This window comes from Rhinatrema bivittatum, chromosome 19 (genome assembly GCF_901001135.1).
Source record: "Rhinatrema bivittatum chromosome 19, aRhiBiv1.1, whole genome shotgun sequence".
NCBI lineage: Eukaryota > Metazoa > Chordata > Amphibia > Gymnophiona > Rhinatrematidae > Rhinatrema > Rhinatrema bivittatum.
The window spans coordinates 25,693,082-25,763,920 of record NC_042633.1 but is presented as its reverse complement, the minus strand read 5'-3'; the positions used below and the strand labels follow the sequence as shown (position 1 = coordinate 25,763,920).

The 70,839-nt window shown below is 48.1% G+C and overlaps 3 protein-coding genes across 7 annotated transcripts in view; 2 read left to right on the top strand and 1 right to left on the bottom strand.

Moving 5' to 3' along the window:
• Positions 1-6,158, top strand: part of RCN3 (reticulocalbin 3) — an 11,632-nt gene extending 5,474 nt beyond the window's left edge. Inside the window, exons 5-7 of the mRNA XM_029585191.1 lie at positions 339-399; positions 650-849; positions 5,326-6,158. Of these exons, the coding sequence (XP_029441051.1) occupies positions 339-399; positions 650-849; positions 5,326-5,433 (369 nt within the window). The 3' untranslated portion in view covers positions 5,434-6,158. The remainder of the gene's footprint in view (positions 1-338; positions 400-649; positions 850-5,325) is intronic.
• Positions 6,159-15,342: 9,184 nt separating this feature from the next.
• NOSIP (nitric oxide synthase interacting protein) lies at positions 15,343-41,056 on the bottom strand. Of its 5 annotated transcripts, none has more exons than XM_029584691.1 (9): positions 40,955-41,056; positions 31,323-31,480; positions 24,237-24,342; positions 23,530-23,611; positions 23,047-23,188; positions 18,238-18,353; positions 17,807-17,994; positions 16,489-16,597; positions 15,343-16,096 (listed from the first exon to the last, which is right to left on the bottom strand). In XM_029584691.1, the coding sequence occupies exons 2-9, from the start codon at positions 31,390-31,392 to the stop codon at positions 16,025-16,027; spliced, it is 885 nt and encodes a 294-aa protein (XP_029440551.1). In that variant the 5' UTR covers positions 31,393-31,480; positions 40,955-41,056; the 3' UTR covers positions 15,343-16,024. The 5 variants fall into 5 exon arrangements, with proteins under 5 accessions (XP_029440551.1, XP_029440548.1, XP_029440547.1 ...); XM_029584688.1 differs by having other exon boundaries at positions 40,856-40,991; XM_029584687.1 differs by lacking the exon at positions 40,955-41,056 and adding an exon at positions 32,075-32,228.
• A 142-nt stretch (positions 41,057-41,198) lies between these two features.
• On the top strand, positions 41,199-70,396 carry PRRG2 (proline rich and Gla domain 2). The gene is made up of 7 exons (XM_029584692.1): positions 41,199-41,757; positions 46,460-46,581; positions 50,189-50,352; positions 52,588-52,636; positions 59,148-59,277; positions 59,724-59,879; positions 69,985-70,396. Exons 2-7 carry the CDS (start codon positions 46,470-46,472, stop codon positions 70,004-70,006), a joined length of 633 nt encoding a protein of 210 aa, XP_029440552.1. The 5' UTR covers positions 41,199-41,757; positions 46,460-46,469; the 3' UTR covers positions 70,007-70,396.
• Positions 70,397-70,839: the final 443 nt, after the last annotated feature.

The window sequence follows — 70,839 nt, the reverse complement described above, 5'->3', positions numbered from 1 at the left end:
TAAAGGTGCTGCAGGAAAAAGGGAGCAGTGGCCTTTGCTTAAAGGTGACACAGAGTGGGCCGGCTTCAGGGCCCCGGGTATCGGAAGCAGCTCTAGCGCATGGCCTCCGGCACAGAGCTTCAACGGCCCAGCCTAGGACCAAATAGGGGAAGAGGGCAGGAGTAGTTTGGAGTAAAAGCTCAGGGCGTGAGTTCCCCGTTTTGATTCCGACTGAGCAGGAGCCAGGATCGTAGGGGGAACTGCCCTCCTTCCCGAGAGTACACAGGAGTCCCGCCGGTAAGCAAGGCCGTTCCCTTCCCACCGGCTCCCTAACCCGAGACCCTGCTTGTGTGCTGCAGGAAACGCTGGAGGACATGGATAAGAACGGAGATGGCTTGGTGGACGTGGACGAATATATCAGTAAGTTAACAACTGAAACGCATTGTGGCTTCTGCCTCTTTTGGTGAGAGGAAGGGGCAGGAGGGGGAGTGGGGGTGGCGCTTTACTATACAGACTTTCATGTAACGGCAGGCCAGCTGTGCTGAAGAGGTAAGAGGGGGCAGCCAGGATGGCATGAAAGAGGCCTGTGGCCGGGTGAGGGCGTGGTGAAATCTTTCACTTCAAAGTAAAAATCTTCAAACAAACCCTCTCCTTCTCTGTCTCGCATCAGGCGACATGTACTCTGCGGAGAATGACGAGCCGGAACCAGACTGGGTGGCATCGGAGCGCCAGCAGTTTCTGGACGTCCGTGATCTGAACAAGGACGGAAAGATGGACCACAGCGAGGTCAGCTACTGGATCCTGCCCTCTCAGTACGATCCCATCGACGTGGAGTCCAAACATCTGATCTACGAGTCTGACAAAGATAAGGTGGGAGACTGAAGGCCACTAGAGCAGTGCTGGGGATCCCAGACTATGCACCCCCAAGTTCTGTCATTCTGTATTTGCAACGCTTACCCCATCTCCCTCAACACCCAACCAAAGCTCTTTAGCTGGTTTGCTTTTTTGAGAACCTTTTGCTGTTCCATATTTTTACCAGTCCATGTCCTGCTGTCACGTGTTATTTCTTCTTCACCTCTTCCACTCCTTTATTTGCACCCGAACCTGTTCGCTGTGTTGGTGGCAGGCACAGAAGGCGCTCCATGGGCAAAGCGTCCAGTGCAGAGCTCCAGGCTCATCCCCACTCCCTTCACAGGGAAGGGGAGCCCTGACCCACATACCCAGGAGGCCAGTGGCATCGTGTTCACTCTCCACATGCTGGTACCATTCCACTGTGTTGGGATCAAAATGCTGCCACTGGGCCAAGGTCTACGGTGCAGGCTCGGATGGCCCCTACTGGCTGAACCCACTTGTAGCCACGAGCAAAACGGTAGACCCTGTCTGCAACAGAAGAATGCCAATCCCAAACAGGGAGACCTGACAAAATGGAGGCAGTTAGTTGTACCTGTACCTTCCTTTCTTCAAATCCTGCTAGACCAATCCAGCTGTATGGGTCTATACCACCCTGCCAGCAGATGGAAAGAGAACACAACCTTTCGAGTAACCTGAGCACGACTGTTAATACTGGAGCAGCATCGATAACGTGCCAGTATCCTAATGAGAAAGCAACGCAGCAGTATCCTACAAAAAGTGAAATTACTTCTTACCTGATAATTTCCTGTCTTCTAAGGCCACTCCCCACAAGCGCATTATGCAATCCTGCCAGCAGATGGAGACAGAGAACACAGACTCGCTGATGTCACTCCTATTTATAGTCCTGCACCACATCAGCCTGCCAGTATTCCTGGAAAAGCCAGCTCTGGACAACTAAACAACACTTAAATAGAAAGAATCAATATATCCTGAACCCAAATTTATTTATTTATTTATTTATTTTTAACACTTCCAGGAGACCAAACGTACTGGGCTCAAGAAAAGAAAATCCATTAACAGCCACAGAAAACAGAGTACACGTTTGTAATTTACCCAGAAAACTTCAATAATCCGGCACCTTTAATGGTTTCCAAATATCTGCTGTCCCAAGACAGTAAGAGTAGCTGCAGTCCTGGGCGGAGTGTGGACTGGTCTGCCTATCCTAAAGGGAGGGAAATTATCAGGTAAGAAGTAATTTCTCCTTCCTTATCTTCTAGGCAGGCCAGTCCACCAAGCGGGATGTACCAAAGCTACTCCCCAGAGGGGTGGGAGACTGCCCACGCTCCCAACAGCAAAAGACACGTCCTCCTGTGCCTGAACATCCAAACGATAGTGACTGGAGACGATATGTAAGGAAGACCATGTCGCAGCTCTACAAATCTCCAAATGGGAATACCAACTTTATTTACTCCCAGGAAACAGCCTGCTCTCTAGTTGAATGCCCCCTAATTTGCCTGGGCAAAGACTTCTCCTCTGCCACATAGGCCACTGTTATGATCTCTTTAATCTAACGTGCAACTGTGGCCCGAGAAGCCGCTCCCCCTTTCTTATCCCCACTATACAGGACAAACAAATGATCCGTTATCCGGAAGGGGTTAGTGACCTTAGACATCTGTTATGATATCTTAATGTCCAAGGGACGCAAAACATGATAATCTTGCTCAATGTGCAACTCGTCCATTGATGGTAAGGAAATGAACTGATTTAAACAAATGTCCGAAACCACCTTCGGCAAAAAGGAAGGCACCGTCCTAATTCGAACCGTGTCCCTGGTAATCACCACAAAAGGTTCCAGACATGAAAGACCTGGCACTTCAGAAACTCTTCTTGCTGAACAAATCACAACCAGAACAACTGTTTTCATAGTCAGCAAGTGTAAAGAAAGCTGTCTAAGGGGACGAAAGGTGGAACCCATCAAAAAGGATAACACCAGATTCCAATCCCACAGCGACACTGGAAAATACAAGAGGCCGAAAATGTTTAACTCCTCTCAAAAATCTGGAAACAACCAGATGCGAAGAGAGAGGTTTACCCTGAAGACGCCCTCTAACAGGCCAAGGCAGCTTCCTGCACCTTAAGCGCATTCAGAGCCAACCCTTTAATCAAACCTTCCTGAAAAAAGTCCACGATTAAAGGCACCTCTGCTTCAACAGGGTGACACAAGTGCTCCTTGCACCAGTTCTCAAAAATTCTCCAGACTCTGACGTACGTCAAAGTCGTAGAAACATTTTGAGCCTATAACAGAGAGTGTTCACTACCAGCAAAGAAGAACCACATCTCAACAGCTGAGCCCTCTCAAGGGCCAAACTGTAAGACAAAACGGATCTGGATTTTCGTGAAGAATCAATCCCTGACGCAGAAGGTCCCTCTGCCGCGGCACTCGCAGCGCTCTGTGGACTGACGCTGTAGATCTGCAAACCAGGGCCTGCGCAGCCAATCCGGAGCCACCAGAAGAAGTAACCTGGGATGGGGTCTTTCGTCTGTGACTTGGTCACCTCCAGTGCAGCTGCCTCTATTTTTCTAGTGCCTTTAGCATTTGAGACAAGCCTGGCAACTCGTCACAGTGGAATAAACACAGATTAGTGCTGGGTGGCTCCATGTCCAGCAGTATCTCACCTTTCTCCAAGACTACCTCCGCTAAGTCACCTGGAGGAGAGTCGCCAAAGGGGGCCCCCAAAACAGCAGGAGCCTCCTCTTCTCCCCCCCCCCCCCCCTCTGTTCTCTGCTGCTTGTCATGCCTCAGCAAGGGAGAGGGGGTCTTGAGCTCTTCCTGCTCTTCCGGGTGGGTGGCCTCTGCTGAAATTTAGCTCTTGACCCCCCCCCCCCAGCTATCTTTGTTCCTGAGCTCTGCAAAAAAGCTGCAGGCCTTCAAAAAAAAAAATTCCACCCCAAGGAATGACAGCAGATCCATTCCCAGTATCATAGGATGAGACAAAGCGAACTCAGCCTTCAGCGCCTGTGGAAATAGGTAAAAGGGATGGGGGGGGGGGGGGGGGAAGCAGCTTCCCCCCTTCTCAGAGATTCCAGAGGGTCCCACCTATCTGGCCTCTCCATTGCAGAGGACGAGGCCCCTACAGCAGCAAAATCTCTAGCCAACAATTCCCGTCCCGCTTCCCAACACTTATGGCACAAGCCGAGCGAGAGAGGGCCGACTTGGGCACAGGCAGCAGGCAATACAACTAGAAAGTCTTTTCCCATGCTTGCCACCCAGCGCCATGACTCTCCCTGCAGCTGCCGAAAAACCAAAATGGGGCCCCGATGCCTGTGGGAAGCAGGCACCAGCCCTCGTGCACGTGCCGGTGCAGAGGTGCAGCGCTAAAGCAGCAAAACAGCACAAAAATCTCCTGCTCCTGAGATAATTCGTCGACACTCAGACGTGATCCAGCTAAAATGTGGTTGGATAAGTCAGGGGCGTCACTGGGAGGAGCCGAGATTGCAGGAAGGACAGTGGGAGAAAGGAGCACCCCCCAGGGCGCCAGCTCCCACATCCTGTGCATCCCCCTGTCCACCATCACTTTTCTCCCCCTGACTGGCAGAATCGCGAGTGCGTGGCTTTCACTCCCCCACAGCCCAGGAATGAGCAGCGGGTCACCCTCGGCCTGCACTCGCCCTTGCACAGCTGCCCCAGTACCTGCCAGAGACACCTCACTCCCACTCACCGTGGGACTGGTTTACTGCGGTCAAGAGAAATCAGAAACGGCCCCTCACCTTTACTCTTTCTTTTATTGTTCCCCATTATGGTAAAGTCAAGCTTTATTGCTCAGGCTGCTTCCATCCTCCGAGAGCTCAGAGGCAGAATTAGTAGGGTGGGAGGAGAGGGGAGAGAGGGAACAAAGAAGAGTGAGTGGATCTAATTAGAGGTTCTCTCCTGCCTCCCTCGCTACCTCAGGGCTTGCCCAGGGCCAAAGGTACCAGGGAGCCCTCTTAAAAGCTGATCAACCAGGAATACCCTGGGCGTCCAGTCCACAACCTGCTCAACTAGGAGAAGCACCAGGAACCCTGATGCCATAGAAGCCAAGGACCTCGCTTCCAAGAGGCGTCTTGGGAATGGCTGGAAGTCCTCATCACCCAAGGAAAGGCCAAAACCTAACCAGGGTAGTCTGGTCCAGTATTTTTTCTACCATCTGCTGGAGACAGCAAATCGGCAGGTCATCTGTGCTGCTCCAGTCCTAATAGCAGTGAAGTCACTGGAAGGTTTGTGTTCTCTGTCTCCATCTGCTGGCAGGATAGTATAAATCCCCTTGTCTAGCAGGATGATAAGGAAACGCTAATTAAATGCTTCAGTACACCATCTCAGGATACAGAAGACAGGGCTAAATGTTACAGCCCTCTCTCCTGCAACCCTACAGAGAGGCAAGGTGTTGATCCATAGCCAGACCGGTAAGGTGTGACCGGATTGGGACTGAATAATTAATTCTCCCTTTGCCTCCACAGGATGAGAAACTGACCAAGCAGGAGATCCTGGATAACTGGAACATGTTTGTTGGGAGCCAAGCAACGAATTATGGGGAGGATCTGACCCGAAGACACGATGAGTTCTGATAGCTGTGGAGCCTGCCGACTCCAGTCAGAGGCGCTGACCACCGCTCGGGGGGGGGGGGGGGGGCGCTGACACTTATTTATTTAAGAAGCTGTGCTTTGGGGAGGGGCATGAAGGAGAACGATTGTGCGTGAGGGATTATTCAGTCACCGTACAGAACTTTTCATAGACACTGGGCCAAGCTGCAGCTCCCACTGGACTTCCAACCCTCTCCCACCTGTTGCTGGTCTTTATCTAAGACAAAGTCCATCCCATAGTCGTGGCCAGCAAACCACCAGAACCTTTACCGACAACCCCCCTTCCACGCTTCAAATAAAACCATTTTTTTAACCACTTCAAAAATGAGGATTTATGTTTCTAAATGATAACAAAAACAACCAAATTCTTTAAAAAGCAAAACGAGAAAAAGTAGTCCCCTCTGGCCCATGCTCCTGCGAACGGAAGAGGCATTCCTACATTACAGGGATGTGTTAAGAGCCCTCGTGCAGGGCAGCGGCAGGAAGGCCTCTGCTGAAAGGTGGGGAGTGGGCTCCCCCCCACACTCCGTAGTTTCTGCTTCAGTTGTCAGGATGGAAGGGATGGAACAGGGAGGCGCTGGGTGACACAAACTGTAATCAGGCAACGAGGTACAGTCTCTTCGAGCAGCAGCCAGTCGGAGCGGCTCTGGCCAATGTCACAAGGTGTTTTCCAGTCAAAGATAAATAAAACTGGCTCTTTAACCACTTGACATGTGTGATGGCTTGTGCTTTTGTTCTGCAGACGTCAGGGGTGATGTGAGCCTGCCGGGCGGGCGGAAGAGAAAACAGTTTCTCCCAGAAGCACCCAATGTTTCAAAGCTGCTATTCCCATACTGAGCTCTGATGCAATTCATCCCAGGTCCTATCCACATTGGGTTTAGAATAAAAGGGCGAATTCCCTGAAAGTCCTGAAGTATTCCCCGTCGGTCCCGCTCGGTGCTCGGGCGGCCTGTGACCATAAGAGTAAGAAAGCTTTGCTGTTCCTGCAGTGGAGTGGACGGCCCTCCCGGCCATCTCTCTTATTGCCTTTGCTCATTCGGATCGGCTCGTCTTGCTTACAGCGCTGCTTGCAGGGAAGGTAATCTTCAGCAGCCGCTGTATGGGTAAAGTACATACAGGCAGCCTGAATTCTGCTGTGAAAATTACTACGTGACACTTCTATAGCGCTGCTCGACGGACGCAGTGCTGTACATAAAACATATGAGTGGCAGTCCCTTCGCCATTGAGCTTACAATCTAATCGAGAGAAACATACGGGGGGCTTCCAGTGATGACGTTGCTCTGGTAGGAAGCATTTCCCATATGCTTCCTTAGATCTAGCAAAGATCACAGATTATTTAGCCAGATTTCACAAATGTTTTACAGCAACATTTAGCAGAATGGAAAGCCTGACTACTTGGACAATTTTGTTATTAGGATAGTTGATGAAATGTCTACTCATCCGAAGGGAACTGGAACAGAGAAAATTGTAGCTGTGGCCGACAACAAAATGGCACCAGAGACAAGCTCGGCACCAGTAGGACTTACCGAAAATACAACAAGAGAACTTAGCCGAGCTGTGAGCACTGCGGTTAAAGACCAGCTTCAGAAATTGCAGTCCTCTGCTGGCAGAGAAAAAGGGGAACATTATGGCGCCTCTATTACAGAGATGGAGGCAAGAGTAATGGCGCATGACGTACCTTTAAGAAGGGATAGACAGAGAGATGGCAGAGTTAAGAACCCAAAATAAAACTGTGGCTGAAAAACTAGACAAGCTCGAAAACAGCAGCGGAAGGAATAATATTCGCATAGGCGGAGTATCGGAACAACTTCAGCATGAAGGATTGCTTCATTTTTGCCAAGCATGGGTGTGAGTGTGCAGGACAGAAAGGCTGTAGTTGGGCACGCACACCATGAGGGCCCTAGGGATCGACCTGCCAACAAGCTGAGGCAGAGAATTGTGACATTTCTTAACTATACAGAGAGAGAGAGGATTTTATCTTCATATCGGAAAGAGTTCCTATACGATAATCCAAAAATCCTGATATTTCCTGACTGCTGTGCTGCAGCCAGAAAAGAGCTCATGCCTCAGTGCACTCAACTGTACAAAAAAAGGCATAAAGTTTTCGCTGCAGTTTCCAGTGCGCTTAAAGGTCTTTTACAATGGCGAGACCAAAACGTTTACCACCAGCAAAGAGGCGCAGATTTTCATGCTGTCGCTAGCAAAATGACTTTTCAAATCAGTCTAGCTGGAATTTTTTTTTACAGCGGGGCTTCCTCAATTGTTATTCAAGGAGTTTGTTATGCCGGGGTGCAGATTCGCTGATGCAAAATGTTCTACTTTTCTAAAATGTTATTTTAGGGACAGTGCATCGATATTTGTACAGCTTCTCTGAAAAGAGTTTCAATTCCACCGAGTCATTTTTTTACGCACATGCGATGGGAGTTGAAGAATCGATGAAAAAAAAATCAGAGAGAAAAGGCCAGGGAACTGAGCAAAAAAAAAGAAATGAATTTTACACATCAGAGGAAGTGCACCATTATTTAGTCATCAGTGCAGTGAAGTTCGGTGTTGGATTTTTCATTGGCGACAGCTCTTCACTAGATCCGGGAGGTTTTCAGGATTTGGAGGGAGAGAGAGTTCGGCTTCGGGAAAGGAGCCCTCGGTGCTGGAGTTAGCTCGTCTGCTGGGGTCATGGAGGTGGAAACTAAAAATCTGGATTACGGGGACAGGTGTGGGTTTACTTGCACGAAGTTAAGGGGAGATACGGTCTGTGTGGTAATGATTGGGAATGAACCTATGTGTGCAAAAATAAATAGTGTCTGGATGTCGGATGAAGTGAAGCTGAGGCATTACTAAATGCACAAGTGAGTGCAGGCCTGGGAATTCACATTTATTTATTTGGCACTTTTATATACCGATATTCATGTAAAAAATTACATATCACTTCCGTTTACAGTAAAATGAGAACAAGCATGTAAGAATGCATTACATCAAGGGTTAAGCTGACGGGTTGTGATTCTTTGTTGTTGATTTTGACTTTGAAGAATCTGTTTTGGAGGAAAGACTTGAACCACTTGAGTGCAGTGCCTTTGATGCCGATGTCAGCTAGCCAATCCACGAGAACTGAGTGGTTTACAGTGTCAATACTGCTTTTTCCACTGCACTGTCCGATTCTGAAAGCTTGTCCAGGCGTAATGAGCCATGAAAATGTGGACTAATGACCAAGTTGCAGTTTTGCAAATCTCCACAATAGGCGCACTCTGTATATATGGCAAGGAAAAAGCAGTGGCACGTAACTGTTGAGCTTTGACCATCCCCGAAAGTGGCAAGGAGATTTTTATTGCAGTAGCAAATGCAGCTGGATATCCAATTGGATAGAGTTCTCTTGGCTACTGTGAGTCTGGTTTGTTAGGGTCATAGGAGACAAACAACTGGGGATCCCTTCTGTAGCTCTGCATTCTCTCATAATATTTAAAATTAACAAAAGAGAGGGAAAAAGGATCAGAGTCCAATATCAATTTCAAACCCACTCAATTGGCAAATGACAATATCATAAAAAATCTTTGCTTTAAAGTTTACATCTGCAGCCTCTCGCCTCACAATGGGCCGCAAGCTTCAATCAGCTTGTAAAGCAGAATGTCATTTCTTTTTAATCATTTATTGTCATATTGCCTGTCCCTAATCTAAACTTTATTCAAACAAATTGCTTATCACTAAACCTAATTCAAAACACCCCTAAAAAAGGTATACCAATGTAAGAAACTTTTTTACTTCTCACTTTTCACTCTTTTTTAACCATAAATCTTCTATAAAAGAATACTTAGCCAAGTCAACGTGAAATGTAAATCAAATTATTCCCAAACATTTCACGTTGACTTGGTTAAGTATTCTTTTATAGAAGATTTATGGTTAAAAAAGAGTGAAAAGTGAGAAGTAAAAAAGTTTCTTACATTGGTATACCTTTTTTAGGGGTGTTTTGAATTAGGTTTAGTGATAAGCAATTTGTTTGAATAAAGTTTAGATTAGGGACAGGCAATATGACAATAAATGATTAAAAAGAAATGACATTCTGCTTTACAAGCTGATTGAAGCTTGCGGCCCATTGTGAGGCGAGAGGCTGCAGATGTAAACTTTAAAGCAAAGATTTTTTATGATATTGTCATTTGCCAATTGAGTGGGTTTGAAATTGATATTGGACTCTGATCCTTTTCCCCTCTCTTTTGTTAATTTTGATCATAATAGAGAGGTGTTCTGCTTCTTTGGTTACTGATTATTTCTCTCATAATATGCCAGAGCTCACTTGCAATGCTCCTTCCCTTTCATTCTTATGTGGTTTTGGAAAGAAAGTTGGCAGAGAGTGATTCATTTAGGTGAAAAGCACTTACTATTTTCAGTAAGAATTTTGACATGGTCCGAGTACCATTTTGTCATGGAAGAATTGCAGATAGGGGGAAGTATGCACTAAAGCTTGCATTTTGCCGACTCTTCTTGCAGATGTGAGTACTACCAGAAATAGAACCTTCCATGTGAGGTATTTTAGTGGTGCAGGTCGTATGGGTTTAAATGGCTTGTCTTCAGAGGAGTCAGGATGATATTGATGTCCCAGGGTATTGCCTGTTTTTGAACTAGAGGACGCAGGCAAAGCAAGACCTTCATAAAATGAGAACTCAATGGATGTTTTCTGATGGAAAGATTTTCGATTCTGTCATGGTATGCTGCAATAGTGCTCAGATGAACCCTTATGGGCGATGCCTGCAGGCCTGTTCATGATAGACAAGATAGGTAATCTATTAGAAGCTCCGTAGAGCAATGGAGAGGATCTATCGATAGTGTCTTACACCACTCCACATAACATTTCCATTTAAGTGAATAATTGCAGCATGAGTAAGGCTTCCTAGATGAGAGAAGAATCTCTTGTATGTGCCTTGCTAGTCAGAGATGCTAAGACTTCGCGTTCAGTCTCCATACCATTAGATGTAGCGACTGAAGAAGTGGATGGAGGAGCGTCCCATTCTCCTGAGTTAGCAGAGTCAGGTGATGTCCCAATAGTTTTGGTTGTTGAATCGATAGTTGTACGAGATATGGATGCCATAGCTGTCTCGGCAAGGCTGGTGCTATGAGAATATCTGCTTTGTCTCGCATCACTTCTGTACTGTCCGTGCAATGAGTGGAATTGGTGGAACGGCAAAATTTCTGTAGTTTTGCATTCTATTCAATTGCAAAGATGTCTATGACTGGGTAACCCCACAGAGTGAAGATGTCATTGGTCACTACTTGGTCTAGTTCCCATTCGTGTGGATGAAATAGCAAACGTGCAAGTGGACAGATTCAGGCTATGCCTGGCAGGTAGGTGGCTCGAAGTGTGACCCATATCAGGGTCGTCTCCTTGCAAAGGAACAAGGAAACTGAGCCTCCTTGTTTATTCAAGTAAAGCATGGCGACTTGATTGTTCATTTGGATCATTATTGTTTTCCCAGTTAGGAAGGGCGCGAACACTATCCATGAGGTGTGAACTGCCCTGAGCTCTAGTAAGTTGATTTGGTAAGCGGATTCTTGCATCGACCACTGTCCTTGAATTTGATACTGAAATAGATGCACTCCCCAACCGTGGGTGGAGGCATTGGTGGTAAGAATTAGCTGATGAGGGAGTGGTCTCAATGGTGCTCCTTCTGTTAATACTTTTGGCTTGAGCCACCACGCTATGCCCTGTTTCATGGAGTTTGTGAGCATTATTCTGGTAGAGATTGGTTGGAGTCTCTGCAATCACTGAGTTTTTAACCCCCACTGCAATCTCCTCATTCGCAGTTTGGGTAAGGAGACCACATGAATGGCTGCCGCCATATGGCTCAGGAGGACTAACAGCTTGCGTACTGTCATACTAATGCAGTGTCTGAATTACAGAGTGAGCAGTCGTAAACGCTGTTGCCTGTCTTTGGGCAGAAATGCTCTTGCATGAGAGGAGTCTATTGCTGCTCCAATGAACTGTATCGTTCGAGTCAGTTGGAAGACAGATTTCTCGTAATTGATTATGAAGCCCAATGTTTATAAACAGCGTATCGTTGTGAGGAGGTCCCGCTGAAGGGCTTCCACTGTTGGTGACACTATCAGCTCCTCCTCTAGATACGGAAAGATCTGCAGACTTTTTCAGTGGAGATGGGCCACAGCCATTTCCAGGCACATGGTAAAGACTCTTGGGGCAGAGGAGACTCTAAAGGGGAGCACCTTGTATTGGTAATGTTCGCTCCCTATCTGGAAGCACAGATACTGCCAACATGAAGGGTGTATTGGTACGTGTACATATGCATCTTTGAGATCAAGTGAGCACATCTAATCGTTCAGTTGTTGAAATATGGCAGTATTGATTTGAGAGTTACCATCCTGAATTTCTCCCTTTGTAACCATTTGTTGAGAGGGCGGAGGTCTAAGATCAGTCGCAGATCTCCTGTACATTTCAGGATAAGGACATATTGGGAATAGAATCCTTTGCGAATGAAAGCTGGTTTAACACATTGGATGGCATTCTGTGTAAGCAGTTTCTCCACTTCCACGCACAGGAGGGAAAGGTGAGATATATCCTGAGTGAGTGGGGCTAGATGTGGGAGTGTCAGGGAAGTGATGAAATCCACAAGGTATCCAACTCAGAGGATGTTTAGTACCCAGTGGTCCGATGTTATCAGGGATCATATGCCTTGCAATAATTTGAGAGTCTTCCCCCTACACGCATTGGTGACTGTGGCCTGATTGGTCCTGAAAACCCTGCTGGTTCTTAGTGTCGACTGTTGCAGTTGCCTCTGTGGTCTGCGATCTTGTTGGCATCCTCGCTGGGAAGGTTGTTGTTGCTGTGGGATTCTAGGTTCACTGTATGTGGCTGTGCGGTACTGGCCATATGGTTTGAAAGGCTTCCTCTGCTAGAAGGGCTTCTTGTATTGAGGATAGTACTGTTTAAAAGCAGGCAGTTAGTCTGATGAATTGAACTGCCATGTTCTGTTCCTTAATTTGGGCCACAGTTTCCCTTGTCACCAAAAAGGTTATCCCCTAAACAAGGGAGGTCAGCCAGCTTCTCATGGACATCCTCTCTTATTGCACTGGCTCTCAGCCATGCCATGCACCGCAGTGGAAGTCACAGATGTTCTTGCCGTAGTGTCGTACATGGGAGCGCAAAAGATGCCTCAGCTCTTCTTCTAAATTCTGAAGTAGCTGAGGTGATATCTGGTCACCAGACTCCGACCAGACAAAGGGTTTAATTGTTGGAGGCAGTTGTAAACATATTGCACCATATAGAACTGATGTTGCGGAATTGTAGATGTTAACGTGGAGCTCTGGCACACCTTTTTTCTAAACTCCTCCAGGATCCTGTTGTCCTTGCCTGGTGGTGTATTAGCATGAAATTTGGACTTTTTTTTGCTCTTTTCATAGCTGACTCAACCACGACTGATGGATGTGGGAGTTGGATTGGTCCATAGCACTGAGATGGCTGCATTTAAAACTTCAGATCCAGTTTCCTAGCCACTGAAAGATTAGACTGTGGGGACTCCCAATATTTTAGCAAGACCTTATCCAAGAGCTCTTGCGAAGGCAGTGCCACTGGCTCATACGGGATGTCCAGTATCTTTAGAATGCCAAATACCTCCTTACGGAGGGGTCTGGCATTTTATGAACCTGAACCTTCAACGCTCCGCCCGTCTTTTCCACGAATCTAGGATAATTCAGGTCCTCAGGTGGAGATATGTGCTCCGCGAGTTCCAGCAGTTCATCTGATGGTAGGCCGGTCGACAACAATGGCGATACGGGAGGTGATTGGCCCGAGTGAGGAGAAGGTGACTACTAGGGACAACAACTAACAATGGTGAGGCTTGTAGTGACTCCAATGGTACCAGGCTACCTTCCTCTGGAAGGAGGATCTGGTTGGGGCTCTTCATGGTCAGAGTCCGAGTGAAGATTAAATTCAGGCGGTTGCATGCGAGGGTGTAAGGTAGAAAACAGGCCCATTATAACAGAAGATATCTGCCGCATTTCCTGTCTGGACTTGGAGTCTGGAGATAGTGAAGGAGCTGTAGGGAGAGGTACTCAGTGACATGGAGACTCCGTGGGATGGCTGTAGTCTCGTGGCAGAGGAATGGCAGCCCTATAAACGTCAGAGCGGGAAGAGTAGAGGCTGCTATTGAAGAGGTTCCTCTGTCAGCCTCCTGCCCCCTGGGAATAATTCTTCCTGGAGCTGTCATCCTTTTAGTTTCCTAGAAGCTGGATGAGATACGCTCAAGCATATCGCTAAGTTGCGCTGTGAGGAACTAGAAGAGATGAGAGACAGTTCCTTGAGCAGTGAAAACCATGGTTGCTGCGAATATGTTTGTAGGATGGGCTCCACTTAAACTGTGCCCTAAGGCTCCAGTAATTTGTGTGTCTTTTTGATGGTCTCTCCAGGATATAGGTTTCCACAGATGTAGGACATTTAGCCTCAGGCGAACGCCATTTCAAACTGATCAATTCTTGAACAGCCTCGTACAGAAGAAAAAACCAGGACGCCTTTCACAAACTAACCACAGGATTTTTCTTTGGATACTGAGATGCTGCAGGCAAGGCCTCCTTACAACCCAGGACCTTCAGGATCTGTAAAATCAAACCAGACATCTCATCCCTGTTAAACAGCTGCAGCATTGTCCTTGTGCTGCTCTGCATCTGGGGGAATCTCCTCCTCCAAAAAAACACTTCATCGGGATTCCCCAGAGGATCCCAACTCTTCCCAAGAGTCTCCCAAATGATCCGCATCCTCACCTTCTTCCCCTAGCACACTGTCCCCTTCTCTGTTTTACCTGTCGGGGGGGGGGGGGGAATGGGACGAAAACTCCCTTTGACCGCTTCTGCGATCCTGAGGGAGACCACCGATGTGGGCGATCCCGAGATTCCAACCGGGTCCCTTCCTGCCCCTTACAAGAGGCCTGCAGGCCCTTAAATTCCACCCTTGACACGCAGGAAAGATCCAATCCCTGAGTAGGCAAAGCCCCGTCTGAGCTCACCTCCATGGGAATTGGCAGGAGAGGTGGCGGGGAAAGACTCCTCCCCACCGCCCCCCCAGAGGAGCTGTTGCCACACCTCCCTCCTGAGAACTGGGAGCGCCCTGAAGTCCCTGCAGGGATACAATTCCCCTGCAGAGACATCGCCTTGATTCTCCACATATTTCTGGGAAATGTTGAGTGATCTCCTGGGGCTAATTACCCACATGACAGGCAAAGCAGACGCGCAACCTTTTCCCGTGCTGCTCTCCCGCTGCCTTCTCTCCCCCTTTGCGCGCTGCAGTAGCAGTACTGCAAGCAAAAAATGGCACCTGCTGCGTGGTTCCCCCACTGCCACGGCACTTTGACTAGCTCCAAAACTATCACTCTGGCCCCTCCTTGGTGCGTGATCGCTACTGCCTCTGCTGTCACAGCTCTTTTCCACCCCCCTCCCCAAAAAAAACTATTCGCCACGCTGAAACCGGGAACAGGTCCACAGCAGAACACCAGAGAAACCGGGGCAGGAAGAGGACAACACAACAGAGGAGAAGAAGAGAGCTAAGGTAACAGGGCTGAGCACAAGGCTCCCTTACCCTACTAGCACGCTCCCTACAGGCTCTCTCTCTCTCTGTCAAGAGGGAGGCTAGGGCACCAGCCTTCACCTCACTCCCGTCCTGGTGTTATCAGACACTCAACTGAGGGAGGAAGCAAAGGCTACCAGCACAGGAGATCAGAACAGCCTATTCAATCCTAGCAGACCAAAGTCCACAAGCAAGGATGCATAGCCACCACTTGCTGGAGACAGAAATACTGACTCGATGATATACGTGATGAGCTATACGAGAGAGACGTCAGCAAGTCATTGTTCTCTGTCTTCCAGCTACTGGTTGGAGTGCACAACCCCTGGGTGTGGACTGGCTTGCCTGGATGAAGAGGAATAATTTATTTCATAAGCAAAGGATCTAGTAAATCATTTAGAACAAGATACTCAAAACCAAGAGAAGGAAGGGACAAGATGAAATCCCAAAGTGTAATCCTCAATAACAGATGGAAAGCCAAGCGGATCAAAACAAGCCACCCAAGAACAGATGACATCTAGCCACTGAACAACACAAGAAAACAAAGGACAATTCAAGTACAAGCTGATGAACAGAGTAGAGTTTGCAAAAGCTCATCTCAGACCTATCAACTCTGTCCTTAATAAAAAAAAAAGGTCTCGCCTGCAGCTTGTTTGTTGACTCTTAGTTCAGCGATACAGTTAAAAAGATATTTATATAAAACTCCATCCACTCGGCAGGATCTAACCCAAAAGTAAGCAGAACTGCTCCTCTGACTGGGACAGTCTCTATAGATGATTCCAGGTGCTGAGAGTCTGCTTCCGGGGAGCTGCTGTGGCACAAGAGGCAAATTCTCACTCAAAGTCCGTAAACGTTACAGCAAATAGTTCTTGAAGAAGTCCACGCCTGAAACAGCATTTACGTGTGGAAAGTTAACGAGTGGCGTGCGAATTCCACCCTCCTTCCCTGGCTCCTGCAGGTCTGCTGCTTAATGCAGCCCCAAGGAAAAAAAGAGGAGGGGGAAACCAGAGTTCTCCACACATTGCTTCATGCCTGCATGACTGGCCTGGACTCCTTCGCCTGCAGCTGAACTCCGGAGCCGGAGAAGCCGGTCCCACCCTGCAAAAAATCAGACACACACGACTATGAGAATGAGCTGGTGGGAGAGCAGTACAGCATCTGGCGCATGAACTCATACAAGAGCTGAGCTCACCACAAGAGAGAGAGCTTGCTATGGCCAGCAACACTAGTGGGGATGGCCTGATGCCGTCTCCGGGAATGCCCACTGGTCAGAACAGATATCCCTCTCCAGGGACAGCACGACCCCTCCTACTGACAATGAAACACTGCTGTCTCAGATACCTCTCCACCCCCCATGAACAGTACAGGACATATATCCCTCACCAGGGATGGCACAACTCACTCAGGTACCCCTCCCCAATCAGTACAGATATTCCTTCTCCGGAAGGGGGCACCATGGCATCCTCTGGTGAAAGGCACACACCACTCACCCTCTGTAGGACGATAATATCCTTGTCAGTCAGCTTCTCTCCATTGATTGGATCCACCATGTCCTTTTTGATCAGCTTCTCCACACACTCAAGGGTCACCACAGCACCCCTAGAAAAGGTATTCATACTGAATAATGTGTTTTTGGGTTGTACATGGTATTAGGGATGTGCATTCGTTTCAAAGACATTTCAAAGACATGACGAATAATGGCAATTCGTTTCATCTGGGAGGCCCCAAAACGAATCAAGAGCCCCAGGAATAAAACAAACCTTATTCATTGCATTTGTATGAAAAGAATGCATCGGGCCTAAGCCTATGCCAGAGCGCGATGCGGGGGTCTCTGCCTAGGTCCATCCCAACGCAGAGGTCTTGGCTGAGACCCGAAAAAGGTCTTACCTGATCCATTGGGGATCCGATGGCAAGGCTGGGCCTCAGCCCAGACTGAGGCATGTCACCACGACCCACGCCAGGTCCTGATGCTGGGGCCACAGCCTACGCCAGAGCCCGGACCCAGGCCTGGAAGCCGGGTCTTGCCACCTGGGCAGAGGCTCAGAGCTCAAGCCTTGCATCCTCTCCCGCATCGTCTTCTTTTCTTCTGACGCTGTCCACTGGGGTTGCACCAGAGCCTGGGTCTGGGCTCCGGCCTAGGCAGAGGCCCAGGCATCGGGACCTGGCCTGGATCCAGGCTCCAGACTTGAGTAGGCCGAGGTCATAGCAACACGAGTCTCCCTCTGCCTATGCAGGGCCGAGGCTTCGGTCTAGGCCTCACCATGGATCCCCGCTGGACCGGGTAAGTGGGGACAGGATCCTGGTCCTGACCTTTTTCCAGACAGGCGGCCCCCGTTTTTGTTTTTCGGCCATTTTGGGGTGTGGTTTTTTTTTTTTTGGTCGATTCGTTTTCTCACAAATGAAACAAATGAAACAATCCACGATCTGAAATTCATGGGGAAAAAGCCTTCGGAAAACAAATCTATTTTCCCCTGCACATCCCTAACAGCACACTGAGGGTCATTCAGTAATAATGAGTAAGAGAGAAAATGCAGCCAGCACAGGACATCACTAACCCTGCTTTAACCTGGCCTGGGAGAAATCTTCTCCCTCCTCACTGATATCCCAGCTATAATCCTCTCACTTATACCTGTACTGAAATCCTCTCTGCAGAGGCCAAGCATTGTTACTGGAGATGGTGGTGTGGCTTAGCGAAGGAGGGGGGCATTAAAGCTCCAAGCTTGCACGTCTCTCGCTACAAGCATAAGGGAGGCTTGTACGCTTAGTGCGAGCAGAGGCATAGGGTGGGGACCCAGCGGCGTCACTTACGAAGGACGGAGGACGGCGCAGGGGACGGAGTTCCCCAACATGTCGTGGGTGACGGCGCAGACATAGCGATCCTGACGATTGATGAGGCCCACACGGTCCACCTTGTCATCCACGGCCGTGAACTTCACGGTGATCAGGTCTTTCATCTTCAGTGGCTTTCCGCTCATCGGGCAGTAAATGGTCTTGTCCTGGAACACAGGCAGAGAATGAGGAACTTACTCCCTGGGACTCTGATGAGGGGGTCCATGAAAATAAGGACTCGGCCACAGAGAGGAGCAGAGCGAAAGTCAAGCACAGAGAGCGAGGAAACCCAGCGAGAGGACAGAAAGGAAGATACATAGAGAGAGCGATGTACGTACACACACACACACACACACACACACGGGGTCATGCAGGGGCAGAATGCCAGAGGATGAAGCAGAGTAACCTACAGGCTTCTTTAGGACTGTGGCTTTGGCCTCCGGGGTGAGCGAGGGGATCCAGAAGCTGGGCAGTTTATTCTTCTCCTCACTGCTGGTGCTAGGCTGAATGTCCACTCCTGGCCCCCCTGCCAACAAGAACAGAGTAAAAAGAGTCTCACCCCAGAGAGCTATCCAGCTCCAAGCTTCAAACGATCAGTCCAGTATTCATTTCAATAACCTCCACGGACTCAAAACCCCCATGCTGTAGAAGAGACTCGGTTATTTCCTGCACCCACCAGCAACAAAGCCTCTTCCCGTGGCTTCCCTCTGTCCGAAGCTGGCGCTGCACCACTAAATTCAACCTGATCCTGTCCCTGGCTGCTGCCTGGTTTTTTTTTTTTCCCCGAAGAGGTAGGTGGACAGCAAACTCCCTTTCTGTCCCCCATATACTTCCCAAACAAATATGTCCGAGGTGAGGGGGAAATGTTTTCCACACTAATACCCCCCGGGAGGTAATAAGGCAGAGTTTAGAAACAGAACATGACGACTATATGGCCCAGCCAGCTCTCCTACTAAATTATTTTAAAAATGTGTAGCCTGCACCATCCCTTTTCTCTCCCTCTGTGTTTAACCCATGCTTTCTTTAATTCAGATACTGTTTTTGTCTCCACCATCTCCATGGGGAGGCCTCTGTGCTTAGAAGAATTTCAACTTTCCTTTGGGATTTTGCAGCCCAAATGCATAAAGGAAAATTAGTTCTTACCTGATAATTTTCGTTCCTGTAGTACCACGGATCAGTCCAGACCATGGGTTAAGCCTCCGTTCCAGCAGGTGGAGACAGACCAGAGTTCTAAGGGCAGCCCATATAAGGACGGAACCCACCCTGGAACCCTCAGTATAACCATTGTCAAAGCAGAAAGTACAAGATCAAGCAAGTAACAGGATAACTAGTAATTTAATTTAAACCAACAAAATAACAGAACAATTGAATGAACTGTGTAACTAAGCGCTCTTGTATATCTACCCCTGATCATCGTAACGATGCTTCCGGTGCCTATCAATAAATTCCAGGAAGACGATGCAGAGATAGAAAAACGAAAATCCTATAAGAAGGAAAAAAGAATTTGAGCGGACAGAAAAACAGGCGGGCGTCTGGACAGATCCGTGGTACTACAGGAACGAAAATTATCAGGTAAGAACTAATTTTCCTTTCCCTGTACGTACCCGGATCAGTCCAGACCATGGGATGTCCCAAAGCTTCCCTATAGAGGGTGGGACCCAGACAGTCCCGCTCGAAGCACCTGCCGACCAAAGGAACCAAAAGCTGGAGCCTGAACATCGAGTCGGTAGTGACGAGCAAAAGTATGAAGAGATTTCCATGTAGCTGCCCTACATATTTCTTGCGGCGACACCGATTGAGACTCCGCCCGAGAAGTCGCTTGAAAGCGTAAAGAATGAGCTTTAAGGCCTTCAGGAACTGCTCGGCCCTTGCAAATGTAGGCAGAAGAAATCGCATCCTTCAACCAGCAAGCGATCGTAGCTTTAGAAGCTTGCTTTCCCTTGTTGGGTCCACTCCATAGGACAAAAAGATGATCGGAGACCCGAAAATCATTAGTGACCTCAAGATAATGTAATAGTACACGTTTGACGTCGAGACGACGAAGATCACTACCAGACGCCGCGATATCCTCTGGCGAAAAAGCAGGAAGTTCCAAGGACCGGTTAACATGAAAAGACGAAACAACCTTAGGTAAGAAAGAAGGTACGGTCTTGAGAGAGACGCCAGAGTCCGAGAAACACAGGAAAGGGTCTCTACAGGAAAGAGCTTGAAGCTCAGACACTCTCCTGGCTGAAGAAATAGCGACCAAGAAGACAGTCTTGAGAGTGGCACGACGGAGAGGCTCGAACGGCGCCGTACAAAGAGCTTGAAGTACCAAATTTAAACTCCATGAAGGACAAATAGACCGGACAGGCGGTTTCAGATGCTTAGCGCCCCTGAGAAAACGAACATCATCAGAATGCAAGGCGACCGCCCGACCTTCAATGATGCCCAGGAGGGAACCAAGAGCAGAAACCTGAACTCTCAGGGAACTGACCGAAAGACCCTTGGAGAGACCACGCTGAAGAAAAGTGAGTATCACCGAAACTGAAGGAGAACGTGCCGAAATACCCAACTCCTCGCAGACATTTTCAAAAACCTTCCAGACCCGGACGTAGGTAAGCAATGTTGACTGTTTGCGAGCCCTGAGGAGGGTGGCAATAACTTCTTCCTCTCAAACGTCTCCATTCAAAAGCCATGCCGCTAGACAGAAGCGATCCGCCTGGTCGATAAAAACGGGACCCTATCGCAGAAGATGGGACAGGTGACTGAGACGAAGAGGGCCGTCCGCAGTGAGATTCACCAGATCCACGAACCACGGCGTCGGGGCCATTCGGGGGCCACGAGAATGACCGGTCCACGATGGAGCTCTATTCGACGCAGAACCTTCCCCACTAAACGGCCATGGTGGGAACATGTAGAGTAGAACGTCGGAGGGCAAGGGAAGAACCAGCGCGTCCACCCCCTCCGAACAATGCTCCCTCCACCAGCTGAAGAACCGGAGAGACCTTGGCGTAGGATAGCGTCACCATGAGGTCCAGGTCCAGGTGGGCTTGATGGATCCTTGGTCTGACCCAGTATGGCATTTTCTTATGTTCTTATGTGAGGGGACCCCACCTGTGCATGATTAGATCCATTGCTACGTCTGACAACTCCCACTCGCCGGGATCGAGAAGTTGTCGACTGAGGAAGTCTGCTTGAACATACTCCTTGCCCGCTATGTGTGAAGCCACCAGGCGATCTAAGTGCCTCTCTGCATAAAAACTACTGAAAACCACAGTCCCATATGCCCAACACCAAAACCTCAAAAAATCTTTTTGAGATGGACTTCCAACTTCCAGACCTGAACAACTTTTAGCGCGGCTGATCCAGCCACCAGAATGATCTTCTCGGTCACCGCTGACACAGAAGCATCTACCTTCGGAAGCATCAAAAGCTCAAGCATCTCCTCGGGTAACTGATATAATTTAGCCATTACTCTACCAACCTTTAGGCCAGCTTCAGGGGTGTCCCACTCCCTGACCACCAATTTCCTCACAGACTTGTGGAAAGGAAAAAACTTTCGCTGAACCCCTCAATCCATCCATGACGGGGTCCACTCCTTCCTGGTTGGTCTCTTCCTGCAGAACCTTGATACCTAGCTCCTTAAGCACATGCTGAATCAAGGATCACAGTTCCTCCTTGCGGAAGTGATGTACGACCTTAGGGTCATCCCCCTTTGGCCACTTGCACCTCTTCTGGACCATCATCCAGCTCTGACAAGTCCGGAATAGTCCCTGACACAGGAGAGTCATTTGGTGAAGCATTGGAACCTTCTGATTCCTCAGAGTCATCCTTAGGGCTACACGGGCGAGTCAACAGCATCACAATCTTCTGGACACTCAGACTTCTTCTTTCCCAATACCTTGAGTCGCTACACAGGTTGAGAATCACCAGTAGGCCAACCCCAGGTCCGAGGCCTCTTATCCCTGCTGCTTTCCTAACCAGATATGCGCTGTGCAGGAGCAGTACAAAGTCAGAAGAAAAATTGGAGGAATTCTCAGAATCCTCCCCCAGCAGATCCTCCTCCGCCTCAGAGGCTCCCTGTCCTTCCTTGGGACCCTGCACTGTCAGAGATAACGGAGGTGGGAAATCCCCTGCCTTCCTAGAGGCCTCTGCTGCCACCAAGATGACCTCCGTTTCTACGCTGATAGGAAAGGCATCAGTGGCAAGCCCCGATGCCTTCAGAGTTCTTTTAAGTGCTGCAGCAGCGTCCTTTTCCCCTGAACTGCGGAGATGCAACGAGACCAAGAGTCAGCTCTGGAGAGACATGCACGTGACTCTCCACAAGACCAGCCACACTTACCACGCGCCATCTTTCACCCGAGCAGGTAGGAGCCACGTGCTGCACTGATCGCCTTCCCACCGGGACCCCCAGGCATCACTAGCATGCCGGCTCAGGGTCTGACTCTGCTGCAACCCCCTGCACTAACAAGTGCCCATCCTCCCGATCAGCAACGCTTCAGTTTTTTTTTCTAAACTTTAATGGCAGATACAAGAAGAAAAAAAAAATACAAAGTACTTCTCTTAAGCTGCCATGTCGAGACACTGTCAAACTGATGCAGGAGTCAACAGGTTCTCCTGGGGAAGAAGGACCTGGACCACCAGCTATCAGTCCCTGCGGAGCCGAAGACAGAGCCAATTCAAAGTCAACATCCCCCTGCTCATCCACTTCAAACTAGGGAGGATGGTCCCACCAGGACCTAGTAACTCCCTGGGAGGAATATTGGAAAGACCAGTGGTCCCCAAACCTGTCCTGGAGGGCCACCAGCCAGTCGGGTTTTTGGCATAACATGCAAATTTTCTCTCATGCATATTCATTGAGGATATCCCAAAAACCCGACTGGCTGGTGGCCCTCCAGGACAGGTTTGGGGACCACTGGGAAAGACTATCCAAACCCCTCTCTATTATTATTTATTTATTTTTACGCTCCAGCAGATGGTAGAGGTGGAAAACCTGCAGGCTGGAGACAGAGAAATACTGAGGGACTGCAGGTGGCACACTGGGTTATGTACAGTGTCAGTGAAACTTTTTTCTCTGTCTCCATCTGCTGGCAGGGAGGCAAAACCCAGGAGTCTGGACTGATCTGAGTATGAACAGGAAGTCTGCATTTCTTGACTTGGCAAGACCTCATGTAGCAAAGGCAGAGGGCAAGAACTAGCTGGTCCAAAGGGAGCCAGTCCACATGCAAGGCTGGTACCTGTTGTCTGAGTAAAGGGGTTCAGGGGTTTGCTGACTATGGACATCTCCTTCTCTAGAAACCCTTTCACTTTCGACTCCTTGGCTGCTTTGCTAAGCTCCTCCATTTCAGTCTTCTTTTTATTCTTCTGCTTCTCGTAGGCCTGTGGAGATGGAAATGACAAGGAGACAGAGAAAAGCAGAGAGTCTCTAAAAGCACCTGACCATCTCGCTCTCCTCACTAGAGGACTCGAGTTTATTCTCGCCCACATCGGGTGAGAATCTCCAAAGAGCCAAACCTTCTCTTTGTAGCCCTCACATATCTCCTCAGGATCACATTAGCAATGGTCCTCACTGCTTCTTTAAGACCAGCGAGCAAACACGCACAGAGTGCCTTGGAGCTGCCCCATCTGCCAGGTGAAACTCCTGATCTCTCAGACGCAGGGCAATTACATTGACCATTCTCTACTACTGTACCCTCAGAAATGCCCCATGGCCAGCGTACCTTCAGCTGCCGGGCAGCCTCCTTCTTCTGGTGAAGAATGTACTCCAAGATCGCTTCTTTCTCATAAATGTACCCATCAAGGCTGGGGGAGAGAAGGAGAGAGGGAAGGTAAGGATCTGAGTGAGACCTGTGCCACCACACATCTCAAACCATACTCAGCCCTCCTAACTATAGCAACAAAAAAGATTCACAATTATGACGCCTGTGATTTCTCTTTGTGCACTTTCTTGCGGCTCATGATAGACAGAGTCACATTGCTGGGTCCCTCCAAGCTCAGACTGGGTCATTTCTACTACCGTGTTTCCCCGAAAATAAGACAGTGTCTTATATTAATTTTTGCTACCAAAGATGTACTAGGCCTTATTTTCAGGGGATGTCTTATTTTTCCATGAAGAAGAATTCACATATATTGTTGAACAAAAAATGAACATTTATCATATTCTGAATAGTTGTCCGGTTATGCTGGTTTGTGATGACAACTAACTGTGAATCCTGCAGGGTAAAAAAATCACAGCTGCATGCTCTGGTGTTCTGTGCGACGGGCATGCTCCCAAATAAAAACTTTGCTAGGTCTTACTTTCGGGGGAGGTCTTATATTTAGCAATTCAGCAAAACCTCTACTAGGTCTTGTTTTCGGGGGATGTCTTATTTTCGGGGAAACAGGGTATGTGAGCTTTGCTGTGCTCCCTGCCAGAGACGATACTCACGTCACCACTGGATCTTTACAGGGCTGTAAGGACAGGCAACAACAGTCAAAATCCTTCACAGCATCCTTGCTTAGCCGCACAGTCTGCGTTCCATAGCCAGAGGAAGCTGTGGGAAGAACAAAAAAAACCAAAACAAAACCTGGGAATGAGCACGCTTCACGTGAACGCTGACAGATGCGCCTCCGGTTTCCTGAATCCCTTTAGATGATGGCTTTCTGTTGCTGCCTCTCACTCACCATGGTATGGAAGTAACGACCCTCGTGTGAGGCATAGCCAGGCAAACCTTAAGCCTCACTACCAAATACGGCTAGAGATGGGGAGCACTTACACGAGGCCAGCGAGGGGGAAGCAGCTGGTGTCAATCCTATGGCCTATCCTGGACTCAATGAAAAGGTTTCCTTATAGCCAGGCACCAGTAATAAAGGAGGAGCCCAGATACCAGCAGGTACAGGAAAATTGGTTCTTACTTGCTAATTTTCATTCTTGGAATACCACAGATCAGTCCAGACAAGTGGGTGTTGCATCTCAACCAGCAGATGGAGGCAGAGAAAAAAAACCAAACAAAAACACTTTTCATGCAGTGCTATATAACCAAGAGTGCCACCTGCAGACCCCTCAGTATTGACCTGTACCCAAGGCAACAAAGAGGAAAAAAACTCCAACTGCAACAGAACCAAGTTAAAGTGCACCTCGGACACGACATACGAATCTAAGGATTCAAGCATTTGACTCCCTTCAGAAAACGAACGACATCCAGAATAGAGGTCAACAACCTCCCCTGCAGTTTGCCTGTAGGACATCCCAAGGCTGCAACAAAAGGGCAAGATCTGAGGGCTGTACCCACACAACGGTTCCAGACCTTCCTCCAAACGCCCTCTGACATAAACCAGACACACAGAAGGCCTCCTAGCCTGAAGTAAGGCGTCAATTAACCGGCTCCGAGCATCCTTTCAGCCGTAAACGCCAAAGCCAAGCCGCGAGATAAAAGTGACCTGCCTGATCCAGATGTGTCCTTGTTGAGGAAGGCTCTGCCGATGAGACAACTTGAGAGGCTTGCCTATTGTGCGATGCACCAGATCCTCAAATCAGACACCACGGTCACTCTGGAGCCACGAGAACCATTGCTCCTGGGTGTCGCACTATGTGGCACTATACGCAGCCTACAAGAGGTCATGGAGTAAACATGTGCAGCAGAATCCCCATTGGCCAAGGAAGAACCCGAGCATCTATCCCCTTGGACCCGACCTCCTGTCCACCATAGCCGCGCGTGACATAAGAGCCAGCTGGGGAGGGTGTTCCTGCCAGAGTCAGTTAGGGCTCCCCCATCTGGCACAAATGAGGTCCCAGGCATCCGAGGACAACTCCTATTCCCCTGGGTTTGACTGCTGCCTGCTGAGATAATCTGTGTACACGTTATCCACTCCTGCGACATGTGGTGCGGCTATTCCCTCCAGAGCCATCCCATGACTCTTCACCCCGCCCTGGATGAATGATATACGCCGTTTTTGTATTGTCCGAGAAGACTTTCACTATTCCTCCTCGGACCTGTGGAAGAAACGACAACACCTGAGGGATGAGGGGACGTAACTCCTCCTCCAGAACAGGCGGCGGACTTTTCCCCACTGGAACCTCCTCCGGATCCAACAGGGGCTGATGCACCTCCGGAACCTCATCTAACGGGTGGCCCCTGGGGACCTGCCCCCTCGAGGCTCCTTCCAATGCGCAGAGCTGGACTTATCTGTGAGGCTCCTGCCTGCACACCTTAGTGGGCCGCGTGGCCTACATAGCACGTGGGCGCATCACCTCTGTCCCCAGCCTGGCTAAATAAACCTTATGCAGAAGCAGGACAAAACCCAGTGAAAAACGGTTTGGAATCACTGGCTAAACAATCCTTATGCAGTCTCCTCAGCCGGCTCTTCCCTGCTCTCCCGGTCCTCAAGAGTTCCCTACACCAACCATGAGAGTGGGGGGCAAGGAGTCCCTGTCCTCCCCGGACTCCATCTGCCTCCTACCACGTGGAGACAAGATGGCCGCTGCCTCCTCGCCGGTACCCACCAAGTGAAATGCTTGCCTGCTGCCCCCGAGGAGCTGCCTTCGCCCCCAGAGGCATAATCAGGACGGAGGGTGCCTGCAATCAGGCGTGGACACCGTTCTCTGCAGGCCCTGTAAGATTTGTCATGTCGTGCAGACGACGCCATGCTTCCCTCACACGTGCGCACCATGCCGATAGCGCACTACCTCAGAGCTCTCCTGGACCCCGGGGTAGAGGAGCACGGCCTCTCGACGCATGCCGCGCTTATCGCTCACAATACCCATCGAGCCCTCCCGGACCCCGGATGTGCTAATGCGTTCTCCCAGCGTGCGCCGCGCCGCCTGCACAAAAGCCTGCTGAGCATTCCCGGGCCTCAGGTGTGCAGCTGCGGCTTCTCTCCTCACCCCCCTGTTCCAGCACTAGGAACAGGGGGGGTGAGGAGGGACATGACAAGTGCTGGCAGATCTTCAAAAGCATCTAGGGACAGACTAGCAAAACTTGATTAAATAGATAATCATTTCAATACCCGGCCAACACTAGAGCTCAGACAAGAGTGTATTAACACTAGTCTAGGGACTGGATGAACACTTACCACCAGTAATCCCTAACACACATAGCCATGGAGGACAACCATGATACAACCATTCAGCAGCCAAGGGAGGGAAACTGGATTCATCTGACTGTCCTAAAGAAAAGGAAATTATATATCAGGTAAACAGTAATTTCTCATTTCTTAGCGTCCAGTCAGATGAATCCAGAACAAGTGGGATGTAGCCAAGCTACTCCCAAATAGGGTGGGAGGCTGCCAGTGGTCCAGTCAAAAACTACACGTGCAAAGGCTGCGTCCTCCCGGGCTTGCACATCCAGATGACAATAGCTGGAAAAAGTGTGCAACGAGGACCAGGTCACAGCTCGGCAAACGTCAACAGGAGACAATTTCACTTCCACCCATGACACTGCTTGAGCGCTAGTGGAATGAGCCCTGACCTGAGTAGGTAATGACTTCCCAGCATCAACATATGCAGCCATGACTACCTCCTTAATCCAGCGAGCTATGGTAGCCCGCGAGGCCAGCTCTCCATGCCTAGTACTGCTGTGAAGAACAAACAAGTGATCAATCTTCTGTAAAGGCTTAGTAACCTCCAGATACTGGATATGTCTCGACATCCAAGGGTCTCAACAAACGATACTCCTCTTGGCAGAAAAGAAACAGTATGCAGCTGTACCGCCCCTGGAGTCACCCGGAGGAATGGCTCCTGGCAAGACAAGGCCTGCAGTTGAGAAACCCCATGCACAGAAAAAATTGCCACAAACAAACAGTTTTCAAGGTCAGTAACCGCAAGTTTAGTTTATGCATCGGTCTAAACACAGGGCCCGCTAAGAAATCCAATACCAAATTAAGACTCCATAAGGGCACCGGAAACCGCAAAAGGCCAAGGAAGATGTTTCAATCCTTTCAGGAAACGGGCCACATCAGGATGAGCCGACAGGGATCCACCATTCACAGGACCTCTGAAACAAGCGAGAGCCGCTCCTTGTGCCTTTAAGGAATTAAGTGCCAAGCCTTTACTCAAGCCATCCTGCAAAAATTCCAACACGAGGGGATCTTGACCAAGGAAGGAAGAGTACATCGATCCTCACACCAGGCCTCACACACTCTCCAAACCCACACATAGGCCAAGGAAGTGGAGAGCTTTCTCGCTCTTAGCAAGATGGCAATCACTGCCGCAGAGTATCCACGTTTCAGCAAGCGAGCCCTTTCAAGGGCCATATTGTAAGACAAAACTGAGTCGGATACTCGTGAAGAATAGGACCCTGCCGCAACAGATCCCCGTGCGCTGGAAGCCGAAGGGGCGATTCTGCCAGTAGCCGCTGCAGGTCCGCATACCATGGTCTCTTGGGTCAATCTGGAGCAACCAATATAGATCAACTTATGGAATGGGCCATCTCCTGCAACACTTTTTGGCTCTTGGTTCCTCCCTGCTGGTTTATGTAAGCCACAGTTGTTGCGTTGTCCGGCATTATCCAGACCACTCGACCCTGCAGCCCGTCTCTGAACTGCAAACATGCCAGCTGGACTGCCCTAGCTTCCAACGACTGATGTTCCAGAGAGACTCTTCTGCCTCCCAGTGCCCTTGCACTGCCAGAACCTGACAGTGAGCTCCCCAACCATGGAGGCTTGCATCCGTTGTCAGTACTAGCCAGGCCGGTGGTGCTAGGGAAATTCCCTTCCTTAGATCTGGCTGTAGCCACCACTGCAGTGAGGAGGAGACCTCTATTGATAGATGGAGCCGAATTGAATAGCCCAGAGACTGTGGGTTCCACCAAGACAACAGGGAGCGCTGAAGAGGACACATATGCACTCTCGCCCACGGTACCACTTCCAGGGTTGCTGCCATTAAACCAAGTGCCTGCAAGTAGGATCATATGGTCGGGCGCAGAGTGTTCATCAATAGACGGAGCTGTACCATCGACTTCTGCTTATGAGCTTCCGGCACGAAATACCTGCCCTGCTTCATGTCCAACCGAACCCAAAAGGTATTCCAACAACTGAGCAGGCTGAAGACTGCTCTTGACCAGGTTTACAACCCAGTCAAAGCTCCTGCAACAGGGAGATCACCTTGCAGCTCACCAGGCGACTCGGCTCGAATCAGCCAGTCGTCCAAAATTGGGTGTTCTAGGATCCCATCCTCTCTCAATTCTGTCACAACTACCACCATTACCTTGGAAAAGGTCCTGGGAGTGGTGGCCAGACCACAACGCAGTGCCCAGGGTCGGCGTCACCATCCATGCCATCCGGATCTCTATCGGGCAGTCCTGCTGCTGCTCTAGGAGCACTCCAGCGCTTACCAGTGGCTCCAGGCACGGTTTGCACCTGCGACTCCGCCCTGGGAGCATTGGACGGGGCGGAGGACTGCGCCTGATGAAAGAATTTTTCCAGGGATTGCAATCCTATCCATGAAAACGTAGAAGTATCCAGACCAGGAGGTACCTGCGGCGTACTCACTGAGCTGCCTTCCCCGGCTGAAGAACCAGTTAGGGGAGCTCCAAAATCAGGCTTCCCACCTGAAAAGTCTTTACCCGGACCCACACCTGGCTGGGAAGATCCAGGCTCAGTGAAATCAGAAGAAGATAATTCTCCCTGAGCCTCCAAACAGCACTGGCAAAAGTCCGCGGGCGCTCCTGGTTGAAATGCCTGAATAAGACAAGCAGTGCAAAGAGAAAGGCGCTTACGTTTTATTTATATAGGTGCTATTAGACCGGAAGCGTGCTGATCGGGGCTGGAAGCATGCGTCTAGCTTTTTTTTTTTTTTTTAGGCGTCTCGCACCTAGGCGCCCCTAGGATAGGTGGCGTTAAAAAAAAAAAAAAAAAAAAGCACAGCGCAACTCTCAACTTGTGCGCACAGATAAGCGGACGGCCACTTAAGGGACCGCTTAACTTGGACACACAAGACTACTAGGCCTGCCTAAGCATCCAAAAACTAGATGCACAACTTGGACACGCAGCTAGATGCACACACCGAACTGACAATCCTGTAGAGGGCAGCCTAAAGAAAGCGTGTGAAACACCGTTGAGGCTCACCATGCAGTGAAAACGCCTCCGAGCGGGTCCTAGCCAACAGAGGCTGCTCAACCCGCCAGGCTGCCCATGTCCCTCGACCTCCCATGGAGCAGGACGAACGTCGGATCAGCACACTAAGCTCAGCCCTTCCCGGGAGAGTAGAGATGGTCTCCAGTTGTGGCAGGAGAGGGCATCTGCTGTCACCACCTCACTCGTCTTCCTGCACCTGCTGCTTAACAGCTAAGTCTACGCCGGCTGAAAAACCAGCTACCAGACCAAGGCACTCCTCTGATGGTCCATGGAAACCATCTCAGGAATTCTCAACTGGGGGAGGGACCTTTTGGTTTTATCACAGGAGAGCAGGGTGAATTTATTTTCCTTTTTTCTCCTTTTTTAAAATCGAAGCCATCCCCAGTAGGGAGATGCACATCCCCAATCTGCTGGAGACGGAGAACATAAGAACATAAAAAAATTGCCATGCTGGGTCAGACCAAGGGTCCATCAAGCCCAGCATCCTGTTTCCAACAGAGGCCAAACCAGGCCACAAGAACTGGTAGGCTGTCACTGCGGGGGTTCGCTTGCTCCGCTCCATCTGCTGGTAGAGGTGCATAACTCACTTGCTCTGGATTCATCTGAATGGATGCTAAGAAACTAATAGTCTTCTAAAAGAAAGATGCTAACAATCAGGCCGATACAGTACAGTGCGCTCCTGCGGAGCGCACTGTTAACCCACATTTTCGACACGCTAGCTTTACCCCTTATTCAGTGAGGGGTAATAGCACGTCGAAAACGCGCGTCCAACCCCCCCCCCCCCCCATCCCGAAACTAATAGCGCCCGCAACATGCAAATGCATGTTGATAGCCCTATTAGTTATTCCCGCGCAATTTTACTTTCAGAAATTAGCGCCTACCCAAAGGTAGGCGTTAATTTCTGCCGGCACCGGGAAAGTGCACTTCATATCATGGCGATATTAAGTCGGAGGTCCCAAAAGTTAAAAATAATTTAAAAAAAAATTTTAAATCAGCCCGCGGCTTGAAAACCGGACACTCAATTTTGCCGGCGTCCGGTTTCTGAACCCGTGGCTATCAGCGGGTTTGAGAACAGACGCCAGCAAAATTGAGCGTCGGCTGTCAAACCCGCTGACAGCCACCGCTCCTGTCAAAAAAGAGGCACGCTAGTGTCCCTAGTGCCTCTTTTTACCACGGGCCCTAATTTGAATAATTTTTCTTACTGAACCGTGCACACAGGAAAGTGGCCTGTGCGCTCGCCCACGAATTTTACTGTATTGGCCTGAATGTAAATGGGCAGAAAAGCCTGGTGCCCCAGTACTGATCCGGGCTGGTGATTGCACCCACGATATCCTGATGAGGCTGATCCAGGCCTGCTTTTGCCAGGGTGCAGTTCTCTATGAAAAGCAGGTAGTACCTTTCCCTGCCTGCATGGGGGAGAGCACAGGGAAGCTCAGCCTCTGGGGTATGGCCTGGAACTCACCTGTGTCCTTCTTCTTCTCATGGTAGGTGTAGACGGCTCCCGCTGTGCAGTTCTTGCCATGTCTCGTCATCCTGCACACAGGGACCAGGACACGTCTAGGAGGGTAAAAGCAGGCGACCTACAGCATCCAAGGAATTGAACTACCTGTAACGGGTGCCCTGATAATGACAAGGACAGAGTTGGGGAGGGCTACAGAGATCTGCCAGCCTGCAGGACATGCCACATTGCCCCCACACTCAAAACTCATCCCAGGCCCAACCCCCACCGATCGAGTGTTTAGGGATCTCTCTCAGTGATACATAAATCACCCCATCAACTTCTCCCCACCTGCCTCTCAGTGGTACCCAACCCCCAACCTCCCCATGACACCAACACCCTCACCCACCTTTTAGTGACACCCAACCCCCCCCCCCCCGACCTCCCTCACAACAACCAAACCCCCCATGACCTCCCTTACTCCCTCATGAGGACCAAACTCCCAACCTCCCCCACCCCCTCTCGTGAAACCCAATCCCACTCCCTAACCTCCCTCCACTCGCCTCTCAGGGACACCCAATCCCCCTCCCTGATTTCCCCCACTCGCCTCTCAGGAACACCCAATCGCCTCTCAGTGACACCCAAACACTCCCCTGGTCTCTCCCCAATCGCCTCTCAGTGACACCCGACCACCACCCGCCTCTCAGTGACACCCAAACACTCCACTGGCCTCTCCCCACCCACCTCTAAGGGACACCCATTCACCTTACACCCACTTCTAATAACAGATGGGTAACCAGAGGCCGCAACTTCCGCCCTGAAACCGGAACAAAACTCGCAGCAACGTCGCAGCCAAACTGCCTAACGCTGCTCCTCTTCTCTTTACATCGAGAGCTCCGCCCCTTCTGCGCGACACTGTTGGTCACAAAACTCCGCTCCTTCTCTTACGTCATAGAGCTCCGCCCCCCCAAAGTGACGCCACCACCACAGAAAGCACCGCCCCTTCTCTTACATCATAGAGCTCCGCCTCTCTGAGAGCGACGCCTCCACTGCAAAAAGATCCGCCCCTTTCACGTCCAAACCTCTGCGCCCGCCGAGCGACTTCCTGTCTGCAGAAAGCTCCGCCCCCTCCTGGTTACGTCACCTCTCTGCCCACCCTGTCTTATGCCGCGGATACAGTGGGAGAGCGCGGTGAAAGGTTGTATTCCACTTTCCGCTGCTCCTCCTCTTCCACTTCCCCTTCCCCATAGGGCCAGAGTGTGAGCCTTGTTCCGGCTACGATCCGATGTGGCTGCGCAATGCTTACCGCTCCTTTCCTTCCCTAACGGCTGCCTTAGAGCATACACCCCGGATAAAGCGGGGGAGCTGTGTATAAGGTTACTTTCAGCCAGATTTCCACGTTAACCAGCTGCGTTTGTGAACCGGAATATCAGCCTTTTAAACAGGAGTGGAGGAGTAGCTGCGTGCTTAGAGCTGCCAGGTTCAAATCCCAGTGTCTGTTCCTTGTGACCTTCGGCAAGTCACTTCATCTCCATTGCCTTAAGTACGATGAACCCTTTAGAACAGGGAAATACCTCCAGTACCTGAATCTGTTCTGCTTTGACGTGGTGAAAAGGCAGAATATAAACAAATAATAATTATCTGCATACATTAGGTAACAGGATAATCACTCCCCACTTATCTGGATATATAGTTAGCAAACCGTCGGGGTGATGCAGTTCTGTGCGCTCAGGCAGAGCGCACGGACGCACGTTTTCCATGCGCTATTTTTACCCCGCGCGTGGAAACGCGCGGCCACCCACCCCCCGAAACTAATAGCGCCTGCAACATGCAAATGCATGTTGATGGGCCTATTAATTATTCCCAGGCGATACAGAAAGTAAAATGTGCAGCCAAGCTGACAGCCACCGCTTCTGTCAAAAAGGAGGCGCTAGGGACAAGCTAGTGTCCCTAGTGCCTCCTTTTACTGCAGGCCCTCATTAGCATATTTTTTCTTACTGAATTGCACGCCCAGGAGAGTGGCTTGGGCGCACGTCGGGAGAGCGGTCGCTCACCTGCTCTCCCGCGGGTTTTTCTGTATCAGCCAGTGTGCAACATAACTGACTATATTTGCACTTATCCGGTCAAGTAGCTTGCTTTGATACTCCACTGCTATTTAAACAGCTAATTATATATTGGACTAAGTGGGGTAACAGCTACATTTACCAGGTTATATATAGTGAAATGGCTATATATAACCTGGTAAATATATTCCAATAACCCAAATAGCCGGATATAAATATATGAAATACAGATTACCATTTATCCAGCTAACCTAGCACCAACGTGGCTACTCCATGGCCAGGGGTGGTTTGGCCTATCGGGGGATCTGGCATCCCCCGGTGGGCAGATTGCTCCAGTCACGTGGTCTGCTGTGCGCGGCCGTGCTCGGCAGACCATGTGATGTGTGCTGGGCGGCGAATACCCGGGCCGGTCCGACATTGTGAATCCGCCGCTGTCCATGGCTTGCAGTATCCCCTAGGTAATGCTTCCTTTCTCCACACACCGTGTTGTCCTTATCACCTCTCCCCTTGTCTCTACTCTTGAGGAAGTGAAAGGTAGGTTGTTTGCAATACCATAACCTCCCAATCCTCTTCTTCCCACTGTCATAGACTATGACAGCAGATAAGGACAATTAAGCCCATCCATTCTGCCCCAATTTACTGCTGGTGCAACACCACACATGCAGCTGAGCTCGGGCTTTCCTTTCACTTCTTTGCCACTAGGTATCCCCTTGTGCTGTTCCCAGACTTTGGGGCAATGTAAAAAGCTAAGTGTTAAAACTGTGCACTGAAATTCAGCCTAGCTTCTTAACACACAAGCTAATTGTGATTTTTAACGCCCGATGCAGTAAGCTAATAGTATGCTAATACATTGGGAGTTAAAAATGTACCCAAACCAGAAAATGTGCATAAAGAAAACTTGAGTATAGCAAAACATGATTTGTACACATAAGTCCATATTTTATATGCAGAAAACATGATTTCTTCATCAACAAACAACTGATCCTTAATACTAAAAAAGAATACTATTCCAATAAAATAGAAAAGTTTGCCAATAACCCAAGAACCTTATTCTCCATAGTAACGAAGCTCACAAATGACAAACAAGAATCACCTCAAAGTCTTTTTGAATCAAAATGCAATGAATTAGCTAAATTTTTTAGTGACAAAATATTAAACCTAAGAAACAAACTCCCAAAAAACAGCAAACAAGCAATCGTAATACAAAAAAGAGATGTTAACATATGGTCCTCATTTATAGAAATATCTGAACAAGAAGTTGAATCGATAAAAAATATAAACCCTGCTGCACACAAAATCGATACAATACCAACAACTGAGACAAAAAAGATTACCAATGTAGTAACCCCAACACTAACTAATATCATAAACCTATCCCTAACTGAAGGATTAATGCCAGATACACTAAAAGGGGCAATCATTAAACCAATCATCAAAAAGAAAAACAGTGACCCACTAATCCTCATTAACTACCGCCCAGTCTCAAACCTCCCATTCAGGTCTATCCAGTAACGAGCGGTAGGAAGAGCTGCGTTAGTGCCCGGCGCACCCGCAGTTGCCACACGCACAGTGCAGCTCACCTACCGCTCGATCCTGTATGTAAATAGCTTGCAAATGCGAGCTGCGTCTAAGAAGCGTCCGTGAAGCGTTAGGCCCACGCAACCCATTTTACTGTATAGAGCGCCTATACAGTATCCTGGGTGCACGGGCCTAACGCTTCATGGCCACGCTGGTATCTGTCATTTCAAATGTCATTTGAAATGACAGATACCAGAAGTCGGGATTGCCAGTCCCCTCTCCCCTCCTCCCGAAGCAGGGCGCGAAAAGCTGCCTTGCTCCGGGAGGAGGGAAGAAGGGACTGGCAGTGTAAAGCGGCGAAGCGACTTACTTTTTGCACCCCCCCTCCGGACATCGGACGACCTCTCCTGCCTCCAGCTGCTCGCGAAGATGGACGCCTGCACGGCCGCTGAAGACGTGACATCACATGCCGTGATGCCAAATGTCGTGACGGCACGTCTTCAGCGGCCGTGCAGGTGTCCATCTTCGCGAGCAGCTGGAGGCAGGAGAGGTCGTCCGATGTCCGGAGGGGGGTGCAAAAAGTAAGTCGCTTCGCCGCTTTACACTGCCAGTCCCTTCTTCCCTCCTCCCAGAGCAAGGCTGCTTTTCGCGCCCTGCTTCAGGAGGAGGGAAGAAGGGACTGGCACGGGGGAAGCCACAATGTCCGGAGGGGGGCTGCAAAAGTAAGTCGCCGAGCGTCAGATTGCCCGTCCTTTCTCCTCTCTCTCTTGCAACTTTTTTTTTGCATCGGGAGGAGGGGAGAGGACTGGGGCTGCCCCGGAGACCAGCATCCATGGACGCGGCCAGGGCAGGTGAGCAGGGGCTGAGGGAAAGCTTGCCGCCTACCCTTACCCCTGCCTCTAATGCAGGGGTAAGGGTAGGCGGTAAGTTAGCAGGTTAAACGCGCGGCAAAACGGCAGGGTAAAATAGCGATAGTCGGGGCGCGGGTTACTGGATGCTAGGGAATAGCTAATTCGCTCGTTTACATGCAATATGCATGCCGCGTGCGGAAGGGGTTGCGGATCGCAGGAAGGGCTAACGCGGCCGGAAAGTGAGTAGAACGCGGGTTAGGAGCGGGGTAAACGCGGCCGCACTTTACTGGATAGACCTGATTATTAGCTAAATTAATAGCGAAAACAGTACAGAAACAGCTAGCTGAACACCTAGACAATAATAACATACAGTATCCTTCACAAAACTGCTTCCGAAAACACTACAGCACTGAGACATTACTTCTCTCACTAACAGACAACATACTAAGAGGTTTTGATAACAGTAAACATTACATCCTTATAATGCTCGACTTATCTGCAGCCTTTGATACAGTAAACCACAAAATACTACTAAAAAAGACTTGAAGAAATTGGATTATGTGACAAAACAATAAACTGGTTCAGATCCTACCTAAACAACAGGTTCTTTCAAGTCCAGATAAAAAACACATTATCTGAAAAATTTAAACTTGAAACAGGAGTACCTCAGGGTTCAGCGCTGTCTGCTACCCTCTTTAACATATATATGCTACCCTTATGTCATCTGCTGGCAGGCCTAGGGATAATACATTACATTTACGCAGACAACATTCAATTAATTCTACCAATAGACGACACAATTGAAAAAACATGAAGTCTAGCTAACATGTACCTAGACATAATTAAACAACTACTAAACCAAATGGAACTGGTTATCAACATTGACAAAACTGAATTTCTTCACCTTGAGAGAAAACATACTGAAATCACTCAAACACCAATAACCCTAAGAAATAACCAAAAAATTGAGCTAGCCGAAAAAGTAAGGAATCTGGGAGTAATAATGGACCCAGAAATCAACCTGAAGCAACACATATCTATAAAAGTAAGAGAAGGCTATGCAAAACTTATGGTCCTCAGAAGATTAAAACCATTACTCACACCTGCCCACTTCAGAACAGTATTGCAAACACTTATCTTTTCCAGCACTGACTACTGCAACGCACTCTTACTAGGACTCCCAAGCACATCGATAAGACCACTCCAGATACTTCAAAATACTGCAGCCAGAATACTAACAGGAAAAAAGAGGAGGGACCATATAACCGAAACTCTAGCAGACTTACATTGGTTACCCATCGAATACAGGATAAAATACAAAGCCTTATGCACCATACACAAACTAATACATGATAAAGAAGCAGACTGGCTAAACACAGCCTTACGAGTACACGTTCCACAAAAAACCCTCCGCTCAGCAAACAAAGCACTACTAACAATCCCTTCAGTAAAGTCAGCAAAATTAACCCACGTGAGAGAAAGGGCTTTATCATTGGCTGGGCCCATACTATGGAACACAATGCCCCCCGAACTCAGATTACAGAATAATCTCAAAACATTTAAGAAAAATCTAAAAACATGGCTCTTTAAAAAAGCCTTCACTAAAGAGTGTGGAGGGTAGAGAATGAAAGTACAAGGTAATGCAGATGAGAATGAATTTAATAAATCCTACTTTTAAGAAGTAATATCTCAAAGAGATAGTAACTCAATAATATACCTGGACTTGACCAACATTACTCAAATAATGATTTTATGTATGAAATTGTAACCGAACTTTATTGGCATCTGTTAGAATGTAAGATATCCTACATTTACTTACCTTAGTCTATGTGCCTATTTGTAAACCGTTGCGATGGTATATAACTTAGCGACGGTATAGAAAAGTTTTTAAATAAAAATAAATAAACAAACAAACAAGCAGAGCCGAATTTGCCATAATACGTGGGTGAAGACATCTGACAGCACTGAACGGAGCCTTCTCTGTAGCTCAGTAAAGTTTTATTACTGAGCATGCGTGGGAGTTCCCATGCGGGCACTACCATGTGAGCCCCTCAGTCTGGTTTTTTTTTTTGTCTGAGCTTCTCTCTACTTAATTTGTTCTAATCTTCTGCTTCTGCAGTTTTTTCACTTCAACTCTTTTTTCGAGTTGCCTCACTGCCTTGGCAGCCCTTCAACAGTATTTTCCGGGGTGGAGGGGAGGGGTTGGTGCGTGCATCCCTACACGGATTCAGGAGAACACTACTCATGGCTGACTTCTCTTGGCCCCCTTGAAATCTCCTGAAAATACGGTGTTTCTCGGCTGCGAAACCAAAAGTTATTAGATGGCATACTTGCACGCAGGTATTTGTGGAATACCCGGGGCTGCAAGAGATCCCCTGGACATGGTCCTCCAAGATCCCTCCTATCTGCTGAAAATTTGGTGTGGATTGGACTGGAAACGCAAACGTTTGTAGGCAGCGCGACTGACCACGTGTATTTGTGGAATACGTGGCTCCCCCCTCATAAGGCTCGTGGACTCTCTGCCATGTCCTGAAAATGTGGCGTGAACAGGATGTAAACCCAAAAAATATGTGTTAGGGGCTATTACGCATTCGTACTTGTGGTATATGTGGATCCAAACAATTTCTACCCTTGTCATGTCCTGAAGATGTGTGTGGATCAGGTGGAAAAGAAACAGATTATTTGGTAGCATAGTTGCAGGTCTGTATTCATGGAACATGTGGACCACATACTCCCCATTTCTTTTGATGCAGGTCGTCAGGATGCCGCGCCCTATGAACCCTACCATTCCTCTGCACTATTAGGTACAGCTGCTCCCCTATCCATCTACAGGCAGGGCTTCTTTCTCGGGCTCCCCCTGCAAAGCTGCTGTCTTGCTGAGAAATATTCCCTCTTTCGTCCTCGTACTCCCATGGCGCATACACAGGAGTCCACGGCATTCGTTACTCATGGCGTTTTGACCTCAGTGCCAGCAGCATCCTGTCCGCCTCCTTCGCAGCCCAGTACCGTGTCTCGCTCCTTTGTGTACCAGCATCAGAGGCTGAACATTTATTCCAAGGGTGTTGCCCTTAGTCCTGCATGGCCTGCCATCCTGTCCCAGGGCGCAGAGGCGGCTCTTGTTGGCGACTGCCGTGAGACACAGATACTGCGCTGTTTTCTGCTGGCACGGTGCCCCCCCTTCAGGCTGCAGTTCTGTTCATCTCTGGCTTGTCTCTGCTGCCCCTCTAACAATTGCCCACCGCCCAAATCAACCCATAATGTGGCAACCCCTGCCTCTCCAAACCTGCTGTTAGAGGTCCTCAATCAGCCTACGAAGTCTGATGATAAATCCACCCAGCCATGTTCATGCACGGTGGGATCACAAAGGGAAGGACACAACCTCCACATAGGACATTCTTTACATTTATTAAAAACCTGCCAAGCTGGTAAGATGGACGGATAACTTTATTCAGTTATCTTGATCCAGATATGCAGCAGAACATGTCTGGCATAAAGTGTACAAAAGAATATCCAGATAACTTCAGGCTGTGTGTGTGAGAGAGAGAGAGAGAGAGAGGATACCCAGCCTGCCGCCCCCTACCCCATACATCCCTACTTCCATCTCCTCCAGACACACACCCAATACCCCACCCCATTCCCCTTAGCCACTCTCATGGACTCCAAGCCTCCCGGACCACTCTGGTCCTGGCGTAGGAGCTCCGGGGGCAGGGGAGTCTTCTTTGCGTGCTCAACTCTCCTCTCCGATGTTACTCTGGAGCTTTCTAGTCAGACCTCCCAACACTTGGCACAGGAGGGGCAAATCCTCTCTCCCCTGGGCGGGAAAGGGTGGGCAAAACGTCTTCCCCAAACCAAAAAGGGACAAATCAAATTTTCTCCAACACCAGAACTCTGCCTCTCTGTTTCAGGCGTTTTCATGACAATTTTAAAACATGCAATTTCGTGGCTGAATATATCCACTTATGGGCAGAAATATCTGGCTAAATCATACGTTTGAGCAGTATTTGCCTCCTGCGTTACCCAGGCATGAAGTTTCCTATGAAGTTGATACTGAAAAGCTGTAAATATCCCGCTCTGGGTAACTTTGGGAGAGGATATGCAGGGGCAGTCTTACTCAGGAGACTTCTCGCTCACCGCACCACTAGAGATTTCTTGCACTTACATTTTCTCTTTTTACTTTTCCTAGGTTTGTTTTTTTTTCCAATTTCAGGCTAGAGACAAGTGTTCAGCTTTTAAAATCCACAATCCACTTCGATATGGTGATGACACCAACTTTAAGAATGTGTCATACTGGGTCAGACCAAGGGTCCATCAGGCCTAGCATCCTGTTTCCAACAGAGGCCAATCCAGGCCATAAGAACCTGGCAAGTACCCAAAAACTAAGTCTATTCCATGTTACCGTTGCTAGTAATAGCAGTGGCTATTTTCTAAGTCAACTCAATTAATAGCAGGTAATGGACTTCTCCTCCAAGAACTTATCCAATCCTTTTTTAAACCCAGCTACACTAACTGCACTAACCACATCCTCTGGCAACAAATTCCAGAGTTTAATTGTGCGTTGAGTGAAAAAGAACTTTTTCTGATTAGTTTTAAATGTGCCACATGCTAACTTCAAGGACTGCCCCCTAGTCTATTAGCCGAAAGAGTAAATAACTGATTCACATTAACCTGTTCTAGACCTCTCATGATTTTAAACACCTCTATCATATCCCACCTCAGTCGTCTCTTCTCCAAGCTAAACAGCCCTAACCTCTTTAGTCTTTCCTTTTCTTTGTACCAAAATAGGAAGAGAACTGCAGAATGACCTCAATGTTACAAGTTAGCATGGCTGTACCGGATGGTTATAATTTTAACAATAAGCAGAGAGGAAGAAACAAAAGACCTGAAATCTTTTCAGAATAGACAGAAACCATGAATATAAAGAAGAGAGAACAGACCGGGGCTAGAAGAGACTCCCTGCTGAGATATCACCACCCTCCAAGGGTGCAGTTCGAAGCTAGCCCTGGTTTTGAAATCCCCCTTCCCTAAGAATCTGTACTGCTGAAGGGAAAGAAAACAAACCCCAGAATGCAGTAAGTCCAGAAATGATAGAAACCAGCAATGACTCAGCCCAGGGAGTCTCTCCTACCTGGCCTGAGCTGAGAGTTCAGAGGAATAAAGGGGACCCAACGGCTTTGCCGGTGCCTCTGCTGTGTAATCCTGCTCTCCCCGGGAAAGAGACAGTTACCTGCAGCCCTAAGCCCCACCCTTTCTGGGAGGGAGCTGCTTGCACTCTTAAGCTGTGCCCTCCCTAGAGAAAACGCTACAATTCTGAGCCCGACCCTCCCTGGGGGAGGGAGCTACCTGTAGCTTTGGCCACGCCCTCCCCCGGGGAGGGAGCTACTTGAGGCCTTAGCCACGCCCTCCCTGGGGCAGAGACACCTACAGCCTCGAACCCTACCCTGAGGGAGCTGCTTGCAGTCTTAAGCTGTGCCCTCCCTAGAAGACAACTATCTGCCATTCTGAGCCCCACCCTCCCCGGGGGAGCGAGCTACCTGTAGCCTTGGTCACGCCCTCCCTGGGGAGGGAGCTACTTGTGGCCTTAGCCACGCCCTCCCTGGGGCAGAGACACCTGTAACCTTAACCACGCCCTCCCTGGGGGAGAGCTACCTACAGCTTTCAGCCTCTATGATCCTTATCAGGTAGCTGAGGGCGAAAGAGGAAACTACATCTCCGGGACGATTCTCCTCTTGTCTTTCAAGGAAAGTGAAATGAGGAGAAAAAGAAAGAGCCTTGCTTTAAAGCTTGTGGGGCGGCTTGGCCCAGGTGCAGTCTAATGCCTAGAGAGACCCAGGAGGACCAGTGCTGGGAGTGCTTCAGCTGTGGGGATAGGCAGTCCCACGTTTCTCAGTTCTTTCACTGCCTGCTTGTCCAGCGCCCTGGCATCTCTCGCTCTCTCATTTCGCAGTCTGGTTTTGAGAAGTATTAAGCTTTCTTTGTTTTGTTTTTTTTCTTTTTGGTCTGTCTTAAGGATCATCAAAAGCAGAGCAGGTGAGTGAAATGGTCTGGGCTCGGAACTCCTCTGCTCACACAGCTCTGCCTATTTCTTTCACTTTCAGGAACAGGTTTCTCCTGTTCCGTGTCTAAAGGCAGAGATCTCTTGGAAGAGGGTTGGCAGAGTTTATTGCAGAGCTAGGAGGAAGTGAATGTGTCTGGCAGGTCATCCAAGCCCCTCTGCAGTCGTAGCAGCTGATGGGCACCTTTTTTTTTGCTTGCTACTTTCCCCTTTTAGCTGTGTTGGGATGTTCAACTCATGTTAAACCTTCTCTTTAAAAACGTTTTTGTTTCATTCTCATACTTTTCGATTCTTGATGGTTTTGGAGAAAAAAGTGTCTTATTTTTTTGTCTTGGTGACTTTTCATTAAAGCCTTCTGGGGATGAATCTGAACCTGCATCCCCAGCATGTTAGATTTCGGTTTCTGTGATCTGGAGTGGCTTTGCCTCCCCAGGACGAGGAAAAGCTTCTTTATCCTAGACCAGAGCATGTGGTAGTCACCTGCTCCTGCCAAACACTTTGAACTTCCCTCTGCGCCTCTCTTGATTTAATAATCATTTCTCAGCAGACCGTGCATGCTCTAAAAAGGTTTTGCTCGCTACCAATATAATCAGTCCAGCAGAAACCTCCTGAGGCCTCACAGAAATGTAATCCAGGGGCGCTAATATGTGAGACAGCAAATGCATGAGGGAGCTGTCCTGTTTCTCCTGGTATTCACCTTGCCTCCTGGCAGGAGAGAAATGCTCATCCTCCCTTACCCCTTCACCAGCCACTGGTCATCTGTCTTGTAGCAAGTACTTAATACACATTTCTGAAGCAAGTCTTCCTGCAGCTGGAGTTCACAGAGGAATCAAAGCTCACCAATGCTTCAAGTCCTTCAGACAACACATTACAGATGTAGGGAACTTCTGTCCAGGATCTCAGTCCCTGTATCAGGAGAGGGGTGCAGTGTGTCTGCACACCACAGAGGCAGGGAGCTTCTCTGCAGGAATCCAGTCCCTGTATCAGGGGGCCGGGAGCTTCTCTGCAGGAATCCAGTCCCTGTATCAGGGGGCCGGTGCAGTGTGCCTGTACACCACACAGGCAGGGAGCTTCTCTGCAGGAATCCAGTCCCTGTATCAGGGGGCCGGTGCAGTGTGCCTGCACACCACACAGGCAGGGAGCTTCTCTGCAGGAATCCAGTCCCTGTATCAGGGGGCTGGTGCAGTGTGCCTGTACACCACACAGGCAGGGAGCTTCTCTGCAGGAATCCAGTCCCTGTATCAGGAGAGGGGTGCAGTGTGCCTGCACACCACACAGGCAGGGAGCTTCTCATCCAGTCCCTGTATCAGGGGGCCGGTGCAGTGTGCCTGCACACCACACAGGCAGGGAGCTTCTCTGCAGGAATCCAGTCCCTGTATCAGGGGGCCGGTGCAGTGTGCCTGTACACCACACAGGCAGGGAGCTTCTCTGCAGGAATCCAGTCCCTGTATCAGGAGAGGGGTGCAGTGTGCCTGCACACCACACAGGCAGGGAGCTTCTCATCCAGTCCCTGTATCAGGGGGCCGGTGCAGTGTGCCTGTACACCACACAGGCAGGGAGCTTCTCTGCAGGAATCCAGTCCCTGTATCAGGAGAGGGGTGCAGTGTGCCTGCACATCACACAGGCAGGGAGCTTCTCTGCAGGAATCCAGTCCCTGTATCAGGGGGCCGGTGCAGTGTGCCTGCACACCACACAGGCAGGGAGCTTCTCTGCAGGAATCCAGTCCCTGTATCAGGAGAGGGGTGCAGTGTGCCTGCACATCACACAGGCAGGGAGCTTCTCTGCAGGAATCCAGTCCCTGTATCAGGAGAGGGGTGCAGTGTGCCTGCACACCACACAGGCAGGGAGCTTCTCATCCAGTCCCTGTATCAGGGGGCCGGTGCAGTGTGCCTGTACACCACACAGGCAGGGAGCTTCTCTGCAGGAATCCAGTCCCTGTATCAGGGGGCCGGTGCAGTGTGCCTGTACACCACACAGGCAGGGAGCTTCTCTGCAGGAATCCAGTCCCTGTATCAGGAGAGGGGTGCAGTGTGCCTGCACACCACACAGGCAGGGAGCTTCTCATCCAGTCCCTGTATCAGGGGGCCGGTGCAGTGTGCCTGTACACCACACAGGCAGGGAGCTTCTCTGCAGGAATCCAGTCCCTGTATCAGGAGAGGGGTGCAGTGTGCCTGCACATCACACAGGCAGGGAGCTTCTCTGCAGGAATCCAGTCCCTGTATCAGGAGAGGGGTGCAGTGTGCCTGCACACCACACAGGCAGGGAGCTTCTCATCCAGTCCCTGTATCAGGGGGCCGGTGCAGTGTGCCTGCACACCACACAGGCAGGGAGCTTCTCTGCAGGAATCCAGTCCCTGTATCAGGAGAGGGGTGCAGTGTGCCTGCACATCACACAGGCAGGGAGCTTCTCTGCAGGAATCCAGTCCCTGTATCAGGGGGCCGGTGCAGTGTGCCTGCACACCACACAGGCAGGGAGCTTCTCTGTAGGAATCCAGTCCCTGTATCAGGGCCCCCAGACAGAATATCTGTAATTTTACTGAGGCAGGGAATGAGCTGCTTTTGGGGACATTTGGGCAGGGATGGGATATGACTTAAAGCAACGGATTAAAGGGGTTTCCAGACTGAATGGTGGCAGAATAGAGAGAATAATGGGGGTAAGTGTATGGCTGAAGAACCACACACAATCATGGTTAGATTCAGGACAGCTATTTGTGTGGATGGATGTATTGGCTCAAATTTAGTCTATTAATATTGAATATAGTGCCAATGGGTACATTTGAAAGGTCCATACTAGGAACTCCCTGACCTAGCTGCATTTTTAGGTGCCAGGGGGATTTTTTCACCAGTTAATTGATGCAGTTAAAAGCCAATTTTTAACAGCATCAATCTTTTGAATGCCTGTCCCTTACAAGGCCTATTTTGAAAGCCACCGCCCCTGTAAATCAGCCCTCTGACAGCCTGCCCTCCATCAGTGCGGGTAATACATTAAGAGGAGGTGTGCTCGGGGCGTGTTGAGGTCAGAGCACGTGCAGTTTGCATTTTTAAATCTATGGAAAAGCGGGCACAAACATCCCCGGCAGGTTTAAAAGCCAAAGACCGGGCAGAGTTTTGCTTTGAACCTGGGGTTGGACCCAAAAGAGGAGAGCGCTCTTCCGTTATTTGTAAAAGCAGCAGCGTGGTGACGGGATACCTCCTCTTTCTCTCTGAAATATTCATTCCACATCCATGAGCAGGGGACGGCCATGCTCTCTAGATAGCCCAGGGGGGCTGCAAGCTGCTGCTTCTAGCACCCTCCCTGAGCAGTTAAGATGGATAACGTTGTCTTGGAGGTCCAGATCTGTTCTCTGCGTGCGTTTGTACAGGGCGAGCGGAGCTGGCTGAGATTACAAGCATGCCCCTGGCCTACAGAAGCTTGGCAATCATCATCATCATCATTATTTATTTGGGATTTAGCTAATGTCTTTTCAGTGGTAGCTCAAGGCAAGTCACATTCAGGTAGTGTAGATATTTCCCTGACCCACAGGCCTTTCTCCCATTGAGGGGTCGATGCAATATGGCGCGCGGTATTGCTCATATCCACCTGGCATTTACGTGCGATGAGCGCGATTGGCTCCGCGTGCGTTTTGGATGCGCTAGACTAACACCCGCTGCAAAAAAAAAAAAGGGATTAGTGCATCCAAGCGCACGCATAGCTAATAGCGCTCGTCGCATGTAAGTGCTATGTAAATGAGGCTATTAACCCCAAGGCAGGAAAATGCCGGTCGCCCATCGCACCCTTTTTAATGTGGCAAATTTAATGGCAGCGTTTAAAGTCATACTGCAAGCCAAGAGCTCAAGTAACCAACAAATACTACTACTTTCTTTGGTTCCTCCTACTTAGTATGGTCGCGATACTAAGATCTACTGCTTGCAATGACTAAAACTTATTAAAGAATGAAAAGCTGGATGAAAAAAACTTGGGGTGGCACACAATACCTGCGCTCCAGGCTGTGCATAGTGTGTGTATCGTGCCGGGAAATTAGCGAGCGTCCATTTTCCTAACCCGCGCACAGCCACGTCTCCTGGGCGCCCGAGGCTTTTGAGTGCCAGGGACGCAGAATTCATCCCTAGCGCGGCAGCTCATTAGAATATTGCATCGCTGGCCCAGGAGAGGCGGATGGGCGCGCGTTGGGAAAAACGGGCGCCCGGCTTGGATGCCCGTTTTTACGGGGCGTGGCATTGCATTGGCCCCTCTGTGTCTGGGAGAAAAAAAGCTCAGTAAATCAGGCCTTCCTGAAGCACTGGAGGGTGAAGGGACTTGCTCAAGGTCCCAAGGAGCATTAGCGGGATTTGAACTCCAATGTTTTGGGTTTTTTTTGGCTCTCAGCCAACTGTGCCAACTAGTAGGCTGCCCTTCCGCTCATGGGGGTTACTAGGCAGCCTCCAGCATTCTGGGTGGCATTAGGCATTCAGAGTCTCTGCCATAGCAGCCACCTCCTTCACTGGGTCCAGGGATGGTTATTTGTGTGTAAAAGTGGGCTTTGGCGGTCTCTGTCAGTGCCTAGTAATAGGGGCAGCTCGCTCCCGGTTTCTGCTGCAATCTTTCACTCTCTCTTTTTATGCCAGTCACAAACTTGTTTGGCCTCTCTCTCTTTGCCTCCACCCTGATGTTGCCCCATTGCTCTCGCTGTCTTTGCAGGTCGCCAGCCATGTGGTGGGGGAGGGGTTCAGCGGTCCTGCTAATACTGGAGATCTTGGCGACTGGCACGCACATCCTGGCTTCTAGGGATCCGGCTGCCCCCAGTAAGGCGGAGGAAGAAGGTAGGGCCCAAGGCATTCTCCCCTATTTCCGGTCTGCCCGAGGGCATTCCCACTTTTCTCTGACTGACAAGAGGGGACGAGCATAAAGCCTTGGAAATGACACGAGCACGTTCTGTGATACCCTGCCTCCCAAAGTTACACTGAACGAGGAATGGGTCTACCTTAAAACTCTCCCTTAACAACAGGCAGAGTCCTTCATTCCTAACGATACTCTATTCCACCAAATATCTATATCTGACATACAAATATGAAACTGCTGACTTAAATTCCAGGTGCCCTGGAAAGCTGTAGACCATGGGGTATCCCAGATAACCACTGCTGTGTGATATGGCGCTGATATCCTTCTAGATGAGTGATGACAATTGGACTGGCTGCCACTGGCCTGATTCTACAGGCCTTTCGGATGTATCTTGCCTGTACATATTTGATTCCTATTCTATATAGGGTGAGCAAATCTTTTAAGCCGCAGCTCAAAAGCTATTGCATTCATGCTATTGGTTGGGGCCGATGGATTACTATGCATTTACATATGTGAAGGGCATTCACCAAGTAGCCACACTGCCAACCAGTCCCCATTTTGTTTATCTTCAGTAAGCTCAGACACACACACACGGGCACAGAAAGGCAGACTACCCATACCCAGACACAGAGAGAGAAACTTACCCAGAATGATGGAAAGCAAAATAGACACCCAGACAAACAGCCAGACACAGAGACCCCCACCCCCAGACAGATACACACCCCCACCACAGGTAGACACAGATAGAGACAGGAAGACACACAGACAGAAACATGCCTAGACACCCCACACCCAGACTGACAAACAGCCAGACACACAGAGAGAGACAGGAAGACACACAGACAGAAACATGCCTAGACACCCCACACTCAGACACAGCCAGAAACATACCCAGACTGACAAACAGCCAGACACAGACAGAAACATACCCAGACACCCCACAGCCAGACACAGACAGAAACATACCCAGACACCACACAGACAGAAACATACCCAGACACCACACAGACAGAAACATACCCAGACACCCCACAGCCAGACTGACAAACAGCCAGACACAGACAGAAACATACCCAGACACCCCACAGCCAGACTGACAAACAGCCAGACACAGACAGAAACATACCCAGACACCCCACACCCAGACTGACAAACAGCCAGACACGGACGGAAACATACCCAGACACCCCACAGCCAGACACGGACGGAAACATACCCAGACACCCCACAGCCAGACACGGACGGAAACATACCCAGACACCCCACAGCCAGACACGGACGGAAACATACCCAGACTGACAAACAGCCAGACTCGGACGGAAACATACCCAGACTGACAAACAGCCAGACTCGGACGGAAACATACCCAGACACCCCACAGCCAGACTCGGACGGAAACATACCCAGACACCCCACAGCCAGACTCGGACGGAAACATACCCAGACACCCCACAGCCAGACTCGGACGGAAACATACCCAGACACTCCACAGCCAGACACGGACGGAAACATACCCAGACTGACAAACAGCCAGACTCGGACGGAAACATACCCAGACACCGCACAGCCAGACTCGGACGGAAACATACCCAGACAGATATGCACCCCCACCACAGGCAGACAAGTCACACCAAAATGGTAAAGTCTGGAAAAGTGTTTGAAATACTAAGCTCCCAGCTAAATGTTTTTTATGGAGCTGAGAAAAACTTCATCCAACCCTGTCTCCCTTTTTTTTGTTTGCTTTTTTTTTACTGTTTTCAATCATTTTCTCTCTAGTTTTGTATTTGTCCGAGTTGGCTCCTCTTATTTTATCATGTTTTGATTTGCATTTAAACTTTTTTTCCCACTTTTTCCCTCTCTTCGCCCTTCCCACTCCCCCCCCCCCCCCCCCCCCAATGGGCAACAGCTGTGATCTCTCGCAGCAGCAGGAAAGTCCTCGCAGGCTGAGGGCCGAGGGTGGCAGTGACCACTCCCCTGTCCAGCTCCTCTCCCCGGCCCGCCGTGTCACCACGTTCACTTGCAGCACGGCCCCCCTGATGTAGATTGTTCCTCTAACATGCACTCTGGTGCTTCATTCACCAAGGGTCGGCCTTATTACCATTTACGTTTCCGTATTTGGATTTGATTATGGATGCTTTTAAATGCAAACTGCCTTCAACTACATTAGGAATCGGTGGCATATAAGAACATGGTAAATAAAAGGCCACCTTCCAAAGAGTTGAGCTTTCTAACCTTGGGAATTTGGCATCTAACCTTGGGGAAATTGAGCCCCTTTCAAGGCAGACCAGAGCTGAGGACCTAAAGGATGAGTAGCTATGAGAGAAGGGGGCTAGTTGGCACCTAGCACAGATGATCAGCAGTAGATACCTAACTTGCATGTCAATATTTAGCTGAAGATCTTCCTAAGCTTAGGCACCTAGGTGAAGCACTGAGCTTTTTTTTTTTTTTTTTTCCACAAAACTAAACCCTAAGAGGACAATTAGGGACAGTAAGTGGCCTGGTAAATTGGCCCGTGCATTGCAGAGAGGCATTCCTGGAGGGGGTGCGGAGTTTCAGGGCGATTTTCCACGCTGTGTGCGCCATTTTGTCTCCGCTTCGCCTTCCGCGTAGTACCCGAATGCTTGGGCTGCCCACGCTGCACCTGCTGGGGTCCAAGGGGACGCAGGGAGGGTCGTGTCCCTTTCGTCTTCCTCTGCAGCGAGGGGGGGGGCTGTGGTGAGGATAAGCCTAAAACAGGGCTGTGAATTCAGTATTAACGATACGAAGACGGCCCGCGCAAAGACACTGGAAGCAGTAGGTGGCGGGGACCTGGCGAACGTGGGCTGCTGTGCTCCGCCCTGCAATTTATTAACGTAATACCAGAACAAGTTGCACATAATTTTGCCAAAGTAATTAAGCTGCAAAAGAGGGCAAGGTCACTTGGTCGCAGGCATAGGGAAGCCTTGGGAGAGGGGTTGGACGAGGAAAGCCCCATTCTGTGGAATTCATTACCCGATTCTCTCCGTCTTATGTCTTCCACACAACAATTTAAGAAAACATTAAAAACTTACTTATTTCAGAAAGCTTACAACACACTGATCAATTCTCAAACATAAATTTCAACGTTCATAACAGCACTCTTACATTTTTATTACTGTTCCCCTCTCATTTAATTCATTTTACAGAATTCAAAAGATTATGAAGGCACTATATTTGGTCTGTTACTGTTTGGTTGAACTTTATGTATTTTATTTTGTTTTTAATTAATTTTTAATTCTGTTTTTTATGTATATTTATTGTTAACCGTTTTGATTAATCCTCAAATTGTAAAAGCGGTATATAAACATTTTTAAATAAATAAAATAAATAAATAAATAAATACTTTGCTGCAGGGACTCTCCCCCAGCAGCCTTAGGTTTTCAAAGGCAAACTCCGGGCGACATTTCCCCTTGAAAATGAGCCTGCAGGTCTGCGGGTGCCAAGCCCCCATGGATGCGCGAGCTCCCCCACCCCCCACACCAAGGTCAGAAAAATAAAATGCATTCCTCAACAGCACATGAGAAAGTGACGTCTGGATAATTCCTTGCCCCTTGCTCCCTTTTCCCTCAGTTTTCCTAAACGAGTGGGCGGCGCACAGATTCCTGGGCCGCAAGCTGCTCTACAACCACTGGGACTTCGAGCTCTTTGTTCCAGACAACCTGGAACGAGAGTGCCAGGAAGAGGTGTGCAACTACGAGGAGGCCCGCGAGTGTTTCGAGGATGACCAGGCCACGGTGAGTGCGAGCCACGGGAGCAGCAGACTGCTAGGCAAGGAGACAGACTGGGACAGCGGGTCAGAGCGCCCCGGCACAGGAGGTTTCTAGCAGGCATTCCCAAACGGGGACGTAACTTGTGCATAGAAACTTACACGCAAAGACATCCATATTCAAAAGCATTTAACCAGATCATGTGTGAGTTGGCCAGCTAAATGATGACTTTTGAATATCCAAGGCATTTACATAGATGAATTTTAGCTAGATAACAAATTATCTGGCTACAATTTATCCAGATAAAAAAAGGCATTCTGGGGCATTCTGAGTCAGAGCTAAATTATCTGGCTAAAGTACCCTGATTACTTTAGTTGGTGTGGATGGGAAGACTAGATGGCACATAGGGCGTCTTCTGCTGTCACAGTTATATGTTTCTTAGGTGTGAGGGGTAAAGCCTGGGATAAGCACAGAGGATGCTTAGGTGTGAGGGGTAAAGCCCGGGATAAGCACAGAGGATGCTTAGGTGTGAGGGGTAAAGCCCGGGATAAGCACAGAGGATGCTTAGGTGTGAGGGGGTAAAGCCTGGGAGAAGCACAGAGGATGCTTAGGTGTGAGGGTAAAGCCTGGGAGAAGCACAGAGGATGCTTAGGTGTGATGGGGTAAAGCCTGGGATAAGCACAGAGGATGCTTAGGTGTGAGGGGTAAAGCTTGGGATAAGCACAGAGGATGCTTAGGTGTGAGGGGTAAAGCCTGGGATAAGCACAGAGGATGCTTAGGTGTGAGGGTAAAGCCTGGGATAAGCACAGAGGATGCTTAAGTGTGAGGGTAAAGCCTGGGATAAGCACACAGGATGCTTAGGTGTGAGGGGTAAAGCCTGGGATAAGCACACAGGATGCTTAGGTGTGAGGGGTAAAGCCTGGGATAAGCACAGAGGACGCTTAGGTGTGAGGGGTAAAGCCTGGGATAAGCACAGAGGACGCTTAGGTGTGAGGGATAAAGCCTGGGATAAGCACAGAGGATGCTTAGGTGTGAGGGATAAAGCCTGGGATAAGCACAGAGGATGCTTAGGTGTGAGGGATAAAGCCTGGGATAAGCACAGAGGATGCTTAAGTGTGAGGGTAAAGCCTGGGATAAGCACAGAGGATGCTTAGGTGTGAGGGGTAAAGCCTGGGATAAGCACACAGGATGCTTAGGTGTGAGGGGTAAAGCCTGGGATAAGCACACAGGATGCTTAGGTGTGAGGGGTAAAGCCTGGGATAAGCACAGAGGATGCTTAGGTGTGAGGGTAAAGCCTGGGATAAGCACAGAGGATGCTTAGGTGTGAGGGTAAAGCCTGGGATAAGCACAGAGGATGCTTAGGTGTGAGGGTAAAGCCTGGGATAAGCAGAGAGGATGCTTAGCAAATTTTGGGCATGCTTGGGATGACTATTGAGGGTGGCAATGGTGAAAGTGGTGAGAGATCAGGTAACAGAGCAGAAGGGTGCAGGTTTGGCAGGGGATGGAGGTAAGGGTTTAAGCTTGTGATGGGTTGCATATGGGAATGTATATGTTCCTATACTCAAAGTAGAAGAATCTGGACTCGGCAGATTGGATGTCCCAATACTTCTGGAAGGAAAAGTGTCAGAGAAAAAACGTGCAAGCACAAACTTGCACACAAGTGCTGGAAGCCCTTTTTCCCCCAGGCCTAAACGTCCCACAGCACATTTGTAGGCACTGGGCTTGGGGTGGGGGGCGATTTGTGCAGTGTTCGCGAGCACTTTTCATCCTGTTCCACGCGCGACCCAACGATGAGAAACTGGCATGTCTAGGAGCTGTTCTGCGTCCCTGACCTAAGTGTGCCTCTTGGGGCCCGGAACCTCCTGCCCACTTTTATCCGGGCGGAGGAGACCGCGTTCCCTCGGTAAAGGGCTTTGAAAGTGTTCTCTGGACTTTATGGGTAGCGGGTTCTTGTTTTCCTTCCAGAAGCTGTGCTTTTTCAAATAAGCAAACCCATCAGCATTTGAACTTGCCCTAAACCTGGCCCGTGGAGTCGCATTTCCCGTCCATTCCAATTTCCTCCTAGTGCACAGCCCCCTCTCTCCAAGCCCCTGCCCAGCAGAGAAACTGGCTTTAAGGCGAGGGGAGGAATGTCATCTGAAGTAGAAACCAGGAGAAGGTTATGAATGAGAATGTGCTGGCAGCACAAGCTATTGAGGCTTGAGAATTCCCAGTATGTGTGTTTCCACGTGGCTCTCATCGCTTTGTCTTTCTCCCCTACAGAGAACATTCTGGGCCTCGTATCCTCATAACGGAAAAGGTGGAGATTCAGGTGAGCTATGAGAGGAGAAGGAGCCCTGCTGGGCTGTGGGTGATGGGCTGCAAGATCCCTGCTTTTCACGGATGACACTAAGATCTGCTTCAACACCTGAAGGAGTAGAGTGGTCGAAGGTTTGGCAGCTGGAATTCAGTGCCAAGAAGGGCAGAGTGGCGCATCTGCGGGTGCGGTGATCCAGTGGAGTTATGTGTGATGGGGGGGGGGGGGGGTGTGAAAGGCTGATGTGCACAGACTGAGACAGAGGCTTTGGGATGATGGTGGCTGACGATCTGAAGGTAGCAAAGCAATGTGAGAAGTTGGCACCTAAGGCCAGAGGGGTTCTGGGCTACAGAGGGGCGAGGCATAACCGCCAGGAAAGCAGGTGGTAATGCTCCTTGGTGAGGCCTCACCTGGAGTACTGCGTTCGGGTCTGGAGACCTCATCTCAAAAAGGATAGAGACAGGATGGAAGTGGTCCAGGGAAAGGCAAGCAAATGTTGTGAGGTCTGCATTAGAAGACCTATGAGAAGAGACTGGAGGACCTACAAATGCACATCCTGGAGGAGAGCAGGTGCAGGGGAGATCTGAGGCAGACCTTTAAATACCTGAAAGGTACTAACGGAGGCACAGGAATCAAAGCTTTGCTAATGGAAAAGAAGTTGTAGAACTGGGGGTCATGAGATGAAACTCCAAGGGGGATGATTCAGGGCCAGCATCGGGAAATATTTCTTCGCGCAGAGGGCGCTGAATGCACGGGATACCCTCCAGGAAGGAGTGGTGAATGCCAGAACGGTAACGGAATTCAAAAGAGAAAGGGATAAACCCAGAGGATCCCTAAAGGCTGGAAACAAAGAAATGGGGTAACCTGGGTTTCACTTAACGTTAACATTTCTGACTAGGGGTAACCTGCATGGAGCAGCAATTTACTGAGCAGACTGGATGGACCATTTTGACCTTTATCTGCCACCTTTTACTATGTTACTATGGGGGTCAATGTATTAAAGTGCGCTCAGCGTGCGGTTGGACGCGCGTTTTGGACACGCATCCATAACCCCTGATGCGATAAGGGGATCAGCGCGTCCAAAACGCGCATCCAAACAAAGGCGTAGCTAATAGCGCTCAGCACGTGTAAATGCCATTCAGATGAAGCTATTAGCTATTACCCTGCAAGGCAAACAAATCCCTGTGCGCCTAAGGTGCACTTTTTATCCCATCCAACTTTACGCCTGCCCTGCAGCAGGCGTAAAGTCTTCTCCCATGCTTTTCTGGGGTTCCTCCTACTTAGTCTGGTTGCGATACTAAATAGCAAGAACCGCAGAAAGCAGCGCCATGCAATAATATAAAAAAAACCCCAAAGTCTTGACGTAAAAAAATATTTTGTGGCGTGCAATATACACCCACAATATACGGGCTCCGGGCCGTGTGTATTGTGCGTGCGTGCGGCGCCGGTAAAATAGCTGCCGTGGTGAAAAAACGGACCCTTGTAGATTGAGCGCCCGTCTTCCTGACCCGGGCACAGCCACGTCTCCTGCGCGCCCCAGGCCATGGACGCGCTAGGGACGCACAGTTTCTCCCTAGCGCGTCTGTTTTAGCGCGTCAGCTCGTTCGCGTATTGCATCGGGCGCCCAGGAGAGGTGGCTGCCCGTTTTTATGCGCACTTTATTGCATTGGCTTGTGCGAGCGCAGGAAGAGGAACATGCGGGGATGAGGTCAGTGTTTGGTTCTTATTACTGCGTCTTCCAGCTCCAACTTGCTGTCTGGAGGCATGACTATTAGCGCTGTCTATAATCTTCCCTTGAATGGTCCTATAAGCTAGAAAACTCAGTGAACCGACTGAAGTGGACAGTGATAGATAAAACCTGGACAGGCCCGATGTTGTTGGGGGAAAAAAATAAGCAACGATAAAGAAAAAGCCGTTATAAAAGCCTCAGAAGGGTCTTTAGTATAAAATGCATGCATTTATTTAAGTGAAAAAGCAAACACCTAACACGTTTCCGTAACATTTTGGCCAGTCACGGGGAGGCCTGTGATGCTGCAGACGCCGACACCAGGCCTCCAGGATGCCATCCACACCACTCGCTGATGCTGCTGCACAAACATGGGTGCGCATGTACTCCTCGCCCTAGATAAAGGCCCCGTGGCGGGAACTCCAGCACGGCATGCCCTTTGATGATGTCAGCCCTGCCAGGCTATTTAAACAGCAGCACAGTGTCAAGCCCTCGCCTCAGCAACAGGTCCTCCTGCCTAATCTGCAGTGCATGTTGCTATCCGTTGTGCCTTATTGTCCTGCTTGGCCTTGTCTCCGGTTTGCCTCCTTGTTTTGTCCGTTCTGCCTCGTCTTGGTCCTCTGTGTTTGTCCCTGTCCTGTCAGTTTTGCCTGCTGCCTGGTACTGACCTCTGGTCATGGACCCGGACCAGGTTCTTGCTTGCCGCTTGGTATTGGCTTCTGCTAAGGACCCCGACTCTTCTTTGCTCGCTGCCTGACTCGACCTTGGCCTGCACCCGGATCCTATCATCTCGCTTCCAGCCCTGACCACTGCCCGTACTTAGACTCTCCTCAACTACTCCTTAAGTGACTCTCGCCTAAGCCCTGCTGGCCCCTGGAACCCAAGGGCTCAACCTGCGGGAAACGGGGCTGGTACAAAAGCTTCTGATCTAGTCCCCCGTAAGGGCATGTCCACCAGCTATCTGCTTGGGCCTAGCAGCTTTGCCTACTAGGCCGCGTCAACCATGCCATGGCCTAAGGGCATCTTCCACCCCACCCAAATACGAAGGTGACCCCAAGGGATACTGGGAGTTCATTAACCAGTGCAGGATGCATTCTGAACTTCAGGCGGCCATCTTCCCGTTGGACTGCATGAAAGTGCCCTATATGCTGTCTCTGTCAGGGGGTCCTGCCCTAACCTGGGTATCCCCTCTCTGGGAGCAAGACAACCCCTTTTATTGGTAACCTGGACAATTTCCTCCACAATATTCGCCTCATCTTTGACAAGCCAGGTTGGGCCTTGTCTGGGGCCGTGGACTTGCTCCAGATTCAGCAAGGCAATTGCACCGTGAACAGTTATGTCATACAGTTTTGCATCTTGGCCTCTGAACTCCGCTGGGGAGAAGACAGCCAGATGGCCATCTTTGGGCAGGGTTTGGCAGAACACTTAAAAGATGAGTTGGCTGGCTGGGACACACCACTCTGTTGGAAGATCTTATCACCTTGGCCACACAGGTGGACTTTCGCTTTCAGGAACGAGCCCGAGAGACAGGTGTATTCCACCAACCCTTTCGATTGGTTCCTAAGTTCCAGTAACCCCTTGTTCTTTCTGCTGATGCTGTGGCCCCCAGCTCCTTGGTGGAGCCCAAGCAATTGGGCCGATCCCGTGTCACTGAAGAAGAGAAACAGTCATAGGTGGCTCAATCTCTGCTTCTACTGTGCAGGCCAGGGGCATTTCGCCAGCCACTGCCCCCCCCCCCCCCCAAAAAAAAACCCACCCCAAAAACCAGGAAACTTCCAAGCCTAGGGTTGGTTGGAGAGGTAGCCCTAGCTCAATGTTCCACGTCTCCTCAGCTACTGCTGCCCATTTGTCTCATGGCCGGGGATACTTTGGTGTAAACAAACAGAGGCGTTCTTAGATTCAGAAGCTGGTGGCAGTTTCAACAAGGAGTCTCTGGTTCGCCAATATAACCACCCTACAACCACTTTAGCCAAGGCACTCACCATATCATCTGTGTACGGCGAGCCTCTGCCCGGTCACTTGATAGTGGTCACCTTGCACTCCAGACCAGCTTCCTACACCAGGAAAGTATTTTCTTTTACGTGTTACCCAGGGCTATCAACCTTATCATCATAGGATTATATTGGCTCATGCTTCATAATTCGTCTATACATTGGGAAACACTACAAATAGCCCGCTGGGGGCCCTCTTACTATTAATGTTGTCTCTCCCAGGTCCATCTGCCAGTCATGGTTACCCGGACGTCTACCTGAGATCTGCCAGGTCTCCACCCCAGTATACAGCATTCACTGATGTGTTCAGCAAACAGGCAGAAACACTTCCACCACACAGGCCATACAACTGCCCTATTGATCTGTTCCTGGGCAAGATATCTCCCAGGGGTCAGGTTTATCCACTTTTGATCTAGGAGACTGAAGCCATGGTTACTTACATTCGAGAAAACTTGGAACAAGTTTTCATCTGCCCGTCCTCCTCACTTGCCAGAACAAGGTTCTTCATGGGGAAGAAGGATGGCTCATTAAGGCCATGTATCGACTACCGAGGCCTCAACGCAATCACACAAAATAATCTATACCCACTACCTCTCATCACAGAGCCATTCAAATGCCTGCAAGATGCGCAAATCTTCATGAAGCTAGATCTCAGAGGGGCCTACAACGTTATACGCGTATGGGAGGGCGATGAGTGGAAGACAGCCTTCAACACCTGGGATGGCCACTATGAGTATTTTATCATGCCATTTGGCATATGTAATGTCCCCACTGTCTTCCAACATATGGTAAATGAGAACTTACAGGACCTCGTGTATTTCCATGTAATGGTGTACCTTGATGACATGCTAATCTTCTCACACTCCTTGGCATAGCACAGAGAGCATATAAAACAGGTGATACAAAAACTCCATGAACACCACTTATATGCAAAACTTGAAAGATGTACATTCGAGGAAGAGGAGGTGCCGTTCCTGGGTTACATTGTCTCCTGGCACAAAATATGTATGGAGCCAGAGAAGGTAAAGGCCATTCAGGACTGGCTGCAGCTCGTAGGACTTAAGCACTTGCAACTCTTCCTTGGCTTTGCAAAGTACAACTGTCCGTTTTGTGCATGGGTACTCCTCATTTGCAGTCCCCCCTTATCACCCTTACCAAGAAAGATGCTGACACCAAACACTGGAGAGATGAAGCCATTCAGAGCTTCAATCACCCCAAAAAGGAATTTTTCTGAGACTCTTCTCTTCCATCTTGACCCATTGAAGCCCTTCATCATTGAGGTAGATGCCTCAGTCCTTGGAATAGGAGCTTTCCTTGCCCAACACAATGATCAAGGGACTCTGATGCAGTACTTTTTCTTTTACAAATAATTCACCCCAGCGGAAAAGAATTATGCAATTGGGGACAGAGAGCTCCTGGCTGTGAAACTAGCACTGGAAGAATGACACCAGCTATTGGAAGGGGCTAGACATCCGATCATGATCTATACAATCCACAAAAACTTAGAATATCTACCGCAGGCCCAGTGCTTGAACCCTAAAGTCAGATGATCATTGTTTGTTTTTTCAGTCGCTTCAGTTTCAAGCTCCAGTACCATACGGTGGAGAAGAATCAACCGGCCGATGCCCTTTCTAGGTCCTTCGAGACCAAAGGCTCCTTGGAATCCCCTCGCCACATCATCGACTTAGTGAGAATTGTGGTCATGGGTGCCATACCTGTCTCTCCAAGAAAAATGGTAGACCCCCAACCGACCTGTGAGAAAAGGTACTTAGATGGGCTCATGACTTCCATTATACTATAAGGGGTTTAGCGCAGCCAACCCCCCCCCCCCCCCCCCCCCCCCCCCCGAAAAACTAATAGCGCTCATCACATGAAAATGCATATTGATGAGGACAGGCGTTAAATTCTGAGCAACCCAGAAAAGTGTACAGAAAAGCAGAAAATACTGCTTTTCTGTACACCCTCCGACTTAATATCCTAGCGATATTAAGTCGAACGAACCAAAAATTAAAAATAAAAAACTCTGCCCACCAGAAAAATGAACGCTCAATTTTACCGGTGTCCGTTTTCCTAACCCGTGGCCGTCATCAGGTTCGGAAACAGATGCCGGTAAAATTAAGCGTCGGTTGTCGGGACCCGCTGACAGCCACCTCTACACTAATAAGGAGACGCTAGGGACGCACTATTGCCCCTAGCACCTCCTTATTAGCACAACCTCTCATTTAAATAAAGAATTGTGCACCCAGGAGAGGTGGCTGGGCGCGCGTCGAGAGAGCGGGCGCTCAACACGGAGCGCCCGCTCTCCCGCGATTCTTATTGTATCGGCCTGTCTATTTTTGATGTTATGTATTTTAGTTTGTCTATTAAAATGTATGCAATGCACTTTCAAAGGCATTTCAAGGCGACTTCCAATATAATATTTATAATAAAAAAATTCCTTTAAATTGCTTTTCCTTGGTATTTATTTGTTTTTTATGTTTTATCTATGAATGTATTTAATAGATAGGTGTGGAGGAAGATCTGCCCATCCTCAAAATAATTTGTGAGGCATCCAAATAAATTTCTTATCTTATGTTATCACTATGTTTTCTAATTGTTTCGTTGTAAACCGATGTGATGTGCAAACCAATGTCGGTATAGAAAAGACTTCAATAAACATACAAAGATGGGAAAGGAAGATAAGTGAAATTCTCTCCCCTCCCCCCCAAAGTATCAATGAAGTCTGAGAAGCAACACATTATTGGGAGGCTGACGAAGGGCATTGCACTCAACGCTGACCCTGTCCCGGTTATTGTTTCTCTAATTGCAGAAATCACGCCTACGGTAGACGTGGCTGGCCTGGTGGCTGGGCTCACTGCTGCTGTCATCCTACTGATCATGGGAGTTATTGTTGTACTGTACTGTGTGAAGTACAAAGGCAGAGAGCGGAGCCGGGGAAGGTAAGAGCTGAACACTGAGCATTTGCTTACTTTGTCTAATCCATTCAGTACAGTGATGGTTGGTTCTCCCCACAGTGTGGCCATGCCCCCAGCATGGTGGCCAATGTACCCTCTCATTTCTTTTCTGGGCTGTGGGTGTAACACAGTGCCCAAATTTGTGCGCAGCGTTCTCCGAAATGCCTAGTTCCTTGTCTTGGTGCATGTTGTTTCCTGTGTGCATTTGCTTCATGGCCTGGCCACAGATGCTTCATGACCTTCCTGGCAAAACAGACCCAAATTCCTCAGTTATCCTGAAAGCATGCATGCCCTCACTTCTCCGTGTGCTCCCGCCACGTTTCTGCTAGCTGTCCCACTGAGCATGCTGGCTGTATAAGTCCAAGAAGAATAGAGCGTGAAAATGTCTAGAAATCTGGTTCATTGTTCCTCCTTGTCTGTTGGACTGCTAGAGTGCCCGTGAGTCTAACCAGCAATATGCTGCCTCCGGAAGATGTGCCCTTGACCCAGCTCCCAGGACAACTGCCAGGGGCACCAGGACTTCCATCCTATGAACAGGCACTCGAGGCCTCGGGTACCTACGATGCACCTCCTCCGCCCTACCAGAGGTAATTGTCAGAAAAATAATCAAAGTGCATTTTGGAAACAAATCTCATAATGTCACTGCTTTTTCTACAAAATGTACCTGCAGCAACTGCATAAGGGCACTGACTGCATCCTGGCTTATTGACCTTACAAATACCCATCAGCTAAGAACTCTGAATAGTAAGATTAGTGAGTTAGAATATATAGAGGTAGGCATTTCCGAGATGTGATAGAAGGAGTATATATCAGGCTATAAATTATATCAATGAGAAAAGGGAAGATCAAATTGGTTGAGGGGTGGCCCGAAGAAGAGATTGAATGGATTAAAGTCCATGTAGGGCTTTAAAGACCATGGTTAAAACTTACAATTTCACTTGCCAGACAACTGGGAGCCAGTGTAAGCGTTCAAGGACCGGGGAAATGTGATTGTGTGGGGAGGAACCAGAAATCAATCTCGCTGCAGAATTCTAAATTAACTGCAAAGCCCAAAGGTGGGAGTCGGGCAGACCTAAAAACTGCTCGAGCGACATAAGATGAAAAACTGGATCACGGGATGAAAATCATGAGTGACTAGGCTGCAGAGAATGTAGAGTCCGGAGCTTAAAGTAGGCAGAGTGAACTACCAAGTTTAATGTGTGGACTATGACCCTAGGTTACGAGAGCACTTAAAAGAATGGGGATGGAAAATCCTTCAAACTGAAAGTTTGCGGGGATATCAGACCCAGTCTCCTAGGAAAGAAACACAATTTCACTTCTCCTTAAACTGAGGGAAAGCTTGTTATTGTGAAGCCAATCTGTTTGCTGAGTGAGAACAAATGAAGAGGTAATAGGAAAGACAGACTGAATATCATCTGCCTATTTCTTGAAAGGGACACCCAAACTAGAAAGAACTGAACAGAGAGGAGTAAGGTAGATACTGAGAAGAATAGGAGAGAGAGGAGATCCCTGAGGAACAGCAGTGGTTAGGGAATGCATCTTGGAGGAGGAATTACCAAGCGCTACATAATAAAAGGTAGAAAACCAGGAAAAAAACTGGCGGATGTGATGCCCAACTCTGTAAGTTGGTCCCGTAAGATATTGTGATTGAGCGGGTCAAGAGCTGAGGCTAAATCGAGCAGGACCAGGAGTTTTTGAGAAGCAGAATCAAAGCCGAAGCGGATGGTATCAAACTCAGATCCCTAGTAGGGTTTCGGCACTGCGAACTATGGAGGACATTTTTGGTATCCAAATATTCCTGTAGTTGATTTGTAAAGAATATTTTTCAGTGTAGCCAATACCGGGAGTGAGGAAATAGGCCTGAAATTCCATAAATGAACAGAATCCAAGTCAGGGTTTTGGTTTTGTTTTGTTTTTTTTTTAGCAGCCAATGCACCAACTGCTATTTTTAGCTTTTGAAGACTCGCAGCTTCAGAGAGGGAGGCATTGATAAGAGAGTTAATGATAGGTCTGTCTTCAGTACGCAGAACCGTTAAAGCAAAGCAGTCTAACAGGAGTTCAAGACGCAGCCTCTGTCTTCCAACCGATTTTAGGATGGGAGATGCTCCACAGATGAGGTAAGGGAGAAAGCACCCCATGAGGAAGAGGTGAAGGCGTGGCAGAGCTGCTGTTTGCTAAGCTCTTCTTTTCAGTAGCAGCTTGTCCAAAGAAAAAAAGCTCTCTAATGCTGCGCTATGGCATGTCTGGGCAGAAAAGACTGGGTCCATCAAGCCCAGGCTCCTGTATCCAGCAGAGGCCAATCTAGGTCACAGGTACTGCGCCGGATCCCGAGTACTGTTCCCTCCTCAGCTGCATACGTGTGCACGTGCACGCAGGTCCCGAACCCCGCGCGCATGGCAAAACCTAGTGCGCTCAAAGAAATCCTGATATTATTTGCATGGTACTGGCTCATAGCACACACTTTTATTTTTATCTATATCAATTTTACATAATAATCCCAGTACCCCGCTTGTTAGGAAACAGCATACTTGAGCAATTACTAATACAAAGAAAAACTAGTACAGAAAGAAAAATACAACTTATGTTTATCAGACCCCCAAGTTGGAGGGAGAGAAAACAGTAGATCAAAGGAAATAATAAGTCTACATAACAAAAAGACGACTAAGCTCTGGTAGACTCTTAAACTAAAGCATCTTTTCAGCAATAGGAGAAGAGGCAGCACCAGGATTAGGGGCTTCAGAGCCATCTCTATGTTGTTTCTCAGATTAAAAAAAAGTGGATAATTGACAGCACACACTTAAACGCACGGCTAAATTACTGGAATATTGTAAAGACGAACTCCTCCTGGCCTACAGATCTGGAAAGAACCTGAGTTCCTCACCAGATGGAACCTGATCTTCAGTAAGTCTTCGTATGATCTTATCATTTATAGGTTTGGGCTTCTGTTCCTCCTGACACAGCGGGGGGCTGAATTCTGTTTAAGAACAAGAGAACATGCCATACTGGGTCAGACCAAGGGTCCATCAAGCCCAGCATCCTGTTTCCCACAGTGGCCAATCCAGGCCATAAGAACCTGGCAAGTACCCAAAAACTAAGTCTATTCCATGTTACCATTGCTAATGGCAGTGGCTATTCTCTAAGTGAACTTAATAGCAGGTAATGGACTTCTCCTCCAAGAACTTATCCAATCCTTTTTTAAACACAGCTACACTAAATGCACTAACCACATCCTCTGGCAACAAATTCCAGAGCTTTATTGTGCGTTGAGTGAAAAAGAACTTTCTCAGATTAGTTTTAAATGTACCACACGCTAACTTCATAGAGTGCTCCCTAGTCTTTCTATTATCCGAAAGAGTAAATAACCGATTCACATCTACCCGTTCTAGACCTCTCATGATTTTAAACACCTCTATCATATCCCCCCCTCAGCCGTTTCTTCTCCAAGCTGAACAGTCCTAACCTCTTTAGTCTTTCCTCATAGGGGAGCTGTTCCATCCCCTTTATCATTTTGGTTGCCCTTCTCTGTACCTTCTCCAGTGCAACTATATCTTTTTTGAGATGCGGTGACCAGAATTGTACACAGTTCTCAAGGTGTGGTCTCCCTATGGAGCGATACAGAGGCATTAAGACAGTTTTCATTTTATTTGCCATTCCCTTCCTAGTAATTCCTAACATTGTTTTTTTGACAGCTGCAGCACACTGAGCCGACGATTTTAAAGTATTATCCACTATGATGTCTAGATCTTTTTCCTGAGTGGTAGCTCCTAATATGGAACCTAAAGTCGTTTAACTATAGCACGGGTTATTTTTCCCTATATGCATCACATTGCACTTGTCCACATAAAATTATCTGCCATTTGGATGCCCAATCTTCCAGTCTCGCAAAGTCCTCCTGCAATTTATCACAATCCACTTGTGATTTAACTACTCTGAATAATTTTGTATCCTCTACAAATTTGTTTACCTCACTCATCGTATTCCTTTCCAGATCATTTATAAATATATTGAAAAGCATTAGTCCAAGTACAGATCCCTGAGGCACACCAATGTTTACCTTTTTCCACTGAGAAAATTGACCATTTAATCCTTCTCTCTGTTTCCTGTCTTTTAACCAGTTTGTAATCCACAAAAGGACACCAACTCCTATCCTGTGACTTTTTAATTTTCTTAGAATCCTCTTGTGAGGGACTTTGTCAAACACCTTCTGAAAATCCAAATACACCACATCTACTGTTTCACCTTTATCCACATGTTTATTAACCCCTTCAAAAAAAAATAAAGCAGATTTGTGAGGCAAGACTTCCCTTGGGTAAATCCATGCTGGCTCTGTCCCGTTAAACCATGTCTTTCTATGTGCTCTGTGATTTTGATCTTTAGAATAGTTTCCACTGTTTTTCCCGGCACTAAAGTCAGGCTCACAGGTCTATAGTTGCCCGGATCACCCCTGGAGCCCTTTTTAAATATTGGGGTTACATTGGCCACCCTCCAGTCTTCAATGCAATGGATGATTTTAATGATAGTTTACAAATTTTAACTAATAGATCTGAAATTTCATTTTTGAGTTCCTTCAGTACCCTAGGATGTATACCATCCGGTCCAGGTGATTTGTCACTCTTTAGTTTGTCAATTTGGCCTACTACATCTTCCAGGTTCACAGTGATTTGGTTCAGTTCACCTGACTCATCACCCTTGAAAACCATTTCCGGAACTGGTTATCTCTTCAACATCCTCATTAGTAAACACAGAAGCAAAGAATTCATTTAGTCTTTCTGTAATGGCCTTTTCTTCCCTAAGATATGATATGATAGAGGTGTTTAAAATCAGGAGAAGTCTAGAATGGGTAATCAGTTATTTACTCTTCAGGATAATAGAAGGACTAGGGGGCACTCCATGAAGTTAGCATGGGGCACATTTAAAACTAATCGGAGAAAGTTCTTTTTCAGTCAACGCACAATTAAACTCTGGAATTTGTTGCCAGGGGATGTGGTTATTGCAGTTAGTGTAGCTGGGTTTAAAAAAGGTTTGGATAAGATCTTGGAGGAGAAGTCCATTACCTGCTATTAATCAAGTTGACTTAGAAAATAGCCACTGCTATTACTAGCAACAGTAGCATGGAATAGACTTAGTTTTTGGGTACTTGCCAGGTTCTTATAGCCTGGATTGGCCTCAGTTGGAAACAGGATGCTGGGCTTGATGGACCCTTGGTCTGACCCAGTATGGCATGTTCTTAACCCCCTCAGTCATCTAACGGTCCAACAGATTCCCTTGCAGGTTTCCTGCTTCGGATATATTTAAAAACGTTTTTAAGTGTGTTTGTTTGCCTCTACAACCAACTTCATTTCAAATTCTCTCTTAGTCTGTCTTATCAATGTTTTACACTTAACTTATCTGCTTATGCTTTTTCCTATTTTGATTGATCTTTCTTCCAATTTTTGAAGGATGTTTTTTGGCTAAAATAGACTTTCATCTCACCTTTTAACCATGCTGGTAATCGTTTTGCCTTCCTTCCACCTTTCTTAATGCACAGAATACATCTGGAGTGTGCTTCTAAGATGGCATTTTTACACAATGTCCATGCCTGTTGTACAGCTGCACCTTTTCAGTTTTTTCTATTTTCCTCATTTTATCAGTTTCCCTTTTGAAAATTTAGCATTAGCTGCAGATTTACATATTTTCTCCCTTCCAGTTATTAGTTCAAATTTGATCGTTATGATCACTATTGCCAATTAGCCCCACTACTGTTACCTCTCACCAAATCCTGCATTCCATTAAGAATTAGATCTACAATAGCTCTCTTTCTCATTAGTTCCTGAACCAATTGCTCCATGAAGCAATCGTTTATTCCATTCAGGAACTTTATGTCTCTAGCATGCCCTGATGTTACATTTACCCAGTCAATATTGGGGTATTTGAAATCTTCCACTATTACTGCACTGCCATATTGGTTTGCTTCCCTGATTTCTCTTAGCATTTCATCATCTGTCTCACCATCTTGACCAGGTAGACGGTAGTATACTCCTATCACTATACTCTTACCCAACACACATGGGATTTCTACCCATATAGATTCTACAGTGCATTTAGTCTCTTGCATAATCTTTATCCTGTTGGACTTTATGCCCTCTCGGACATAAAGTGCCATACCACCATCAAGTTAATCCTCCCTATCATTGCAAAATAATCTGTACCCTGATATAGCACTGCCCCATTGGTTATCCTCCTTCCACCAGGTCTGAGGTCTCTGAGATGCCAATTAAGTCTATGTCATCATTCACTGCTATATAGTCTAACTCTCCCATCTTACTTCTTAGACTTCTGGCATTAGCATACAAACATTTCAAAGTTTGCTTTTTGTTTGTATGAAGCCTGCTTTTCAGTTGACAGGAATAACTGGAATCTTTTAGCTCAGGTGATTCTTATAGGCACATGGACTATTTTTGCTTTTATTGAAACCTCTCTGTTGGGTTGCCCTAACTCTCCTGTTTCGCTAGTATTCCATTTTGCTTATCCCAGGGACAAGGAGTGGATTTTCCCATATACACCTTAATGGTTTATGGACTTTTCCTCCAGGACTACACTAACAGATGATTAATTCCAGAGCTTAATTAGGCATTGTATAAAAAAAATATTTTCTCCTTTTGTTTTAATTGTACTACTTAGTAACTTAATTGCATGTCCCCTATTTTTTGTAAGCGTAAACAACTGATTTGTGCTTAACTGTTCCATTCCACTTATTTTATTTTTTTTCCATATTTATTTATTAAGAATGCTGTACATTAACTCAACAAAACAAGAATATTACAAAGAAAAAGAAGAAGCACATACGTATGAGTTTTGCACAGCTCCACTCATTATTTTATAGGTCTCTATCCTATCCCCCCTCAGCCGTCTCTTCTCCAAGCTGAAGAGTCCTAACCTCTTTAGCCTTTCCTCATATTGGGAATCGTTCCATCCCCTTTATCATTTTCGTCGCCCTTCTCTGTACCTTTTCTAATTCTGCTATATCTTCCATGAGATGTGGTGACCAGACCTGCACACAATACTCAAGATGAGGTGGCATCATGGAGTGATACAGAGGCATTATGATATTCTCCATTCCTTTCCTAATAATCCCGAGCATTCTATTTGCTTTCTTGGCTGCTGCTGCCGCACACTGAGCAAAGGATTTGAACATATTCACGATGACCGCTAGATCCTTTCCTGGGTGGTAACTCCCAATGTGGAATTTTGCATCATGTAGCTATAATTTGGATTGCTCTTCAGGCTACTAGTATTTAACATTTCTATAGCGCTATACAACATACACAGCAATGTACAAACACTCAAAAAAGACAGTCCTTGCTCAGTACAGCTTACAATCTAATAAGATAAACATACAGGACAAGAGAGTCGGGGCCTCACTTTGCACTTGTCCACATTAAATTCCATTCACCATTTGCATGCCCAGTCTCCCAGTTTTGCAAGCTCCTCTTGCAATTTCTCACAATCCTCTTGCGATTTAACAACTCTGAATAATTTTGTGTCATCTGCAAATCTGATCATCTTACTCGTTGCTCCCATGTCCAGGTCCTTTATAAATATGTTAAAGCAGTGGTCCCACAATAGATCCGTGGGGCACTCCCCTATTCACCTTTCTCCATTGAGAAAATTGACCATTTAGCCTTACTCTCTGTTTTCTATCTTTAACCATTGGCTCCTATCCCATGACTTTTTAATTTCCTCAGAAGTCTCTCAGCGCTCTCTGGCCCCGCTCCTCCTCCTATTTAAGTGTTCCCTGTTTCAAAGCAGAAATGGGTGAGGAGGCGTGGGACAGACAGCGCTGCGTGTGATAGCTCCCTTTTTCTGATTCTCGGCTCGGTCCCACGAGCCACTGCACTTACCCCCAAACCCACCACGAACATGGAGGCCCCCAGCTTCTGATGCGGCTCATTTACTCCCCACCCCCCCGAGGCCCCATAGGCGTGTGAGTACTTAAAGGGGCCGTGGCAGGAAAAGTCTCCGTGGCGCCCTTTGATGATATTGCAGGCTCTCAGTATATAAGGCTCCCCAGAACACTGCTTTAATGCCTCGGCAGTGGGTCTCCTGCCATAGCAGTGTGTGTTGCTTCGAGTTCCTGATTCTTGCCTTGTCTTGGCCTGATTTCTGGATTCTAACCTCTTGTTTGGACCTGACCACCCTCTCTGCTGCCTGCCCCGCTCTTGGTCTGTCTCCAGCTTCTTCAGTCTGCTGCCTGCCCTCGGACTTGTTTACCAGACCACCCTAGGGACCTACCTAAGCCCTGCTGGCTTCCAGAACCCAAGGCCTCAACCTGTAGGGGAGGCGGTTGGTATACGAGAAGCTCCAGCCTGTCCCACGAAAGGGCGCGTTAGCTAGTTGTCGGCATAGGGCATGGGGGGGGGGGGGGTGGTATTGGTGGGAAGGATCTATGGGCTCGTGCCCCGGATCTTTTAAATATTTAGCAACGCCCCTGCTCATGAGGGATTTTGTCAAATGCTTTCTGGAAATCGAGATACACTATATCAGCTGATTCACCTTTATCCACGTGTTTATTTGCAACTTAAAAAAAAATGTAGCAGATTGGGGAGGCAATAGCTAAGAACATGTTAGCTTTGTCCCATTAAATGATGAATATCTATATTGTTCAGTAATTATGTTCTTTATGATAGTTTCTACCATTTTGTCCTGCACGGACACCAGACTCACTGGTCTCTAGTTTCCTGGATCACTCCTGAAACCCTTTAAAAAAAACAAATTGGTGTTATGTTGTCAATCTTCTAATCTTCAGGTAGCATAGAGGATGCTAAAGATAGTTTACAAATTACTAATAGTGTACCTACAATTTCAGTTTTCATTTTTTTTCAACACACTGGGATGTATACCATCTGGTCCAGTTGATTTGCTAATCTTTAGTTTGTCAGTTTTCCTTATTACATCTTCCAGGTTCACCGACATTTGTTTCAGTTCCTCTGAATCTACCCCTTTAAATATCATTTCTGGTATGGGTATCCCCCTTAGTAAAGACTGAAGCGAAGAATTAATTTAATCTCTCCGCTATGGCCTTTTCTTCCCTAAGTGCCCCTTTTACCCCTTGATCATCTAATAGCTAATTGACTCTATCACAGGCTTTTTACCTCTAATGTACCCGAAAATGTTTTGAGTTTTTGCTTCCATGGCAAGCTTCTTTTCAAAATTTCTCTTTGCATCTAACTTTTCAGTACTTATGCTGTTTTCTCTTTTCTTCATTTGATCCCTTTTCCATTTTTGAAAGATGTTCTTTTAGCTATAATATTCTCTCTCATCTCACTTTTTAACCATGCCAGTAGTCATTTAGACTTCTTTCCACCTTTTGTAATGTGTGGAATACATCTGGTCTGGGCTTCCAAGATGGTATTTTTAAACCAGGTCCCTGCCTGCTGTGAACTATTAAACCTCTGCAGCTGCGCCTTTCAACTTTTTCTTAACCATTTTCCTCATTTTATCAGTCTCCCTTTTGAAAGTTAAACGCTATCGCAGTAGATTTCTTTAGTGTCCTTCATGTTATGACCACTCTTGCCAAGTGGCCCCAATACAGTTGCCTCTCGCCCCAAATCTTGTGTTCCACTAAGGATTAGGTCTCAAATAGCTCTCCCCCCCCCCCCCTGTTTTGGTTCTTGTATCAGCTACTCCATGAAGCAGTCATTTATTTCATCTAGGAACTCCACCTCCTTAGTATATCTTGATGTGATATTTACTCAGTCAATGCTGGGGTAATTAGTCACCCATTATCACTTAGCTTCCTCAGTTTGTTAGGATTTCATTATTTGTCTGTTCTTTCTGACCAGGTGGACCCCCAATGCTATGTTATCCCCCTTTTCACTTGGCATTTCTATCCATAAGGATTCCACAGTATATTTTCTTTCTTGGAGAACTTATATTCTGTTTTACTCAATGCCCTGTTTAATATACAGTGCCACTCCTCCACCAGTTTGATCCATCCTATCATTGCGATATAATTTGTCCCATTGGTTATCCTCCTTCCACAAAGTTTCTGAGATGCCAATTATATCTACCTCTTCTTTCAGTGCCATACATTCTAACTCTCCCATCTTACTTTTTTAGACTTCTAGCATTTGTATACAGACATTTCAAACTATGTTTTTTGTAATTTGGAATCTTTCAACTCTGCTTATTACTTAACATCACCTGGGCCACTTTTGCATTTATTGCAACCTCTCTATCGAGAAGCCTTAACTTCCCTATTGTGTTAGTATCCTTCAAAAGCACATCATTCCGAACCATGCACTTCTAAGCGCCTATCAGCTTTCCCCCATCATCTAGTTTAAAAGCTGTTCTATCTCCTTTTTAAAGGTTAGTACCAGCAGCCTAGTTCCACCCTCATTAAGGTGTAGCCCATGCTTTTGGAAATGGACACCTTTTTTTTTTTTTTTTTTTTTATTTTAAGACCCATCATCCTCATGGGGCCTTGTCTAGCAATTTTATATGGGAATCAATTCCTGGACATCCGATACTTGTTCACACATTTATATACACATACAGGTGATAAAAAGGTAAACTATAGTATTTGGCTTTCAGTACCAGGGTTTAAAATGTTGGCCCAGTCTATTTCTTTCTCCACTGATCTCTTTTGTTTTGGGGCTACAGGGCTCATTCTTAATGGACCCCCTATGTTTTCTATTTTCCTCAAATCTGCAGGGATTCTGCTCAGCCCAGCTGAGGCATGGAGGATCACCACGTGCCACCTTCAGAGCTAGAGCCTAAGAAACAGGATGTGTGTGCGTCTTTGAAGAACCAAATCTCAAGCAATTCTACTGTGCGTTATCTACACAGCCACCCTGTAGAGAGGACAAATCAAACATATCTGGGCAAAATGAAATGTTTCTCTTCCACAAAGTGGCACCTGTGCTGGCTGGAACCTCGCGGCCAGCTGCACACCACGGCTGAGGTGGAAATGCAGGTCCCACCGTGCTAGGGTGCAGAAGTTCATTTGTACCTAAGATGGGGAGGGGAAGAGACGGTCTCACTTTGTGCAAGAGTTTGGTTAGTGTATGTCCATCGAAGAAGAGGGAATTCTTTATTAAACGTTTTAAATAAAATAATTTCTTAAGGTTGTTTAAAAGCGAGTCTTCTGTGCTTTCCCTATCCTGACCTAGAAGTGTTAAATGTCACGCCACTTGCCCCAGTGGTTGCTTTGCAGTAGTGCTAGCTATGAATGGCTCTTGCTTGATCGTACGCTAGTACTCTGTGTCTTATTTATTTATTTATTTAACAGTTTTATATACCGACCTTCATAGTAAATAACCATATCGGATCGGTTTACAATTAACAAGAATAAAACTGGGGTAACTATTCAAGTAAACGAAAGATAAACAGTAGGTAGGAATGAGTCAAAGTTACAATCAACAGGGAAGAGAACTTGGAAGCTTGCAACAAGCTGGAAAGAAGATAAGGCAGGAAATAAATATGAAGTGATATCTTAGAAATATCCCTCGGACTCGGGGAACCCTAGTCCTATGGATATGCACTGCGGGATAGATTTTAAAAGGTTGC

Excerpts from the sequence above, each read along its gene's own strand:
- NOSIP (XM_029584691.1), bottom strand. The coding sequence starts at position 31,392 with ATGACGAGACATGGCAAGAACTGCACAGCGGGAGCCGTCTACACCTAC. Across the intron at positions 18,354-23,046 it reads CCCCTTTACTCAGACAACAG|GGGGGCCAGGAGTGGACATT; the intron begins GTACCAGCCTTG and ends TCTTGTTGGCAG. Across the intron at positions 16,097-16,488 it reads ATATTATCGTCCTACAGAGG|GGTGGGACCGGCTTCTCCGG; the intron begins GTGAGTGGTGTG and ends GATTTTTTGCAG.
- PRRG2 (XM_029584692.1), top strand. The coding sequence starts at position 46,470 with ATGTGGTGGGGGAGGGGTTCAGCGGTCCTGCTAATACTGGAGATCTTG. Across the intron at positions 50,353-52,587 it reads TCGAGGATGACCAGGCCACG|AGAACATTCTGGGCCTCGTA; the intron begins GTGAGTGCGAGC and ends TCTCCCCTACAG. Across the intron at positions 59,278-59,723 it reads AGAGAGCGGAGCCGGGGAAG|AGTGCCCGTGAGTCTAACCA; the intron begins GTAAGAGCTGAA and ends TTGGACTGCTAG.